The sequence below is a fragment of the Balaenoptera acutorostrata genome, chromosome 15, assembly GCF_949987535.1.
Source record: "Balaenoptera acutorostrata chromosome 15, mBalAcu1.1, whole genome shotgun sequence".
Lineage (NCBI taxonomy): Eukaryota > Metazoa > Chordata > Mammalia > Artiodactyla > Balaenopteridae > Balaenoptera > Balaenoptera acutorostrata.
In genome coordinates, this window is record NC_080078.1 from 24150873 (window position 1) to 24222961 (window position 72089).

At 45.7% G+C, this 72089-nt stretch overlaps 1 protein-coding gene across 1 annotated transcript; it reads left to right on the forward strand.

Annotated features, from left to right (window-relative positions):
• The first annotated feature begins 4639 nt into the window (after positions 1 to 4639).
• CLEC19A (C-type lectin domain containing 19A) lies at positions 4640 to 27137 on the forward strand. The gene is made up of 5 exons (XM_007188325.2): positions 4640 to 4727; positions 16279 to 16444; positions 22234 to 22327; positions 25647 to 25779; positions 27058 to 27137. Exons 1-5 carry the CDS (start codon positions 4640 to 4642, stop codon positions 27135 to 27137), a joined length of 561 nt encoding a protein of 186 aa, XP_007188387.2.
• The last annotated feature ends 44952 nt before the right edge of the window (positions 27138 to 72089 follow it).

Consider the following 72089-nt stretch of genomic DNA (forward strand, 5'->3'; position numbering starts at 1 on the left):
TCAGGTGGCCGAGGGCTGGGAGTGGGGCATCCCCAGCATCTGCTCCTCTCATTTACGATAACCACAGGGCTGACTAAGCACCGTGCCAAGTGCTAAGCATCTCATTTAGTCCTCATGCAGCAACCCACGTGAGCGGTGTTATTATTCCTCTTTTATAAATGAGGAAGCCTAGGTTTCATGGGATTAAGTGGCAAGTGAGCATTAGAGCTAGAATGCCAGCCCAGGCCCAGCTGACTCTAGAGCCTGGTATGGGCTAAACTGTATCTCCCCCCAAACTCACATACTTCATGAAGCCTTAACCCCCAGTACCTCAGCGTGTGACTGTATTGGGAGATAGGGTCCTTAAAGGTAATTAAGGTTAAATGAGGTCATCAGGGTGGGCCCCAATTCAATACGACTGGTGTCCTTATATTAAGGGGAAATTAGGACACAGAGACAGACACACAGAGGGAAGACGGCATCTACAAGCAAGGAGCGAGGCCTGGAGACCCAGGCCAAGGAGAGCTCCTTCCCTCCCAGCGCTCTGAAGGAACCAACTCTGCCAACACCTGGACTTCAGACTTCCGGCCTCCAGAGCTATGAGGCTATGAAGCTCTGTTATTTAAGCCACCCAGTTTGTGGTCCTTTGTTACGGCAGCCCTAACAAACTTATACAGAGCTGGTGTGGCTGACCGCTCTGCTGGGCTGTTTCATCTGAAAATAGGATGACAGTTTTTACCCCATAGGGTTGTATGTGATGTGAGGATTAGCCGGGATAATGCCTGCAAAGGCTTAACACACAGCACTTGATGGCTATTCCTACTGGGCACACATCAGGCAATGTTTGCTGAGTGACTGGAGAGAACAGCAGAAGCACAGATGTCAGAGCCATCCATGTCTCCAAGGATAGTTTGTCAGGAGATGAGGGAAATGTGTTGAAAGGTGAAGAAATGACTTGGTTTCTATAGAAACCTGGACCCCAGGTGCCCTATTGTGGGCCACCTACCCGGTTTAATTAGCATCTTAATTAATTCCTTCTCAGCCAGGAGGTGGGAAAGGAGATGCATGGGCCACCTACACACCCTCTTTGGGGTGGGGGGACCTGAGTTCAAAGGAATGAGGTAGAGTAGAAGCGGTGGTGTGAAGTTTTAAATCTGCATCTATTTTCCCAGGGCCCATCTTGAGCTGTCTCATCTCTGGGGACTCCAGAACCCTTCAGGACTCCAGTCTACCCCCTGGGACTTGACAGAAGCTATGACCTCTGCCCAGCCCTGCCCAGATGTGATGGTTTCCAGGGCACCAGGAACAGTTATTTTGGGTACTGATATTTTACTCCCAGAAAGCTGGGAATCACTGCAGGGAAAAAGGAAGAATTCCTTTCCTTTCTGGGTGGCCTGTCTTCTACCACCAGTGGGATACCTTTTCTTTTTTCATGGTCAAAAATACCATTTAAAATAATTCAGGAATGAGCACCACTAAGTAAAAATTTAAAACTTATGTCTAGAAAAGAGACTGGAAGACATTGCCCTGAAGGTTGCAGGGGTTAACTTTTGGGAAGTTGTTTTGCTTCTCAATTTTATACCTTCCTATTCAGTATTTTTGAAGGTTCCATAGTGATGTAATGGTAGTTAACATATATTGAGCATTTATGTGTCAGGCATTGTTCTAAGCACTTGTATGAGGAAAAGTATTGATTTGTCCCCATTTTTCGGATGAGGAAACTGAAGCTAAGACAGGTTAAATAATCAGTGTGTGGTCACACAGAAGCAGGTCTGGAATTTGAACACAGATACAGACGTGCCTGGATTGAAAGGCATGAAATAAACTAGCCTCTACTGTCCCTTTTATAATGGTGGTGAGGGGAAGGGAACTTTGTTTTACTTACTGGTAAATAAATGACAATTTTAAAAAGCTAAGAAACTAGAAGAGATAGATAGATAGATAGGCAGACAGATGATAGGAAGAAAGAAATAGATCTTCACCGAACCCCCAGGCCACCATGAGCACAGTGTGTGTATGCGTGTGTATACGCGTGGGCCGGGGGTGGGGAAGAGTAATGTCTTTAAGAACTCAGAAAATATATACTGTGTTACAGAGAGACCTCTACAACCTCCAAATGGCAGCAAAGATCCTATTTGTTAGGTGAATAAATTGTCTATTTTCTAGCCAGTAAACTTGAGGTCTAGAGCAAGGGGTGGCAAGCTATGGCCCGTGGGCCAAATCCAGCCCATTGCTTGTTTTTGTAAATAAAGTTTTATTGGAACCTGGCCAGGCCTATTCCTAAAGTCTTTCACAGAGTTGTGACAGAGACCATGTGCCCTGCAAAGCCACTACTATCTGGCTCTTTACAGAAAAAAATTTAAAGTTGCTGTTATGTAGGATGAATAAGTCTAGAGATCTAAGGTACAGCATAATGATTATAGTTCCTCACACTGTACTGAACACTGGAAATTTCCTAAGGAGTAGATTTCAGGTGCACTCACCACACACAAAAAGTAACCCTGCGAGGAGGTAATATGTTAATTAGTTTGACTGTGGTATCCTTTCACTATGTATATGTATATCACATCATCATGTTGTACGCCTTAAATACCAACAATTTTTCTTAAAAAATAGAATTTTTTAGAAAGTTTGCCTACCCCTGTCTAGAACAATGCTTCATAACATTAATGTACATATGACTCCCTGGGGATCTAGTCAAAATGCAGATTCCGATTCAGCAGGCCTGGGGCGGGGCCTGAGGTTCTGCGTTTTTAACGAGCTCCGAGGAGATGCCGATGCTGCTGGTCCGTGGACCACACTTGGGAATGAGCGTGTCACAAACACTTTACATGTTTCCATCCAGAGAGGGGGCATGAACCAACTTACCAAAACCTCCAGCCATCACATACTGTATTATCAACACAGATCATTTAGGAGGTTTATTTGCCAAGTCAAAGGCTCCTCCACTTTTCAAAAGCATTTCCAGCGGCCTGCGTCTGACGACCCTCCTTTTCCCCCTGGTTCATTCACACAGAGAGTGTTTGATTTCCATGACAGCAGGGGCCTCTGATGTACAGTCAGCACACCAGATGATGGGGAGTGGGGAGAGAGCCTTCCAACTTTCTTCCATTTTTATAGTTTGTATCAACTTTTTTAAAAAGTCAATTTGGGGGAGGGCTTTTTTATAACAGACACGATGCACATCACTTATATAATAAACGTATGTCATTTATAAATAAATGTGCATGCTCTGGGGTGCATCAGCACAAAGCTTTGAGACAACGGGTAGACATGAGTTATGCCATGGCTGAAACTGGGCCTGGGCTGTGCTCGTAGCCTGAGTCAGGCCTTGGCAGGGTTTCAGCCCCGTGTGGGCCGGCAAAACACACTGCGTGGGCACGAGTTTTATTCCTCACAGGCACAGCGGCAGGTGTTCCAGAGAGAAAGTGAGCGACTGGGGCATGCTTGAGCCCTGGTGAATGCCAGCCACACGAAGCGTCAGGGCACCTGGCTGAGCATTTCGGGAGAGAAAGGACGGAGTGTGCAGGGAAAGCCAGGAAAAGACCTGCACTGGATCAGTGACAATCACAGCAAAAATTTGCCATCAGGTATTCAACACCTACTACTTGCCAGCTTCTATGCTAAGTATTACAAATTATTACATTTAATCTTTGTGAGGTAGGTACTGTTATTATCCCCTATTTTATAAAGGAGGAAAGTGAGGCTTAGCGAGGCAGAGGATACACAAAGACTGATTTTTAGAGGTATCAATTCGTAAATGCAGTGAGATTCCAATGAAACACCAGCGGATCTATTTTAAGTTTGAACACGCTAGAACTGTACACTAATGATAACGTTTGCTTCTTTTTGGTGAACACTTCCTCTGTGTCGAGAACCTTCTACCGGCACATCCTTTAACCTCCAAGAGACCCTGCAGGAGGTGACGCGCCTGCCCTTCCTCCTCGCTGCGGGGAATCCAATGCCCTCGGAGCTGGGCCGACACGTTGGGGCCCCGCTGAGCCAAAGCGCTGGGGCCCCGCCTGCAGGGGGAGCCCTTTCTCAGCGCCGCGTAATTGTGCCCATGTGCAAAGGAGGCCTAAGTCTTCTCAGATCTTCAGAGTCTCAGCAGAGGCAGAAATCTCGACTTATACCTAAAATCTCTTGATCTTACACCCTGACAACGAATTTTTAGAAATTTTAAAGCACAGCATGGACCCAACAAATCACATCCACAGGTGAGCTGGCTTTGGCCCAGGAGACCTCTGCCCTAGATGCTGACTTGTATTTTTACCTTCTGGTACTATTTCCTCCTAGGGCTCCGAGATGCTTTATCTGCTGTGCCAGGCTGGGATGTGCGCGCTGCTATTGTCCCATCTTACAGAGTCTCAAGGGAAGCAAGCACGTGCCCGAGGCCACTCAGTGGCTCGGCTCGGAAGCAGGGCTGCGCTTCCTCTGAGTTCTCCGAAGGGGGCCGGCCAGGGGCAGCTTTCAGGCTGTCACTCTGAGCTGCCTGCGGCCGTGCAGGGAGGAAACAGGAGTCAGGGGAGGGGCGGGGGAGGAGACTGGGGTCTACCCAGTCCTCCTGAGCTCTGGGCAGGAGAGCTGTCCGGACCCGAGCTCCCACGGCAGGGCCTCTCTCCTCTGCTCAGGCCGCGAGGTGGCTTTCTCGGGGCCCAGGATGCAGAGGTGGGGACTGTGGGCCGCGGCCGTCCTGACCCTCCTCTCCGCACAGGCCTTTCCGCAAACGGACATCAATATCAGCCCAGGTGAGCACGGGGCCAGGGCCGGGAACAGGTGGAGAGGAGGACACCCCACAAATGCTTGAGCTGTCAGTGAGGCCTCGCCGCCTGGCCTGCAGGCCTGCCCGACCCAAGGAATGTTGGGGGGGCCAAGCTGAGCCTCCTGTCAGCCCCTCCAGCTCCTCTCCCTCCAGCTCATGGGCACTGTGCTAGGGCCAGACGCAAAGAGACCTGGTGATAAATCCCAGCTTTGCATCTTAAAAGCTGTATGACCTGGCACAAGTTCCTTAACCTCTCTGAGCCTCAGTTTCCTTCAGAAAACGGTGGTCACAATGACACCCTCTGGGGCTACTGTGCAAGGGAGATGAGATAATCTGGGGAAAGTGCCTGGCACCACAGGAAGATCTGAAGATGATATTTTTGTTAGGGATTTGGCATCTGGGCTCCCCACTCCCACCTTGGCTGTGACAGCTGTTCCCAGGGAGCTGGGCAGGCAGGAGGACATAGTCCCTCTAGTGACCTCCCTGGCGGCCTGGCCCAGTGACACCCAGCTCTGCGGATATTCCGTGTCCCCAGGGATTGGGGTCCATCAGCCTCAGGCATGTGGCCTCCCAGTGTCCCACTTGGAGGACGCGGGGCTTCAAATGAGCTCAATTTCTTCACCCTTGCAGTAGGGAGGCTAGGGTGCTGACTCTGGGTTAGGAAGAGTCCCGAGTCCTTCAGTCCCTTCAAGGTGGAGGATCTTGCCTGTCACCTCTACTAGGAGGGTTCTTTCCAAACATGGTTTAAAAACTATAATAATAATAATACCAATAACAACAATTGATACTTTTGTAGCCCTCACTATATGCCAGGCACTGTTTTAAGCACTTTTTACATATGGATTTATTTAATCCTCACAATAACTCTGTGGCAGAGATACTATTTCTATCCCCATTAAAATAAAACTAACACTGTAATAAAACATCTGTAAGATCCCCATAAAGCCATGTTATTGGGCAGTTACAATGTTGAGGGGAATTTAAATAGTGGGGTGATAAGATTGCAAGATAAAATACCTGATGTCCAGGTAAATTTGAATTTCAGATAAACAATAAACCCATTTTTTACTGTAAGTGTCTCAAATATTGCATGGGACATACCTTATGCTAAAAATTATTTCTTATTTATCTGAAATTCAAATTTAACTGGGAATTCTTTTTTTTTTAAATCTGGTAACCCTAGTGATGGGAGATAAAGGGTGGTCGGTTCATTTTGGCAAGCATCAGGGGCTCTGGTCTGCCATAAACTCTCTGAGTGTCTGTATTAGCTCGGGCTGCCATAACAAAATACCGCAGACTGGGTGGCTTCAACAACAGGAAGAGTTCTGGAGGCTACAAGTCCAAGATCAAGATGCCACCTGATCTGTTACCTGGTGACGGCCCTCTTCCCGGCTTGCAAGTAGCCACATGGAGGAGAGAGAGAGTGCTCTGGTCTCTCTTCCTCTTCTTATAAGGGCACTAATCCCATCATGGGGGCCCCATGACTCCATCTAACCCTAATCACCTCCCAAAGACCCCATGAAAACACCATCACATTGGGTGTTGGGGCTTCAACATGGGAATCTGGGGGGCACACATTCAGTCCATAACAGTGTCTTTGCCTGCTTGCTCTTGTGCCTCAATATCCTCATCCGTGCAGTGGGTGAGCAGGAGAGAAGTTGGACAAAATATCCTTGAAAGATATTTGCGTGTTCCAAGATCTTGCCTTTCTGCCCAGCATAAGAGGAAAGTCCTGAGGCTGAGTTTGAGAGTGGGAGCGATGGGGAGTCCTCTCTCTCTCACTAGCTTGTGACCATGGGATCTTTCTCTGAGCTTCAAGTTTCCTCCTGTGGAAAGTGAGGATGATAGTGGTGTCCATCAAACGTTTTGGGGAATCTTCAATGAGATCATGCAAGTGAAGCACTTAGCACATAGAAAGCACTTGACAAATGGCTTATTACCTTACTACTTCTGCCACTGTGGTTGTTGCTGTTATGATAGAATTGACCAGGAGACACAGTTTTCTGCTGTGACAAAATGCCTTCAAAAAGGAACTTCCAGACATCTAGCCCCATGCCTCAGTCCCACTCTACAGATGAGGAGACTGAGATCCCTTCCAACCCAGCAACTTTGGAGACCTCAGAGTTGGAGTTGGAAGGAAGGGTCCCGGAAATCCACTTGGCCCAATCCTTCCACAATACAGCTGTGGAAACTGAGGCCTACAGAGGCCAAATAATCTGGCCAAGGTCATCATCCATCCAGTCCAGCAGAAAGCCCAGTTCAAGCCTCAGTGGATAAATCTGCTGGAGGAAAGTGATTTCAATGCAGAAGAGAACGTGTGAGTTAAGTGTGTGTGCGTGAGTCAAGTGGGTGTGTGTGTGCGTGTGAGTGTGTGTGTTGATGTGTGACTAGGGAAGCCTTATCTGGGGTCTTGGTGAGCCCTTGCAGACCATGCAGGTGGGCGCACAACCATAGCCCTCCTTACTGAAAGTGGGCCTGGTTCTTCTTCCTTTCCTGCATCCCGAGCCTTTAGGTACAAAACAGAACAGGGTCACTCCATCCTTCATCCCACTGCTCTGGACCTTTCATGAACATGCAAATATACGCAAATAGTGCAACCCAGCCATACCCTTAGATCTGCTTTGGAAACAAACCTTTAGACACTTCTGAGAGACTAGGAAGGATTTAGCCAGACTAGATCCTTTTCCTAAAACCCTTCTCCGAACCTGGCTTTGATCACTTTGTTTACGTGGATTAACAAATATTAAGTGCTTAAAAGAGGGCCTGGCACCTGGTAAAAGCTACATAAATATTTGCTGTTATGACTCTTCAACCATAACCATAAAAAAGTTTCCTTTCCCTGGCTCCTGAGCCCAAGAACTTTCCACAGCAAAGGAAATTCTAGCAAAGCGTTTTGATGCTCACGGCCTGCTTCTGCAGGGCTTCAGGGATGGGAAGGGAGGATCAGTCAAGTTCCGTAGCCTCTTCCTCTCCCCTCCAAGAAACTGGCATTGTGCACTCAGCACCAGGATTATTCCAGGGCCCAGGCTGTTTCTGTTGTAATAGCTCATGTTTACTAGAACACCTACTATAAGCCAGGCACTGGCTTCCCTGTGAAGTAGGCACTATCATCATGCCCATTTTACAGATGAGGAAACTGAGGCACAAAGAGGTGAGTTTCTAACTGGAGTCATCTAACTCCAGAGTCTAAGCTCTGAGGCTGGAGCACAGAGGCTTGAGCAACTGGGTGTCCCTACTTCCTAGAGTAAACCCTTCCCCACCCTCCAGTCTGTATCATAGAGTCAGACCCTAGAGTACCCCAACCTGGACACTCTAACCCATTCCCTACCCCTCCTCTATGGTCACAGAGCCCTCTGCATATTTCTAGAATGTCCCTTAGTATATGAGGACTCATTGCCATGTGTGCTATGCATTCCTCCCTCCAGACTGAGCAACTTGAGGGCACAGACCTCAAGCCAAATAAGCACCCAGGAAACATTGAATTATTACTTAATTATGTTGGTCTTAGTTATCTCAGGCTGCTGTCACAAAATACCATAGACTGGGAGGCTTAAACCACAGGAATTTATTTCTCACAGTTCTAAAGCCTGGGAACTCCAAAATTAAGGTGTTGACCAATTCAGTTCCTGGTGAGAGCTCTTTTCCTGGCTTGCAAATGGCCACAGAAAGGAGAGCTCTGGTCTCTCCTCTTCTCCTAATGGCACTAACCCCATCGTGGGGGTCCACCCTTATGACATCATGTAGCCCTAATTTCCTGAAGGCCCCAGCTCCCAATACCATCACACTGGGGGGTAGGGCTTCAACATATGAACTGGAGGGGGACACACAAACATTCAGTCCATAATGCTGTTAAATTGGGTGTTTAATATATTTGTCTTGCCAAATGAGAAAACCAAGACCAGAAAAAGATGTTTTCTGGAGGCCTGTAGTGCTTAGGAATTTTCAAGTCCATCAGACTTTAATCTCATCCTGACACTGCCACTTGCTAGCTGTGGGAGCGAGTGACTTAACATCTTTGAGCCTCAGTTTCTGCACCTATAAAATGGGGATGATACAGATACCCCTCCCAGTTTGGTCTCGACGGTTATATTAACCACGCAATGAATGGCCACTGTTATGAGCAATATAAAAAAATCACCCAGTGCTGTCTCCTTTGTATCATGTGACCACAAGAGCAGCCTGGAAGGAGGGAAAGCAAAGCTGAGGCATGAGAGGCCTGGGACCAGCAGTTCTGCACCCCAGAGCTAGGGCTCACTGGGAAGGGCCCACTGAGGGTGGGATGTGTGGACCAGGGAGACAGCAGGCAATGAAGGTGACAGAGCCCTCCCAGTGGCCACCTTCCCAGACACTGGGAGACACTTCCGACCCCCTGGGACATCTGGGGCCCAGTAGTGACGGGGGGTGGGGAGGCCGCCAATGTGGCCCCCAGAGCCTCCCCCTCCACTCCCAGCTGGCTCTCAAGGCTGATCTGGGCAGGAGGCAGCAGGGTAGTGTGTTTGTGGGCGGCTGGACTGGGGCCAGGGGAGCGAGCAGCCAGATCGTGTGGGAAGGTGACAATTTATTCTTTTAAAAAGAGAGAGATTAAAAAAACAAGTCCTGAACTCCGATGGCATGTCCTCTTTCCTTAACAAGCTCAGAGCTTCCAAAGGCTTTGACTCCCACCCCAGCTGGGAGACCCTGGGGGCCTTTGGTGCTGCTAATTGAAGTAAAATACCACGTAGTTTGGCCTCGGTTTCCAGAGCAACAAGCTTCTTTGTGCATCCCTCCCCGCTTCCACCCCTCCCCTCTGTCACCTCCAGCCTCATCCCTCTCTCAAATTCCCAGCCAGGCTGAACCTTCTGCAATTCTCCAAATGCTCCCTTCTCTCTTATACCTCTGGGCCTTTGCACATGCTGTGCCCGCCACTTGAAACACTCTTCCTCTGACTCTTCCTCATCCTTCAGGTCTCAGTGGGGGTCTCACATCACCCGCTCCAGGAAGCCTCCTGGATCTCCAAATCTGAGTTATGTGCCACTTTTAGGTGCTCCTGTGGCAACACCTTTATTTTCCCCGTCCGGAAGGGGACTCACTCTTGTGTCCTCTCATAATCACCAGTGGACACCCTGAAGGCAGGGTTGGGGTGGCCACCAGTTCAACTAGGGAGAGAAAAGGGACAAACAAATGACCAGTTTCCAAAATAATTTGAGCGCTGCTCCCTCAAGTTTTTGCCTGCATGACACAAATCCGTATTAATTGCATATTAATGACATTTTATTTCTGTGCTTATTTTTCTTAATGTCAGCCTCCAGAGAGTGTAAGATCCATGAGGTCAGAGGTCACCTCTGTGTAGTGTGCCACAGTATCTCGAGCACATAGCCAACTACCTGAGACCAAGTAGGTGCTCAAATAAGACTTGTTGAATGAATAAGGGGATGAATAAAGAACCAGACCATCAAGAATGAGACAAAAGGAAATGGGCTTAAATGCAGCAGGAATCTCTAAATTAGGTCTGGATCCACACAGCCTGGCTTGAAAACCCAGCTCTGCCACTTAGGAGCTGGGTGACCTCAGGCAAGTTACTCAACCTTTCTGTGCTTTGGTTTCTTCATCTATAAAGGGGGATGATCGTGGCACCTACCTTGTAGGATGTATGAAGACTAAATGAATTGATATGTACAAAGCACCTGACACAACGCCTGGCTCAGACGGAAGCTCAGTAGGGTTGGCCCTGGTTATAATGTCACCATCACTACCTGAGTGTCAAGCTATAAAGCTATAGAGATCTCTTCCCCAGAGAGACACAAATTAGCAAAGGCTACTCTGGGTTCCACGTTGATGAAAGTCCTTTAAGGGACTTCCCTGGTGGTCCAGCTATTAAGACTCCACACTCCCAATGCAGGGGGCCTGGGTTCGATCTCTGGTTAGGGAACCTAGATCCCGTGTGCTGCAACTAAGAGCCTGCATGCTGCAACTAAGACCTAGCAAAGACAAATAAATAAATAAATATTTTTTTAAAAAAAGAAAGTCCTCTAAGATCCTTCTAATCCTTGTTTCTAAAATCCCAGAGGTAAAGGAGGTAGGGGGTTGCCAGGCAGGGTGGAGTTCATTATCATCCCAGTGCAAGCAAGTGGCTCCTTTTTGCCTCCCAGGTCCTCCCAATTAAAGGCCTTTGCCTGCCCAGGTGGAAAGGGGAGTAATTGAGCAGTGACCTGTCACAGCCCCATTTTCTGGTATGTTTCACCCCAGGCATCCATAACCACCACTTGCTCAGTGGAGACAATAAGGGACCAGGAGTGGGGAGAAGGGCGGGAAGGTGGGGGCTGAGATTCTCCGTTGCTAACGAGCTCCCTGGTGACGCTGATACAGCTCCTCACAGCAGCCACTGCGCTAAGTAATCCGGAAAACCAGGCTCAGTCAACTGCCTTCGGTGCTGAGTTAGAAAAGTCCCGGCACGCCATCCTAGAGTCAAGATACACCAGGTTGGAGGCATCAGGGCACATGGGCGGTGCCCACACCCTTCTCACCACTGTCCCCCAAAAGGGGCAGTGGACCCAAAGAAGCAGCATTTGATTCCCTAGCATGCATTTAGTCATTCAAAACTAGTTATTGCACACCTACTATGTGCCAGGCACTGGGGAGAGGGACGATCACAGCAGACCTTGTGCAGGGGGAGGCCAGACTGAACAAGAATTCACGGGGATGTGTGAAAGGAGGGGTGAGGGGCTCTAGGAGCTCTTAGAGAGACTCCTACCTCGTCTTCCCTAAAGAAGCCACCATGTGGCTGAGACTCAAAGAAGAAACTCGAATTGGCCGAAGACAGGCCGAGGGAAGTATCTGCAAAGATCTGGACACGCTTTGAAAAATGGCAGGAGCTGAAGCAAATCTGGAGCATGTTGTGAGCGACAGGGGACAAGCTGCAGGGGCAGGTGGGAGCCCTGTTCCCGAGGGTGATGGGCACTCCTGGAGGGCTTCGGTGAGATGAGATCAGGGTGTTGGAAGGATGCCTCTGGATTTGGAAGGTGATATAAGGCAGGAAGAACAGCCAGGCGTCAGTTGAGGAGGTCTCTGTGAGAGACGACAGGGGGAGGAAGAATGTGGAAGGAGAGACAGAGACAGAAGTGGGGGAGGGAGAGGGAGGGAGGGAGGAAGACCGGAAGGAAAGAAGAAAAGAAGGAAGGGAGGAGGGAAGAAAAGAAAGAAAGAAAGGAATTGGAGAGGTGCTGGGAGATGGAATAAACAAGACTTAAAAATTGACTGGATGTGCGTAGAGGGAAAGAGAGGAGGTAAAGATGATTTGGGGCAAATATCCAACAATGCTAGACAATTCTGGTCAGTTCCAGCCAATTCTTGTCAGTTTTGTCTAATCAAAATCATGTGTGTATGGGACTTCCCGGGCGGTCCAGTGGTTAAGACTCCACGCTTCCACTGCTGGGGGCACGGGTTTGATCCCTGGTCTGGAACTAAGAGCCCGCATGCCGTGTGTGTGTTTGTGTGTGTGTGTGTGTGTGTGTGTGTGTGTACACATCTGTGTGCATTTTTCTGGGGAAAGAAAGGAACAGTAGCTTTAATCAAGACAGCTATACTATAATATTTGCTATCAAATAAATCACAAAGGTAGAGCAAATGTAATGGGGTATCCTAGGTTGGATATTGGGAACAGAAAAAGAAAAAACTGGTGAAATCTGAATAAAGCCTGTAGTTTACTGAAGAGTATGTACCCATATTAATTTCTTAGTTATGACAAATGTACTGTGGGAATGTAAGATGTTAACATCAGGGGAAACTGGCTGAAGGTTATTCAGGGACTCTGTATAATATTTTTGCAACTTTTCTGTAAATCTAAATTTATTCGAAAATAAAAAGTTTAATTTTTTTTAAGTGAAGGAAAAGAAAAAGAGATAGAGGACAACGAGGGTGGAAACTTCCAGATCAGACCTTATGGTAAATTAGAGAACAGAAAACGTCTCCACTATAGACATCCAGAAATACAGACAAACTTTACAAACATCCTTTGAAAATTAAGCTGGGCTTCCAAGAAAGTGAGGAGGGCGACCAGTGGCGGGAAACAAAGTTAGAGATGGAAACCAAAGCAGTGGGCACATGCGCAGCAGAGCACTGGGTGTGGTGTCAGCCTCCCTAATACAGAAGCTCGGGCTTCACATCCACACCGGGGAGGGAGTGATGAGACTCGGACCCTTTCACAGAGAGGAGACCCGTGAAGAGTCCCACCTTACAGGAAAGGATACGCCGAGTGGGGAGGGGGCAATCCTCCCTCTGTCAGAGAGATGACGAAGAAGTTTGTCAGCTTCATCCCAAACTCAGGGAGGAAATGCAAGACTTCCCCTCTGCAGCATCCTTTGGTGAAGTCTGTACCATTAAATTTAAACACAGTGTTCTAGCAATGCCCCGGGGCTTTTAAGCCATGGGTTTATAATAGTTATATATTTTAACTCCAAAATTAGAAAAATAACACAAAGTCTACTTCTAATCAGTAGTGTGGCTTAATTTTTGTTAAAGAAACTACAGGTAGGCTGAGAAATGTGGACGTTTGCTGTGATGTTTTGTGTTGCTGCCCTGTGGGGTTATTTTACATTTTGGAGTTCTGCCTTCCATCTAGGGAGAGGATTCTATTGACATTTGGGGTCAGAAAACCCTTTGCTGTGGGGATGTCCTGGTCATTGTAGGATGTTTAGCAGCGTTTCTGGCTTCTACCCATTGGATGCTAATAGCACCACCACTTCTATTTTTGACAACCAAGAATGTCTCCAGGCATTGTTTAATGTCCCCTGAGAATCAGAATCACCCCTGGTTGAGAACCAGTGCTCCAGGGTGGTCGACTAAGGGGGGCCTGGGATGTGGCACTTTCAGATTTAGAACTGGGACAGTCCTGGGCAAACTGGGGTGGTTACATCCCCTACTTCCATCTCTAATATGAATAGCTAGGGTGCAAAATAATTATAGGATGGGTGAGAGTGGGGAAAGTGGTTTAGCACCAGCAAATATCATACTCTTGGGCTAACTATTCCAGCCAACACCTGGACAGACGTGGCCACGTCCTCACCAATGAGTGTCCTTGGTTACAAGTGATGGGTGGAAAGCAGATGGAAATGATTTGCTGCTTCTCATCCATGCAAAGGGGGAACTGCTCCAAAAGCAGAACCCTGGGAATGATTCAGCCGAATCTCTCTGTGTGGAAGGAATGGGCAAAAGTCCCCACAGGGAGCTCAGCAATGCCCAGCGTCACAAGGGGTCCTTCAGCCCTCTCAGCTTCGAGGCAATGTCCTCCTAGACCAATGCTCTCACCTGAGAAAGGAGGAGACCGAAGTCCGGAGAGGGGCAGGGAAGGGCCGAGGTCCTGAGCCCCCTAACTCCATAAGCAAGAGTTCTCTCCCTTTGCCATGTAAGGGAGGGTTAAGAGAGCAAATTCTGAATCAGCTGGCTCCAGTATGGATACTGGCACACACTGAAAGACAGTTGGCTGGGACTGGTGGGGAGAGGTGGGACAAGCCAGGACTGACCAGCGCAGCTGCCTAGGGTGGGGGAAGGGCTGGTTCTGATCAAACAGGGAAGCCCAATGGCTCTCATCAGGTACAGGTAGCCCAGATGGAAGCTGCCTGCTTAGCATAGCTCTATTATTTTTTTAAAGCTTTATTTATTTATTTAAAATAAATTCTATCTATTTATTTATTTGGCTGCATCGGGTCTTAGTTGCGGTATGCGGGATCTTCATTGTGGCACGCGGGATCTTTCGTTGTGGCACGCGGGCTTAGTTGCCCCGCGGCATGTGGGATCTTAGTTCCCCGACCAGGGATCGAACCCTCATCCCCTGCATTGCAAGGCAGATTCTCAACCACTGGACCACCAGGGAAGTCCCAGCATAGCTCTATGGACTAAAGCAACTGTCCCTTTCCTTCCCCAGAAAAATTCATATAGATGCATATGTGTGCGCATACATGCATACGAACTTTTGATTTTGCATTTAATTTCAAGGGATTCACTGGACCCCTGAAGCCCATTAACCTCAGTGATGAAACCCTGAGCTAATCGTTAATAATCATACTATTATGGAGCATCTATACATGCCAAGCACTCAGCGACTTTATTTGACCCAATTAGTTGGCCTAGCAACCTGATGAAATAGGGGCTAACACATGATTAACCATCCTCAGCCCTATTGGTTTCCCATGATGAAGTATCATGTGGATTTTAAAATTAAAGACTTTTTGGTGTCAGGAGGCCTGGGTTCAAATCCCTACTCTGCCTACTACCAGCAGGATGATCTTGAGCAAGTCACTTAACCTGTCTAAGTCTCAGTTTCCCTCTACGTGCTTGACACATCATAAATGCTCAGTAAAGGTGGTCCACTACTTCCTTATTCATGAGCCCAGCCAGCTATTACAGTGGCTTTGAAGGCAAGATTTCACACCCCTGGGCATCACAAAAGGGACCCCAAAGATCTTCCAGTCGGACAGCTGAGAAGGGAAGGAATGTGCCAGCATCACATGGCATGTCAGGCGCAGAGCTGGAGCTGGGTCCCGGGCTTCTGGACCCCAGTCTAACAATTTCACCGCTGCCCGGTGCCTGCTCTCACAGATGAGTCACCCAGCTGAGTTCCAGGCAGGTTCTCAGCATGCATTTCTCCCCCAGTCAGTCATCTTCAATCGTGGTTTCCAAAAAAAGTATATGCTAAGAGGCCTCCAGAGGGGCTGAGACTTTGGAGAACTTTAGTGTCTCAAACATGGGGTTTTTGTTTGTCCCTTTTCAGAATTAAGAACACATCCTGAACCCCAGTAGTTCCACGGGCTAAAGATATAAATAGTCTTGACTACAGTAGGGAAATATACACCTTGGCCAGAGAGCCCAGAAGTGCAGACTGAAATAAGATACCATTTTTTTGCTTATAAAATTTGCAAAGATTGCCATTAAAGTGGTAACACTCAGCGCAGGCAAGGGCGCTGTGAGATGGGCGCTCTCAGACATCACCGTGGGAGCATAAATTGCTTTCAGGAGGCAATTTAGCAAATTGTATCAAAGCCTTAAAAATCTATCCCCAGAAAATCATCAGAAATGCTGCAAAAGTTTATGCACAAGGCTTTTCATCTCAGAATTATTTCTAATTGTTTTTTAAAAAGAGAAAACAATCTAATTATCCCAAAATTGGGGAATGATTAAATAAACTCTAGGGGGGCCACTCGGGAATATTAAAGAGCTATTTGAAACAATGTTTACAAAAATTTATAATGACATGAGGGGAAATGCTTATACTCTTAATTTTTAGAAATCAGAATACTGAGAGGGGTGTATGGTCAATATAACACAATTGCATTTTTAAAAAAATCTTTGCATTCAACATGACAAGAAGGAAAACACTCTAATGTAGTAACGTTTTCCAAGAATTCTGTAATGAGCATATATTACTTTTATTATTTTGTAAACTTTAGGTATGCGTTAATCATAAGGCGACACTTTACTTTCATGCTTATAAAGATGTCATAAGCTGTAGCATCAACGTTTGCACGGCCAATCTTCTTCCCAATCCGTATTCTCTCTGCCCCCAGCCATGCCAGAGCTGCCCCAGGCTTCCCTGTGCCCACTGTTCTGGATGGAGTTCAAAGGCCACTGCTATAGATTTTTCCCTCTCAATAAGACCTGGGCTGAGGCTGACTTCTACTGCTCTGAGTTCTCCATCGGCAGGAAGTCCGCCAAACTGGCCTCCATCCACAGGTGAGTGGACTCCTCTGTCCTCTGTAGCCCAAACAAGCACCCCCTTTGGAAAGGGGTGTGGAGAATGGTGTGTCCCACTGGCGTTTCTCTTTGGTAATTGCAGCTTTTATTCAGCCCAATTTCTCATTGAAACTGGCCCTGGCAGTAGAGGACAAAGCATTTAGCAAGGGTAGCAAACAGCAGGCTGGAAGGTCCATTTTTATAAGTGCCGATCTTGTGCTGTGCCCTGTTCTGTATCACAGGGGGTTTGACCCTATGATATAACTCACATAATATGTATGTAAAGAACATAACATAAGACGTAATAACTGACATTTATTTGCTAAGAGTTTATAAGCATCAAGTTCCCGCAAACCATATTAGGTAAGTATCCTCATTTCACAGATACGGAACCTGAGGCTCCAAGAAGGTAACTTGCTATAAAGTGGTGGAGCTGGGATTTGAACCTGAGCAGTTGGGTTCCATAGCCCACCCACCAAGGCCTCCTTCAATGTTCCTCCATGCCTCCTAAGCCCCAGCCATGCTCACCATCTCGAAGTCCTCTCGAAGTGCTCCAGCCCATTTACGCCTGCATACTTTGCACATTCTGTTCCCTCCACTGGGAATTCCCATCCCTATCTTATCCCCCAGGGAGACACTTCCTTAACCTTCCAGACTCAGCTCTGCCATCTTTCCACCGAAGTCACCCCTGCCTCGATGGCACCTGACTGCACTCACCACCCACCTCTCCAGGAGCACTTTCTTCATCACTTTAGTGACTTCTTTTCACATCTGTCTTCCTTGCTGATTTGTGGGTTCTTTGAAGCCAGGTGTGATGTGTTCCATTGCCACTAAACTACAAATTTACAATCTTACCTCATTTTTCAAGAATCTCAGAGATTTGAAGTTAGAATGACGGTTGGTTTTTTATGCTTTAGAGTCACTGAGTTTTGTTAAGAGTGGGGAAGGGGTCCTCAATCTTAGTTTCCAAAGAAGTCTTGAATCCTTGCATCAACTCATCCAGCAGATTTATTGAGCACCCACTGCATCCTTGGTGGTGCTGAAGAATATAGTGAGGCAGTCAGAGTCTGACCAGGAAAACAGGAACCACTACAAACATTTAACACGGAGAGAATTTCATGCATACACAAGTGATGGACTCTGAGAACTTAAAGAAGCAGTAGTGTATCTAGAGACTCACTCCAGCAGGAAGCCAACTCCACCCCTAACTGGAGGGCGGGCCAGTCCTGTGGGAGCTGGAACCACAGAAAGCAGGCAGCCCCTGCCAGCACCTCCCCAGGCAGACAGGGAAAGAAATACCCTGGCTTCTCTCTCCCTCCCATCCTTCCCATCAGTGCCTCCCATCACATGGAGGGCAGCTGACATGGAAGCCTGGGAACGGCGATCTTCGGGGGTCAAATCCCCTGTGATACAGAGCACAGCACGTGACTGGCACTTATAAAGATGGATAAAATAAGTTCTCAAAAATAACCAGCCTATAGAGGAAAATGAAATATATGCAATAAAGAGTAAATTTAAAAGTGATTCCAAATGAAGATTTCCCTTTGGCCAGTCCACAGGAAGGACGGCTCAGCCTGCCTCACGGTGCGTGGAATCTATCCCTTGGTTTAATAGGCATTAGAAAGGATTCCAGGCAAATTCAGGGGTTTTCCAACAGCCCCTGACCCAGATCCTGTTCTTTTCTGCCTGAACTTACCTCCTTCCTCTCTTCTCAAGTCCTAACATCCCTCTTTTTCTCTCTTATACTAACGTTTCCCAAATGTTATACCAGCATTTCCTCTCTTATACAGGTAGTTTTCCACTTTGGTATATAATACTTTCCCAAAAACATGTAGAAAAGTTGAATTTGCACAACGCATTCATCTGTTGTAAGTTCAGTTCCCATAAAGCTAGACAATATTATAAAATCTCTAATTACATCTTGTCTTTGAGACACAATCCAATTTTCTAATTCTGGCATTTTTTCATGCTTTGTAATTTTGTTCTTTTCCTTCATAATTAAGCACACTATCAACTTATGTTCATGGAGCGTCTGATTAAAGTTTAAGGTTTTCATACTTTCAGCTTACCTAATAATTTCCATCTTTGCTTCAAGTGACAGTTGAATTAAGTTCATTTGATCTCTGCTCCTTACTACTTGCAGTAGCACCTTGGGCCTTTCTATCTCCCAGTTATTTTGACCAGATATGGGGAAAATGCAATAAAATATTGAAATAGTTTCCTGAGCAGGTGCCGCTGAACAAAGATGGCACTAGTGCTAAAATGCCTGGGCAGTCACTCCCCCAGATGACCACTCACCATGCATGTTCAGCAGTTGATGTAGGACACCCCGAATTGTGCATGAGAGGGGCACTTGGGGATGCCAGTGCCTAGCTGGGTAGGACCAATGGCAAAGACCCATTGGACTGGAGAGCACTTTGTCCCCAGAAATCTACCACTCTGCTATTAGACAGAACACATTGTCTTGGAACATCGGCATTGAATAGAGCCTGGTGATGGTGTGAGATAAGATGTCAAATGGAAAAAAGGCTTCGTGTGGGTCCGTGTTGGTCTCTCTCTTTGGGGAGACCAGCCCATCGGAAGTAGAAAACTAAACCAACCAGCCTGCCCTGGGGAGCCTGGAAACTTTGTGCTACAGGTGGGCAAGAATTGGATAGAGGGTGCTCGTGGAAGGTTTCCTGGAAGAACTGGTCCTGGATCAGGATCTTGAAGGCTTGGGAAGCTTAGGGAATGGGGGCAGCTGATGTTCTAAAGGAAGAAACCTGTGCAATGTTATGTGCATTGATTGAGGGCATTAGAGTCAGTCAGCCCTAGGCTAGTCCCCACTCCATCACTTCTTACCTGGGCGACCTCGCCCAAGTCCCATAAACTCTCTGAGCCAGAGTCCTCAGCTGGGAAAGAGAAGTAGTCACACTGACTTTAAGGTTGAGGGGCTTTAGAGGAGATAAAAATGGATCTGAAGTTCTTATACAAGTGCTTGGGTAACTCAATGCTCCATGGTGGGAGCTGTTATTATTTTTATTAATTATAATTATGGGTGTCTCAAGAGGTCAGTGCTTACTTAGCCTGCGCACGTCAGATCATCTTTCTGAGGGCAAGTAAGCCTTGACTCACCCGCCCTCTTTCCTTTCCATTGCCTCTAATATTTAGGCTGCTATAAAAAAATATCACAGACTGGGTGGCTGATAGACAATAGAAATCTATTTCTCACCGTTCTAGAGTCTGGAGTCCAAGATCAGGGCTCCATCATGGTCAGGTTCTGGTGAGGGCTCACTCCCTGGTTTGCAGATGGTCATCTGTGTCCTCAGATGGCAGAAGGGGCAAGGGATCTCTCTGGGGCCTCTCTTATAAGGGCACTAGTCCCATTCACAGGGCTCCACCTTCATGAACTAATCACCCCCAGGGGCCCCACCTCCTAACACCATCACATTAGGGGTTAGGGTTTCAACATATGAATTGTGGGGCAGGGGACTAACATTCAGTTCATAACAATATTTGTTTAGCAATCCCCAGCATGTGACTGCCTAGAGCACTGTGTTGAGAAGGATTCTGAGAGCCAGAATTCTGAGTGCTTCTGGGATGGATTAAGAATGTCTTCCACAAACACAAAATTAAGGAGAGTAGATATGTGTGCTTTGACTTGCCACCAACGCCTCAAGCAAAAGGAAATCTATTGGTGGGTGTTCTAGACAAGGTGGCAGCCTGTGGAGAGCGGTCATTTAGAACAGCGGTCTCCAACCTTTTTGGCACCAGAGACCAGTTTCCTGGAAGACAATTTTTCCACGGACCAGGGCGGGGGTTGTGGGGGTGATGGTTTGGGCGGTAATGCGGGCGATGGGGAGCGATGGGGGGCGGCAGATGAAGCTTTGCTCGCTGGCCCGCAGCTCACCTCCTGCTGTGTGGCCCGGTTCCTAACAGGCAGCGGACTGCTACTGGCCCACGGCCCGGGGGTTGGAGACCCCTGATTTAGAAGACGCCAATGGGAGCAGATATACACCGTTGTAACGTAAAGGGTACCTCAACATAGTCCTGTTTTGAAGTGAGTTATCGGTTAGGTGTTTGTTCGGTCTGGGGCTGATTATTATTACTTTGTAATGACTTCTTCAACACACCAATGTTCACCTTTTAGTGTCATGTGGAAGCCAAAAATGTGGAATCCCTTGTCCAGTGGAATCTGTCCCTCTGGGTCTGTGAACTATGCCTGTTATTTGTTCGTTTTCTGTCACATCCCTTGCCCACCCTTCTCATCCCTGCAAATGACATTTCCCAGGCTCATGGATATTGGGGCACTAGGTGAGCGGTTACCTTGGCCCCCCTCCAGGGCCTCCAATGCAGCAGCTCCAAGTATCATGTCCACACACAGCTACAACCCCAGGAAGGAAGGCAGTGGTGGAAACTGGGGCCTTTTCCACACACCACTCTCCATTTATAGGGGAGGAGAATATTTCCAAGACGTCCTCTGCCAATTCCCCCATACATCTAATTGGCTGAACTTGGTCAGATGGCCAATGTTAGCTGCAAAGGAGGCTGAGAAAGTGAAATCTGGCCTTCCTAAATTTGATTGTAGGCAACGGGCAAAAGGATTAGGAATGACTGTGAGGTAGGTAACCTGTAGCATCTGCCGCTGTGCCTGTTTGCTGCGAGGATGAAATGAGTTCATGTATATAAAACATTCAACATAGTACCTGGCATGAAATCAGTGCTCAAGAAACATTTTAATGACCTGAAGAAAAAAAATCTCTGTGTTCCTATCTATCTGTCTATCTATCCATTCATCCATCCCTATTTCTCTGTTGTTTTTGGCAGCAGACTGCCTCCAGGGTCCTCCATCAATTTCTTTTGTTGGGTGAATTACTTCATAAGCTCTTTGAAATAGGAGGTGAGAATCCCCCAAGAAGACAGCAATACCTTCTGCTATGGTTTGAATGTTTGTGTGCCCCCAAGATTCATATGTTGAAATCCTAATGCCCAATGTGATGGTATTAGGAGATGGGGCCTTGGGGAAATGCTTAAGTTCTGAGGGTGAAGCCCTGATCAATAAAGTTAGTGCCCTTATAAAAGAGGCCCCACAGAGCTCCCCTGCCCCCTTCTGCCATGTGAGGGCACGGCAAGAAGTCTGCACCCAGAAGGGGCCCTCACCTGACCATGCTGGCACCCTGATCTTTCATTTCCCAGCCTCCAGAACTGTGAGAAATAAATTCCTGTAGTTCATAAGCCATCCAGTATGTGGTATTTTGTTGTAGCAGCCTGAATGGCCTAAGATACCTGCTGAAGAGGGTGGATTGATAATTGCAGGATTTGGTTTTGCTGAGTCGGCTATGCAGGTTCAAACCTCGAGCTGAATTTTCCAGCAAAACAAAAGATTTGGAAGATGTTCTGTGAGGAAGGATTAGGAGGGAGGAGGCTATGTAAGGACTGGCGCCGTAAGGGGGGCTTTTGAGAAAGAGCAAAAACACCCAGTGGAGATTTTCGTTATTTGATGTATACAATGCAAAGTCAGCTCCTTTCTTTGTCTCTTCAATATAATCCACCTTGTTTGCTAGTGTTTTTACATTTCTAGGATGAGTAACAGTGCTGAGTCCTGATTTTGGACCAAATCCAGAGATGCCCCTGAGAGGACAGCCCATATGGGTGCCTTAGTTAAAAAAGGAAAAGGAGAAAGCAGGACTGCATCACATCCTCTGTTTACTTTGGTCTGGGAGGGCTAACAAGGACTTCTGTCCATTTTCAACTCAATCCTATGGCAAGAGGCAATGAGTAACAGGCTACGGGGTTTCTTACCTTCGCAGCTGGGAGGAGAATGTCTTTGTGTATGACCTCGTGAACAGCTGCGTTCCTGGGATCCCAGCTGACATCTGGACAGGGCTTCACGATCACAGGCAGGTGAGGAAGTGCTGACCATCAAGCCCTTTTGGAAGTTCCAGCCAAGATTCCATTTTGACTTAACCAGCCTTTCACATGGAACCCGTGTGCCAGGTCACTGCTGTGTGCCCAGCACACAGACAGATCAGACACGATGATGCCCCAGTTAGAATATGATAATCGTTGTGAAAGAGGGTATTATGGGAACATATTGGATGGCCAGGGGTGGCCTCTGTTTAGGTCTGGGTTCTCCAAAAAGCAGACACAAAAACGTGATTGGATGGGTAAGAGGTTTTTGAGGGAAAACATCTGCGAAGGAAAAAAGAGGGGAGGGTTGAAGAGGCAGGGAAGACCTTCAGGCCATGATGTGGGTCTGAGCCCTGTGAAAGAAGAGGGGGAGGGAACGACTGAGCGGGGAGAGCCTTAGATCACAGCTCACCCTGGAAAGTCTTGGCTAAGCCAGTGGGGTGTCCCCAGGCAAAGGATGCCCATTCGAGGAGTCCCACATTGGGCAGGAGCAAGCCAGCACTAGTACCCCTGACATGCTAAGTCACTAACTGGGAACAGCCTGGAGGAAGCACTGTCTCACTGTGAATGCAGTGCTGGGTCCAAGGGGCTTTCAGTCAACCATGCTCCCTCAGCTGGTCCTCCTGAAGGAGCTCTGAGCAGTACATGTCTACAGCTGCCACGGCCTCCCTGGGTAAGAGATATTTAAGCTAACGTCTAGTGGATAAATAGGAATCAGCCAGAGGAAGAGCATTCCAGGTAGAGGGCACAGCATGGGCAAAGGTCCTGAGGTGGGAGAGATCACGGCACACTCAAGGACATTAAAGACTAGTGTGTCTGGGATGCAGAGCAGCGCAGGGGTGAGTGGAATAACGGTGGAGAATAAGGCCCAAGAGGCTGGCTTGGGCCAGATCTCATACCTGGCAATATCACAGCACACTCCACCTGGAGATTTGGTCTCCACACTTTCCGTGGACAAGTTGTATCCTTAGCATCTCTCCTGCATGTATGCCTCCAGCCCTGCCTCAGATAGGGTTCCAGTTCCAGCTCCTGTTCTGCCACTTACTGGATAGTAGGTGACTTTGGGACTTTTTTTTTTTTTTTTTTTTTTTTTGCGTCTCTGAGCTTCAGTTTCCTCAGCTGTAAAATGGGATGACAATAATAGTGCCTGGTTGTAAAAAGTAAATGGGCCAAGGTATGTAAAGGACTTAGTCTGTGCTCGGCACACTGTGAGAGCTCATTAAGGGTGGTCGAAGTTGCTATCAAAGTAGCAGAAGTGGGACTTCCCTGGTGGTCCAGTGGCTAAGACTCCATGCTCCCAATGCAGGGGGCCTGGGTTTCGATCCCTGGTCAGGGAACTAGATCTCGCATGTATGGTGCAACTAAAAGCCTGCATGCCGCAGCTAAAAGATTCTGCATGCCACAACTAAAGATCCTGCATGCCGCAACGAAGATCCCATGTGCCACAACTAAGACCTGGTGCAGCCAAATAAACAAATATTAAAAAAAAAAAAGTAGCAGAAGTATCAATAGTGGCCAGACTCAGTACAGATATTTTAAAAAATCAATAGAATTCATCTGGCAAAAACTTGTATAGAAGTTGTAACATTAAAAAACCAAAATGTCCCATTATAATAGTAACTTTAAAATTGGCTTATGAATATACTTAGAGTTAAGGAACTTGTATAACAAGACCTAAGAATAATATTAACAAATGATACAGTAAAAGGACTTGTTTTTATATTTTTCTTTTCAAGCCTAGGCACCACATGCCAGGCACTAGCTAAGTCTCTTAATGCTTTTAATTCATTCAGTCCTCTCAATAATTCTCTGAGGGAAATATTAGCTCTATTTTATAGTTGTGGAAACTGAGGCTCAGACAAGTTAATTAACTTGTCCAGATTGCAGAGCTAGGAAGTGGGTGGAGCTGGAATCCCAGGCTCTAGTCTCTCTCCCAGAAGGAGCATGCAGTTTCCATTATATGACATGGCCTCCAAAATCATCAGTGCTTTGGGAAACACTTCTCTAAAAACTTGAATAAATGGAGAAATGACTTTTGTTCCAGGACATTGCGAAGAAGTAGTTCTTTCCATAGTTAATTTGCACATTTATTGCAACACCAGTCAAATTCCCAGCAGGACTTATCTTGTAATTGGACAGACTAGTTCCACAGCAAGAAAGAAAAACACACACTATTTGGACAGAAAAAAAAGAGATGAAGGGTGACTCCCACCCACTGGTAAAAAAAATTTTTTTTTAATATGGCAGTTAGGGTCTTGAGTACTGGAGTCAGATAGACCCGGGTTTGAATCCTAGCACTAATGCTTTAACTGTGTGAATTTGGGCAGACTAATCTGAGTCTCAGTTTTCTCATCTGTAAAATGGAGATGACAACGCCTGCTTTGCAGGATGGTGAGGATAAAATGAGTAAAGCACACCTGGCATGGTAATAATAAGCCCTCAACAAACGGCAGCTAGTAATGTTACCAGCCAGAGCCAGAACCAAACTCAAGTTTGGCTGCTCGTTGCTCAAAAGACAATGTTCGAGAGACAGGGTTGGTAGAACAAGAAAGATGCTTTATTCCAGAAGCCGGCAACCTGGGGAGATGATGGACTAGCATCCCCCAAACCATCTCCCAGTTGCTGGTTAGGAGACAAAGGTTTTAAAGGGGAGTTTCAGGGGTGCACAGGCAGGGGGGCTATGAGCAGAACAGCACAGCCAGCTCCAACAGTCAGCTTGAAACTGGTCATGCGGTGGTCGGATCAGCATCATCTTGATTGTTTTAAGCATAATCTTCAATTCCAGGGTCAGTTTGTTCTCACTTCCTTGAGGCCAGTTCTTGGCACTGAGCTAGCCATAGATTCAGTACTGCTCAAGATGGAGCAGCTTATGTCATGGCTGCGGTCTGGTCATCGTGCAGTTAGCTTTTTCCCTCTGGTGGCAGTCATAATATCTGCAAAACAACTCAGGAATGTGCATAGGACACTGTGATCTATATCTTTCAGGAAGGAACTAAAGATTCTGTGACTCTATTGTCCTAATCATTAACTGTTTGAGCCTGCTTTTTTGTGACTCAGGGAAGGTCTGGGAGACTATAGCTTTTCTGCAAACAAGAGGCAGAGGACATGGAGGGGCTTTTGTACCTGGGAGGGCCCTGTAGGGTCCTGCTCAGTTTCAGTAATGGTGGTTAATAATAGTATATCAGATAAAAGTGAGGGCTTCTGCACTGTTAGATACGGAGGTATTAGAATGTTACCCCAAGCTGGAGCTGGCTCAAATGCCTGATCTTTCTCTCCTTGGCTTGCTTCCTTTCCTCTGGGTGCAACCCCCCAGGAAGGGCAGTTTGAATGGACAGACGGCTCATCCTATGACTATAGCTACTGGGATGGGAGCCAGCCAGACGATGGCATCCATGCGGACCCAGAAGAGGAGGATTGCGTGCAAATATGGTACCGACCCACCAGCGGTGGGTGCCCTTGAGACCAGGGCTCTTGCAGGGGTGCTGGGGAGGTGCCAGGGATAGCCAGGAAACTGTGAATTATTCAACACCTTGGAGAGTGACCAGAGGTCACTGGGGGGTGGGGGGGGGTGTTAAGGGCGTGGCAGTTCCCTATGGTGGATGCATTTTAAACAATGTTTAATGGTGCGTTGTTGACATGCAAACGGTAATTTGGATGAAAAGACATTAGAGATAGAAGCATGAAAAAGAGAAAGAAACTTGTATAGAGACCAAAGAATGGTGCTTTTATGTCATCTCACCAATGCACCAGAGGCGGCTCATGCTTCTGGACATTAGAACGAAGGGATGCCTGGAGGAGCGCCCAGGGGTAGTAGTGAAAAGAGTACCCAGATGGGTACAAGTACTGGCCCTGTTGCTTTCTAGTCCTGTGTCCTTGCAGGCAATTACTTATTCTCTCTGAGATTCCCTTTTCTCTTCTGTAAAATGGATTTAATAATCGTTGCTACCCCCAGGGCTGTTCTGAGCATTGAAGGAGATATAGTTGATACAGCACAGTGGTAGGAGCATGGACTCTGGAGTTGAATGTCCTTGTCTGAACCCCAGCTCAACCACTTATGAATTGTGTAGCCCAAAGTAAGTGCCTTAACCTCTTGGTGCCTCAGATTCTTCATCTGCAAAATGGGACTAATGACACAACTCACGGGGTTGATGTGAAGGAAAAAGAAGATAAGAGACATAAAGTGACTGCAATGGTTTGCACGTGGTATCAGCAATCACCACCATCATCGTGAACAACAACGTCACTGCTCACACCAATCTGAAGAAGTAAAAACTATTAATATTTCCATTTTGCAAATGAAGAAATCAAGACTCAGAGAAGTTACATGATTTATTCAAGTTTGTCCAGCAAGCAGATATGGAGCTGGGTTTCAAACCTATATCTACTCCAGATCCAAGTGCTGAACTGCTGCCATTCCTACTTCGCTCCTTTTTCTTTTTCTGATTAGGGGAGGGAGGCGTGGAACAGCAACTTGCTATCCTGGGAGCCGGAGCTGGACCAAGCCTCTGGGTGAGGCCTGTCCTGCTCCTCCACAGTGGCAAGTCAACACTAGCCTTATGAGAGAGTAAGGCTGGACAGCAGCCTCATTAAGCATCAGCAAGAAAGCAATGCCAGTGTAGACACCAGGCCTACGGAAGAGGACTTTTACTCTGGTGGGATGGCGGGGTTACTTTTACTGTGGTGGATGGACCTTCACGCAGAGTCTCTGCTTTTTCCCATCACAGCTCTGAGGTCATGGAATGATAACACCTGCAGCCGAAGGTTCCCCTTTGTCTGCAAGATCGCAGCTCTGACCATTCACTGATCCAGTCTCGCCCTCTCGGAGCAAGCCCACCTCCAGCATCGACTTGTAGATGTACCTAATGTAAAGTCGACACTCAATAAATGTAAAACACACAGAGGAGACAAATCTCCCAGACAGAGATTTTATATAAGCAAATCTTAAGATACAGAGTGATCACTTGGTGACGAGTGACAGGAAAACCAACTCAGCTGGCTTGATAAATAAAGGATGGTGGATTTATTGGTCCAAGTAATAAAAGTCCAGGGGTTGTTCTAGATTCAGAGTTGAATCTCACTGGCCTGGCTCAGGGCACATGCCCATTCCTGAAGCAATCTCTTTGGCATATGCTGGTCGGCTAGACCCTGCTTAGATGCACATGGCTGGGCAGGAGGGGTGGGGTCAACATCACCTGAACCACATGGGCCCAAGGAGGAAGGTGGTTCCCCAAGGAAAAGGAAAATATCACCAAACTCATACATTGCTGGTGGGAATGTAGAATGGTAAAGCCATTCCGGAAAACGGTTTGGCACTTGCTCAAAAAGTTAAACACAGAAATACCATATGGTCCCAGCAATTCCAATTCTGGGTATATACCCAAAAGAACTGAAAACAGGTATTCAAATATGAATGGTCATAGTAGCATTACTCATAATGGCCCCCAAAGTGGAAACATCTTTGGGGGCACCACCCAGATGACCCCATCCCATTGTCAGGATCCCAACCAAGGCCTTGACGGTAGCATATCACGCTGCCTTGGTTGAGAGCTCAACTCCCTTTGAAGTTTGGACACTCTTGAGTCCCAGGCTTGATCTGCCTCCTGCCGCAAGAGATGAGAACTTCTTTGTCTGCAACCAAAGAGACTCTTTAGCTTTCACGCTTGGAGCAAGAACCTGTTACTTGTCTTCGGCTTATTTTATTATTATTATTATTATTACTATATATATATATTTTTTTTTTTTTTTTTTTTTTGGGCTGCGTTGGGTCTTCGTTGCTGCATGCAGGCTTTCTCTAGTTGCAGTGAGCAGGGGCTACTCTTCGTTGCAGTGCACAGGCTTCTCATTGTGGTGGTTTCTCTTGTTGTGGAGCACGGGCTCTAGGCGCACAAGCTTCAGTAGTTGTGGCTCGCGGGCTCTAGAGCGCAGGCTCAGTAGTTGTGGCGCACGGACTTTAGTTGCTCCACGGCATGTGGGATGTTCCTGGACCAGGGATTGAACCCGTGTCCCCTGCATTAGCAGGCGGATCCTTAACCACTGCGCCAGCAGGGAAGCCCCTCGGCTGTTTATTGTCTTTCTGTAGAACATCAAAGTCTTAGCAGTAGCCACGATCTAGTTATGCTCATAGGTACTCTTTGTTCGTCAGCTGCCTGATACCTCGCTCCTACTAGTGCATCCCCTCCCCGTTCACCCTCCCAGTTCACTCCATGGAAGTCTGAACAGTCGAACACCACCTCGTGCCAGGGGCTGTCTGTTCCACACACCACCACTGATCGCCAGCTTGGAGGTAAGCGATCCAGCTTCTAAGCCCCATCTTGTCACTTGCTTCCTCGACTGCTCCCGACTGGGTTCTCTGGAAGTAGTTGCTGAGACAGGGTTTGAAGTAGAAGATGTTTATTAGGGATAAGTACCTGTGAATGGAAGGCAGAGGAAGAAGCGGAATTGAGATGCAGCCTGACAAATCATCGGCCCACCTGGCAGGGAGATCTGGGGCAAACAGAGGCGATCAGAGTGGACCACATAGTACTGAAATGGCCAGGCCTTTAGCTGCATACTCCACTCAATCACTGATGTGGGCTCCCCTTAAAGGGAGTTGATTTTTCTTTCTCTTTTTCTTTTTTTGGCTATGTTGAGTCTTCATTGCTGCATGGGCTTTCTCTAGTTGTGGCGAGCAGGGTCTATTTCTTGCCGTGCACCGGCTTCTCACTGCAGTGGCTTCTCTTGTTGCAGAGCACGGGCTCTAGGCGTGCGGGCTCAGTAGTTGCGACACTCGGGCCCTAGAGCATGCGGGCTTCAGTAGTTGTGGCTCATGGGCTCAGTAGTTGAGCTGGCTTCAGTAGTTGCAGCATGCAGGCTCAGTAGTTGTGGCTCGCGGGCTTAGTTGCTTTGCAGCATGTGGGAATCTTCCCGGACCAGCGCTCGAACCCATGTCCCCTGCATTGGCAGGCAGGTTCTTAACCACTGCGCCACCAGGGAAGTCCCAAGGAGTTGACTTTGATTAAGGCAGCTCTCTGCAGCTGAGGCTGACCCTGTAGGAGCTGACAGCTGGAAGCCCCTCTGCCCCCTTCCTTGAAGGTGGGGATCTGGGTGGTACATCTCAGTGTTACCACATCTGGAATCAGAAAGACATGGGGTTCAGGCTTCCCTGATGGTTCAGTGGTTAAGAATCCGCCTGCCAATGCAGGGACACGGGTTAGAGCCCTGGTGCAGGAAGATCCCACATGCCACGGAGCAACTAAGCCCATGTGCCACAACTACTGAGCCTGTGCTCTAGAGCCTGCGAGCCACAACTACTGAGCCCATGTGCCACAACTACTGAAGCCCGCGTGCCTAGAGACCATGCTCCATAACAAAGAGAAGCCATCTCAATGAGAAGCCCGTGCACCGCAATGAAGAGTAGCCCCCACTTGTCGCAACTTGAGAAAGCCCGCATATAGCAATGAAGACCCAACACAGCCAAAAATAAAAATAAAAATAAAAAAGACATGGGTTCACAATTAAAAAATGGGCAGAAGACCTAAATAGACATTTCTCCAAAGAAGACATACAGATGGCCAAGACGCACATGAAAAGATGCTCAACAGTCCTAATTATCAGAGAAATGCAATCAAAATCACAATGAGGTACCGATCAGAATGGCCATCATTAAAAAGTCTACAAATAATAAATGCTGGAAAGGGTGTGGAGAAAAGGGAACCCTCCTGCACTGTTGGTGGGAATGTAAATTGGTGCAGCCATTATGGAAAACAGTATGGAGGTTCCTTAAAAAACTAAAAATAGAGCTGCCATATGATCCAGCAATCCCACTCCTGGGCATATATCTGGACAAACTATAATTCAAAAAGATACATGCACCCCAATGTTCATAGCAGCATAATTTACAATAGTCAACACATGGAAACAACCTAAATGTCCATGGATAGATGAATGGATAAGAAGATGTGCTATATATATATATATGCCATATATACCTATATATATATATATGTACATATATACATACACAATGGAATACTACTCAGCCATAAAAGACAATGAAATAATGTCATTTGCAGCAACATGGATGGACCTAGAGATTATCACACTAAGTGAAGTAAGTCAGAAAGAGAAAGATAAATATCATATGATATCACTTATATGTGGAATCTAAACTATTATACAAATGAACTTATTTACAAAACAGAAACAGACTCATAGACATAGAAGAAACAGACTTATGGCTACCAAAGGGGAAAGGTCTGGGGAAGGATAAATTAGGAGTTTGGGATTAGCAGATACAAACTACTATGTATAAAATAGATAAACAACAAGGTCCTACTGTATAGCACAGGGAACTATATTCAATATCCTGTAATAAACCACAATGGAAAGGAATATGAAAAAGAATATATATATTCATATATATATCTGAATCACTTTGCTGTACACCAGAAACTAACACAACATTGTAAATCAACTACACTTCATTAAAAAACTTTTTTCAGAAAGACATTGGGGGGACTTCCCTGGTGGTCCATTGGTAAAGAATCCGCCTTACAATGCAGGGGACGCAGGTTCGATCCCAGGTCAGGGAACTAAGATCCCACATGCCATGGGGCAACTAAGCCCACGCACCACAACTACTGAGCTCGCACGCCTCAACTAGAGAGCCTGCGTGCTGCAAACTACAGAGCCCACACGCTCTAGAGCCTGCGCACCACAACTAGAGAAGAGAAAAACCCGCAGGCCACAACTAGAGAGCAGGCCACGCGCCACAACGAAAGATCCCACATGCCTCAACGAAGATCCTGGGTGCACAACTAAGACCTGACACAGCCAAAAATAAATAAATTAAATAAATAAATCTTAAAAAAAAAAGACATTGGTTCACATCTCACCATTGCCACTTACCATGTGATCTCATGGAAGTGGTTTAACCTCTCTGAGTTTCAGTTTTCTCCTTTGTAAAATGGAGACACAATCCCTTCCAGCTCTAACTGATTTATCAGGCAGCTTTGGGAAATGAAGAGCTCTGCATAGGTGACGTTTCCAGAAAACTAAAACTCATTCCTCAAGCATCACAACTATCTCTACTTTTTCCACTTTGGATAGAAATCTTTCTAAACCATGTTATACATTTTCCTGCTTCCTTAAACAGAAGATACTCAAGGGGATTAGTCTTTTCTTGATGACTCAGGGTCATGTGGGCTGCATCAACTTCAGGTATTTTTGTCTCCTGTTATCATATCTGGGTGTCACTGTGCCAGTCTCTGACAGCCCACAGAATCCCCCATCTTTTCTAGGTTGTTGCTGCTGAGATGCTGTGGGTTGGGAAGCCAGGCAACCAAGCCTTAGAATAATTTGAGGGAGGAGAGAGAGAGAGAGAGAACTTGCCTTAGACTGCAGGACAGTCTAGGACGCCTCCGCGTTCTCTCCTTCACTGGGAGTCAGACTTGCATCCAAGTCTGATGACTTTACCAGCCTTCCCTGGCTCCCTTCCTGTTTTCTTTCACACAGGCATTTCCTCTAATAAAATCTTTGCATATACTTAATTTATCTTGGCACCTGCTTCTCAAAGGACCCAGATTAATACATACAGTATATTCAGATGGCCCTCCCAAAAGTCTGCCCTAATTTACACTCCACCTGCAGTGTACGAGAGCCCCTCTTCACCTGCGCTTTTGCCAACACATTGGTCCCACCTTCAAATTGAACCTCCAATGAGCAGGTGGACACTCCTTCCACTCCCTTGGCAGCCCTCAGGGGCATTCTTTCGGCAAATGCATCATTGAGACTGATTTAATTGCTGGTGACAGAAAATCCAACCCAACTGCCTTAAACACAAAAGGGCTTTTATTTACTTATAGACTTGAAAAGTCCAGAGGTATCTACCTTCAGGCTCAGCTTGATCCAGGAGTTTAAGTGATATCACCAAAGGCATTTGTGTCCATGCTCTGCCTCCATGCTGTTGGCTTGATGCTGAAGCTCCAGTCTCTCCCCTTAGGGAAGCAAAAATGGCCAGTGTAATTCTAAATCTTACACCCTTCAAGAGAATGAGGGGCCTTTCTTTCCCAGAAGCCCTTGCAGTCACCTCCTCTTGTCTCACTGGCTGTACCAGGTTACTTGGCCAACTTTTAACCAATCACTCTGGCCAGAAGACGAGCCTGATTGCTTTAGCCAATCAGCCTCCGTGCAATCAAAGCTGAGAGCTGGGGAGCGACGGCTTCCCAAAAGGAATTGGAGGTGCTATTTTATCAAAAGAGAGCTAATGTTGAAAGCCATGTTGAAAACAAAACAAAATATCTCTATTACAAGAAGGCAATGAGGAGGCAACTTTAAATTTCAAACTGGGGCGGGGGGGAGGGTTGAAAACATGGAAGACTAACTGCAGCCTCAGGAGAATCTTCTTAGAGAAGGGCAGGACCGCATCTTGCCCCCATCAAGAGTCCTTGGAAGGAATATTTTTCTCCTGTTCTCAGTTTATAAGTAGGGTCTTCTCTGTAGAGCTGCAAAAGAGAATCAGGAGATGTATCAGCTGTCAAAATAAACACATGAGGCATAGTTAAGTGGTTTGCCCAATTTGAGAGATAATCATAATAATAATAAAAATTAAAAAAAAAAAACCAGAGAAGTCAGCCTGCTGTTATTTGGAAACAAGTTTCAGAGCCAACAGCCCAGCATCCATCTTTTTAAGGAGGCTCCGACCAGCTGGGGAGTTCTCTTAAGGAAGCCGTATCTTCCCTACTCTGATCCTCGTAAATATGCCATGTGAACAGAAGATTCCAGGGCTTTCCTTTGCAAGCCAGGCTTAGGCACACAGCACTTCCTCCTAACAGCTCCTGAGTGTCAGGGACCTTAGCCACGGAAGCTCATTTATTTCTTTCAACAACCTCCCCGCAGGGGCTCTCCCTGTTGCGGAAAGGTGAGGAGGGTGGGCTCAGAGTCCAATTCCTGGACTTGCAGGGTCCGAATCCCACTTGCAAGGTATAACCTTGGGAAGCTCCTCTCCCTCTCCAAGCTCCCATTTGAGAAGGCTAATGGGAATGCCAATACTCCCTGTAAGAGACTTCGCGAAAAGGGTTTACGCATAGTAGACACTCAAAAAATGTCCACTCTCATTATTATGGTGATTGATTGGGGTGTCCTGGTTAGAACCGGGAGAGAACATTTAGCATTCAAACTGTGTGACTCTGCCCGAGTCACCTGAGTACTTGACAATGTCTTTGTGGCCACAGCTCCTTCCTTCTGTAATACTCCGAGATCTCTAGGGGATGTTCATTACAGTTTATTATCTTTCCGAAGAAAGAAGTGCATCAACCCAGGTGAGCAGCCCTGGAGTCCAGATCCTTTTGGCTCCTGTTGATATCACTGCTGCAACACAGGGGGTCCTGAGCTGTCCTCCTTCCCCACTGCCGGACCACCTGTGGGGAGCCAGGCACACAGCTCTGCTGACACCTGGCGTCTAGGCCGCTGTCTGCTCACCTTGGACAGCTCGCCCCGCCCCCTACCCCCGTGCGGGCACTTTCTGCAACCAGTGAGGCCTGAGCACTTTGCCCACGTGGGTCCTGTTCAGTCGGGCTCTCTTCTCCCTGGCCCTCAGCTACAAGTGGGACGGACTCAGCTCCACGTTTCAACGTGGGTGGGACACACGCTGGGGTGGTTTGGTCCTGAGGGGTTCCTCGGTGTCGGCCACCCCCTGTGCCTGGAACGCCTCCTCGCCTCTCTCTCAATTTGCAGACCCCCAAGAGCCGAATTACCCTCTCACTCTTTCACTCTTAAGACTCACTCTCATAGACTTCCATAAGCTAGGATGGGTCGCTTGGGAAACTTTTTTTTCTATACAGTGGGAGCCTGAAGACCCAAATTAGAATGGCCATATAGCCTAGTATGTAAGGAAGCATTCAGTTTCATAGTGGGAGGAGAGGTTTTTCTCTCTCTCCTATTGGATGGGACTAAGGAAGCACATAGAGACCAGTTATGAGATACATTCCAAGATGCTTAACAATAATAGTAATTAAGCTGGAAGGTCTGTCTGTGATTTACTAATTTTTTTAAGACTGAGTTCAGTTTTACCCCAATAATAGCAACAGTTACATTCCAACATGCATTCCCAAGAGGGAAGAGAAGGGACAGGGTGAGGGCAGAGGGTCCCAGGCTATTATGTCTAACTCTGCATCTCTAGAGAATGTGTTATGAATGTGAACATCTTCCATTATCGATGGCATAGGGGGATGGGGGATAAACAAGTTTGAGAACCATTGCCCTAAAATAAACGATCAGTTAAATAAAGTATGACACTTGTTCAGTGGAATGCTATGCAGCCTTTACGTACAGATACAAAACATGTCTAAGGCGTATTGTTGAGTGATAAAAGCAAGTTGCAGGAAAAGGCATAAAATATTGTATAATCTATACATCCAAATTCTCCCTCACAGAATTATACTTCACATTTCTGCAGACACATATATCAGCAAATATGAAATAAAAAGTCTGAAAAGATACACAAAACTGACAAAAGTGAGGACTTCAGAGATGGGAGTGATGGTCCCAAGGGAGAACTTTAGTTTTATCCATAATGTTTTATTCTTTATAATGACCATATATTCATGTATCACTTGTGTAGTTTAAAATATGTAGCTACTAAAAAAAAATTAAAAAAAAATATGTAGCTACTTTTAAAATATAATAAATTTCAGCCCATTCTCTCTGTAACCTCTGGGACTAGGTCGGACTTGGTTGAGGACCCAGTACCAGCTGCAGTGATTGGGACAAACACTGATATGTTTAATATATTTATTGCCAAAATGCTTTCAAGAAGGTAATACCAATTTCCACCCTCATCAGTGGAAAGATGACAAAAATAATAACATTCATTGCTGGTACTGGTTTCAATCAATATTTCTTTGACAACCGCTGAGGAGGAACATTTTTTAAAAGTGTTCTCGGCCATCTTGAATAGGGGCAAAGGGTGCCTTTTTTCCACCCCCTCCTCTCTGGGAAATGCCCACCTCCCACAGCCCAGGGACCATTTCATTAACACCTGCCCCCACAGAACCAAAGAACAACCAAGCACCCAGTGAACTTACCCTCTGCAGGAACCTATACTTTTCCCCACACCCACTGGAGTCATTGCTATTTCTCTTACAATAGAAAGACTCCAACAGTAACATTGCCTTGTCAGAGCCAAGTCTTCTAGGGAGCACTGGTCCATATTAATGATACCATATATCCGCAGGGGCGAGTCCCCAGCGGCACTGAAAGCTTGGATGCAGGAGAGAGATGGGGAGGAGCCCTGCAGGAGCCCTCAGAGGCTCCAGGTGCCCTGCTCTCCTCCACGTGGGCCCTGGCAGCTTGACGTTTGCTGGTACCCAAGCCCTGCTGTGCATCAACACGACCAGTGTCATTAACTCATTACCTTTCATCCATGCAGCCCGCCCATGCCATTGGCCTTGTGAAGGAGAATGTTGTTTCCAAAAGAGCCTCATAATAATAGGGTTGGGAAAATCGTAGGCATCAGGATTTCTCTTAGGAACAGACCTGTGTTTATTTAGGACAACATCTTGATAAAACACTTGGTGGAGGGGAGAGGAGCCAAGGCAACAAAAGAGATGCCCAAACTACTCCACATTCCAAATGAATTGGAAATGTAAGGTGAGCATCTGTCAAAGATGTATTTAATTCATTAATGAAGGAATCAGCAGGATGGCAAAAGGGGTTCCAAGAGGATAAAATAAGCAAACGCGCGTGCGCACACACACACACACACACACACACACGCACACATACATTTAGTGCAAAAAGAGAATGCTGAAATCAATTTCCAAGTTAAATATGAAAGTAGTTAATAACCTACAGTGCAATAAAATCTTTAGGCCAAGAATCAGCAAACTATAACCTGCTAATCAAATCCAACCGACCACCTGTTTTTGTAGGCCCACTAGCTAAGAATGTATTTTACATTTTCAAATAGTTGGAAAAAGAGCAATAGTTTTTTAACACTAAAAAATTTTCATGAAAATAACATGAAATTCAAATTTCAATGTCTGTAAATAATGTTTTATTGGGACTCAGCCAAGCTTGTTCATAGCAGTCAGTGGCTTTCACACAACGAGGGCAGAGTTCAGTAGTTGCGACAGAGACGGGTATAGCCCACAAAGCCTAGAATGTTATCATCTGACCCTTTACAGGAAAAGCTTGCTGATAGGATAATAACATGTCAATACTTGGAGATTATCTTCTCTGCCAGACAAAGATCATTTGCACCTCCACAGGACAAACTTATTTGCACCTTAATCAATTTTCTACAAGTTAACATCTAACTTTATAGAATCTGGGCCTAATCAATAACAAAGTCAAACAAAGTTACATCCCCTAGAGAGTCAGATAACCTTTAATCAGACTGTTTTAATTTGATTCTGAAAGGTTATACAATCATCTTTTTACTTTATTTCAAACTTTTGGGTATTTGTTCTTAATACTTAAAAACAAAGATCCTGGGCTTCCCTGGTGGCGCAGTGGTTGAGAATCTGCCTGCCGATGCAGGGGATACGGGTTCGAGCCCTGGTCTGGGAAGATCCCACATGCCGCGGAGCAGCTAGGCCCGTGAGCCACAACTACTGAGCCTGCGCGTCTGGAGCCTGTGCTCTGCAACAAGAGAGGCCGCGATAGTGAGAGGCCCGCGCGCCGCGATGAAGAGTGGCCCCCGCTCGCCACAACTAGAGAAAGCCCTCGCACAGAAACGAAGACCCAACACAGCCAAAAATAAAAATAAATAAAATAAATAAATAAATTAAAAAAAAAAAACACAAAGATCCTTAAGTAATACAGACTCAGTGATCTATAAAGATCTACAATTCATGGTCTAGAAGGTCGCTTCCTCCTCGAGAGTTCTCAGAATTGAAGATCTGAAAGCCCCTTCATACAATGAGGAGGCTTTTCACTCTGAGGGGACAGAGGACAATAGAACCTGCTGGAAATAGGAGGGACTGGCTGGGAAAGGCTGGCTTGCTGATCTACCTTGAAGGTTGATATATGTTAGCCTAGATGATCAGGGAGCGGGGGAGGAGGGTGCAGGGGAGGGGACAGAGAGGGTCAAAGCCCAAAGTTGTAGCCAAGATGGCTTTGGAGTATGTTAGGAATTGGGTGGCATTTTGATTATTATTGGTTAAGGATATTGATTATTATAGGGACTGCCCAAGGCTTAGTAGGTGCTCTCCAATAGCCTGGGGACAGTTCACACTCCCCACTATTTACTCCCAGCCACAGACCACATACACTTAGTGACCCACACTACACACCAGTGCAGCTACCACCACTGGAGTGTGCCAGAAATAAATACAGGTGGGTTTCTTTTTTTTGAAAGTTTATTGAGATATAATTCATACACTGTCTTAATTCAGGCTGCTGTAACAGAGTACCATAGACCGGGTGGCTTATAAACAAAAGAAATTTATTTCTCACAGTTATGATGGCTGTGAAATCTAAGGTTAAGGTCCTGGCAGATTCAGTGTCTGGTGAGGGTCTGCTTCCTGGTTGGATGACTGACTTCTTGCCGTGTCCTCAAGTGGTAGAAAAGGCAAGGAAGCTCTCTGGGGTCTCTTTTATAAGGGCATTAATCCCATTCATGAGGGCTTCATCCTCATGACCTAATCACCTCCTGAAGACTCTACCTCCAAATAACACCACATTGAGGTATTTGTGAATTAGGTTTCATCATATGAATTTGGGGAGGGAGACACAAACATTTGGTCTATAGAACACACCAGACCATTCATTTAAAGTGTATAATTCAATGGCTTTTAAAACATTCACAGATTTGTGCAACTATCACCATAATCCCTTTTAGAATATTTTAATTACCCCCAAAATGAAACCCAAACCACTTAGCCATCACTCCCCAACCCCCCAGCCCTAGGCCAGGTGGGTTTTTGTTTTTTTTTTAACTGTAGGTGAATCAGGAGCTTAAACATGTCAAAATATCACAGAGACATTGCCCACCCACGGATCTCACCATTTGCTCCCAACATGCTGGACCCAAAGTCCAAATCCCAACGCTGGAATTTTATCCCACTGGAATGTTTGTGCAAATCATGGTATTTCTCTTGCTTCCAGCTTCCACTCCCCCAACCACCCCTCAGTCCTGCTCTTAGATGAGTGGTAGGAGGATGACGTCACCATATGGTGCCATAACCCCTCCCCACTTCGTTTCCCTTTTTTCCTGTATCCTATCGGTACAGAAATACCTGAGGGGCATGAAGATCGACATGGACCTGCTGACATAGACGTGTTGGAATAAAAAACAAACACCTGTTCATGGAGGGATGCGTAAGAGCTGTGATCACCTACCATCTACACAGGACCCCAGACCAGCACCGAGGAGGTATAATTTCCAGGCACCCAAGAATTCGTGCTCTGTTAGGCCACATTGCTAGAAGCAGAGCCTAAGACAAGGATGTATGTGCAAGTGACTTAAGGAGGGAGTGCTCACAGGAGAACTTGGATGGGAGGAAGACAAGCAAGATAGCACTGGGAAGAAATTAACCAAGAAGGTGAAGCCTAGCCTCAGCCTGACCTCATGGATAGCTCCAGACCCAAGTTGCATCCCAGAGTTTGTTCTGCTTTGACGTAAGGAACTGGGCTCCTATACCCCCACACCAGCCAGCCATTGGCTATAGCCACGTGGTGAGGGGGACCCTAACTCCTAGGAGCCTCCAGGGGGCTAAGGCAGCTCCAGTTATCCACGGCAATCTTTGGACAAGGTTTTCCACGTGAGCCATTAGCAGCAACACCTGCAGCGGCTGGAAGATTGGTCTACGGAACAGGTGAAAAGGATCCTAGGGGATGTGGTGGAGCGCAAGCATCCTCTATGTACTGTTCCTACGCTGCCAGTTTTCTAATTATTCCCTACACACATTCCCTCCTCCTAAGGGAGCTGAATACTGAAGGGACAATAGCAGAGGGGGAGTCAAAGTACCCCTTGATTATGGGTTGCACTGACAGCCCCCAGCAGAGCTCTCATGAAGCCAGGCTGGGAGCCTTCCATCTCTCCTGAAGTCCAAGGACAGCCTTCTCAGGTGTTCCTGTTACTATTGCTGCATAACAAACCGCTCGGAAAAGTAATGTTCAAAAAGCGACAATCGAGAGAGCTTCAAGATGGCGGAGGAGTAAGACGTGGAAATCACCTTCCTCCCCACAAATACATCAAAAACACATCTACATGTGGAACAGCTCCTACAGAACACCTACTGAACGCTGGCAGAAGACCTCAGACTTCCCAAAAGGCAAGAAACTCCCCACGTACCTGGCCATGTGGTTGACAGAGTCTTGGTGCTCCAGCTGGGTGTCAGGCCTGAGCCTCTGAGGTGGGAGAGCCGAGTTCAGGACATTGGTCCACCAGAGACCTCCCGACCCCATGTAATATCAAATGGCAAAAGCTCTCCCAGAGATCTCCATCTCAATGATAAGACCCAGCTCCACTCAACAACCAGCAAGCTACAGTGCTGGACACCCTATGCCAAACAACGAGCAAGACAGGAACACAACCCCACCCATTAGCAGAGAGGCTGCCTAAAATCATAATAAGTTCACAGACACCCCAAAACACACCACTGGACGCAGTCCTGCCCACCAGAAAGACAAGTTCCAGCCTCATCCACCAGAACATAGGCACCAGTCCCCTGTACCAGGAAGCCTACACAACCCACTGAACCAACCTTACTCACTGGGGGCAGACACCAAAAACAACGGGAACTACGAACCTTCAGCCTGCAGAAAGGAGACCCCAAACACAGTAAGTTAAGCAAAATGAGAAGACAGAGAAATACACAGCAGATGAAAGAGCAAGGTAAAAACCCACCAGACCAAACAAATGAAGAGGAAATAGGCAGTCTACCTGAAAAAGAATTCAGAGTAATGATAGTAAAGATGATCCAAAATCTTGGAAATAGAATGGAGAAAATACAAGAAACATTTAACAAGGAACCAGAAGAGCTAAAGAGCAAATAAACAATGATGAACAACACAATAAATGAAATTAAAAATTCTCTAGAAAGGATCAATAGCAGAATAACTGAGGCAGAAGAACGGATAAGTGACCTGGAAGATAAAATAGTGGAAATAACTACTGCAGAGCTGAATAAAGAAAAAAGAATGAAAAGAATTGAGGACAGTCTCAGAGACCTCTGGGACAACATTAAATGCACCAATATTCAAATTATAGGGGTCCCAGAAGAAGAAGAGAAAAAGAAAGGGCCTGAGAAAATATTTGAAGAGATTATAGTTGAAAACTTCCCTAATATAGGAAAGGAAATAGTCAATCAAGTCCAGGAAGCACAGAGAGTCCCACACAGGATAACTCCAAGGAAAAACATGCCAAGACACATACTAATCAAACTATCAAATATTAAATACAAAGAAAAAATATTAAAAGCAGCAAGGGAAAAGCAACAAATAACAGACAAGGGAATCTTCATAAGGTTAACAGCTGATCTTTCAGCAGAAACTCTGCAAGCCAGAAGGGAGTAGCAGGACATATTTAAAGTGATGAAAGAGAAAAACCTACAACCAAGATTACTCTACCCAGCAAGGATCTCATTCAGATTCGACACAGAAATTAAAACCTTTACAGACAAGCAAAAGCTAAGAGAATTCAGCACCACCAAACCAGCTTTACAACAAATGCTAAAGGAACTTCTCTAGGCAGGAAACACAAGAGAAGGAAAAGACCTACAATAAAAAACCCATAACAGACTAGCTATCAATTACAGGAAAAAATCTGTAAAAATACAAACACATGGAGGCTAAACGATACACTACTAAATAACCAAGTGATCACTGAAGAAATCAAAGAGGAAATCAGAAAATACCTAGAAACAAATGACAATGAAAACATGACGACCCAAAACCTATGGTATGCAGCAAAAGCAGTTCTAAGAAGGAAGTTTATAGCAATACAATCCTACCTCAAGAAACAAGAAACATCTCAAATAAACAACCTAACCTTACACCTAAAGCAATTAGAGAAAGAAGAACAAAAAACCCCCAAAGTTAGCAGAAGGAAAGAAATCATAAAGATCAGATCAGAAATAAATGAAAAAGAAATGAAGGAAACAATAGCTAAGATCAATAAAACTAAAAGCTGGTTCTTTGAGAAGGTAAACAAAAATGATAAACCTTTAGCAAGACTCAAAAGGAAAAAGAGGGAGAAGACTCAAATCAATAGAATTAGAAATGAAAAAGGAGAAGTAACAACTGACAGTGCAGAAATACAAAGGATCATGGAGATTACTACAAGCAACTATATGACAGTAAAATGGACAACCTGGAAGAAATGGACAAATTCTTAGAAAAGCACAACCTTCCAAGACTGAACCAGGAAGAAATAGGAAATATAAACAGACCAATCACAAGCACTGAAACTGAAACTGTGATTAAAAATCTTCCAACAAACAAAAGCCCAGGACCAAATGGATTCACGGGTGAATTCTATCAAACATCTAGAGAAGAGCTAACACCTATCCTTCTCAAACTCTTCCAAAATATAACAGAGGGAGGAACACTCCCAAACTCATTCTACAAGGCCACCATCACCCTGATACCAAAACCAAACAAAGATGTCACAAAAAAGAAAACTATAGACCAATATCACTGATGAACAAAAATCCTCAACAAAATACTAGCAAACAGAATCCAACAGCACATTGAAAGGATCATACACTATAATCAAGTGGGGTTTATCCCAGGAATGCAAGGATTCTTCAATATATGCAAATCAATCAATGTGGTAAACCATATTAACAAACTGAAGGAGAAAAACCATATGATCATCTCAATAGATGCAGAAAAAGCTTTTGACAAAATTCAACACCCATTTATGATAAAAAATTCTCCAGTAAGTTCCCTCTATGGAGTTCCCTTTCCATAGAGGGAACTTACCTCAACATAATAACGGCCATATATGACAAAACCACAGCCAACATTGTTCTCAATGGTGAAAAACTGAAACCGTTTCCACTAAGATCAGGAACAAGACAAGGTTACCCACTCTCACCACTATTATTCAATATAGTTTTGGAAATTTTAGCCACAGTAATCATAGAAGAAAATAAATAAAAGGAATCCAAATTGGAAAAGAAAAAGTAAAACTGTCACTGTTTGCAGATGACATGATACTATACATAGAGAATCCCAGATGCTACCAGAAAACTACTAGAGCTAATCAATGAATTTGGTAAAGTAGCAGGCTATAAAATTAATGCACAGAAATCTCTTGCATTCCTATACACTAATGATGAAAAATCTGAAAGAGAAATTAAGGAAACACTCACATTTACCTTTGCAACAAAAAGAATAAAATACCTAGGAATAAACCTACCTAAGGAGAGAAAAGACCTGGATGCAGAAAACTATAAGACACTGATGAAAGAAATTGAAGATGATACAAGTAGATGGAGAGATATACCATGTTCTTGGATTGGAAGAATCAACATTGTGAAAATGACTATAGTACCCAAAGCAATCTACAGACTCAATGCAATCCCTATCAAACTACCAATGGCATTTTTCACAGAACTAGAACAAAAAATTTCACAATTTGTATGGAAACACAAAAGACCCCGAATAGCCAAAGCAATATTGAGAAAGAAAAACAGAGCTGGAGGAATCAGGCTCCCTGACTTCAGACTATACTACAAAGTTACAGTAATCAATTCAATATGGTACTGGCACAAAAACAGAAATATAGATCAATGGAACAGGATAGAAAGCCCAGAGATAAACCCACTCACATATGGTCACCTTATCTTTGATAAAGGAGGCAAGAATATACAATGGAGAAAAGACAGTCTCTTCAATAAGTGGTGCTGGGAAAACTGGACAGCTACATGTAAAAGAATGAAATTAGAACACTCCCTAACACCATACACAAAAATAAACTCAAAACGATTAAAGACCTAAATGTAATGCCAGACACTATAAAACTCTTAGAGGAAAACATAGGCAGAACACTCTATGACATACATCACAGCAAGATCCTTTCTGACCCACCTCCTAGAGAAATGGAAATAAAAACAAAAATAAACCAATGGGACCTAATGAAACTTAAAAGCTTTTGCACAGCAAAGGAAACCATAAACAAGATGAAAAGACAACCCTCAGAATGGGAGAAAGTATTTGCAAAAGAAGCAACTGACAAAGGATTAATCTCCAAAATATACAGGTAGCTCATGCAGCTCAATATCAAAAAAACTAACAACCCAATCCAAAAATGGGCAGAAGATCTAAATAGACATTTCTCCAAAGAAGACATACAGATTGCCAACAAACACATGAAAGGAAGTTCAACATCACTAATCATTAGAGAAATGCAAATCAAAACTACAATGAGGTATCACCTCACACCAGTCAGAATGGCCATCATCAAAAAATCTACAAACAATAAATGCTGGAGAGGGTGTGGAGAAAAGGGAACACTCTTGCACTGTTGGTGGGAATGTAAATTGATACAGCCACTATGGAGAACAGTATGGAGGTTCCTTAAAAAACTAAAAACAGAACTACCATATGACCCAGCAATCCCACTACTGGGCATATACCCAGAGAAAACCATAATTCAAAAAGAGTCATGCAAAGTGAGAGAGTGGCATGGACATATATACACTACCAAACGTAAAATAGATAGCTAGTGGGAAGCAGCCGCATAGCACAGGGAGATCAGCTCGGTGCTTTGTGACCACCTAGAGGGGTGGGGTAGGGAGGGTGGGAGGGAGACGCAAGGGGGAGGAGACATGGGGATATATGTATATGTATAGCTGATTCACTTTGTTATAAAGCAGAAACTAGCACACCATTGTAAAGCAATTATACTCCAATAAAAATGTTAAAAAAAATAATAACAATCATTTATTTTGCTAGGTGGTCACAGTTCGTCTCTGCTCCATGTGGCATCAGCAGGAGTGGCTTGACTGGGGGCTTGAGGATCTTTCAAGGCGACTCACTCACCTGGCTTGAAAGTTGGTGTCAGCTCTTGGCTGGGCACTCAGCCAGTACTGAGAGCCAGGGGTGTCGGCTCCCCTCGGTGGGAGGGTCTCCGCTGGCTGCTTGGACTTCCTCACAGCATGGTGGCTGGATCCCAAGAACAAGCCTCCTAAGAGATAGGAAGTAAAAACTTCAAGTTTCTTGAGGCTTAGACCTGGAAACTGGCATTGAGTCATTTCTGCCATATTCTTTGAATCAGGTAGTCACAGAGCCCAGAGCCAAGGGAAGATGACATAGACTCCATCTCCTGAGGAGTGGCGTGCTAAACTATTCTGGGGCCATTTTTAAATTTGCCACATGAGATAAGCATGTATAAGGAGTGATGGCTGGGCCTTAAGGGAAGCCTGGCTCAGTTTACCAGTCCCACACGGACTAGAGAGAAAATATACGAGCATCACTTTTCATGATGGTTAATTTTATGCGTCAACTTAGTACCCAGACCTTTGGTCAAACATTAGTCTGGGTATCTCTGGATGAGATTAACATTTGAACTGGTAGACTGAGTAAAGCAGGTTGCCCTCTCTAATGCGGGTGGACCTCAGCCAATCCCCTGAGGCCTGAATAGAACAAAAAGGCTGACCCTCCCTCAAGTAAGAGAGAATTCTTCCTGCCTGACTGCCTTTGAGCGGGGACATCAGCTTTTTTCCTGCCTTTGGACTCTGACTGAAACATCAGCTCTTCCTGGGTCTGCCGCTTGCAACTCACCCTGCAAATCTCGGGACTTGTCAGCCTCCATAATCATGTGAGCCAATTCCTTATAATAGATAGATAGATAGATGATAGATAGAAGATAGAGAGATAGATAGGTAGATAGATAGATAGATAGATAGATAGATAGATAGATAGATAGATAGGTGATAGATAGATGTATAGGTAGATATTGGTTCTGTTTCTCTAGAGAACCCTGAATAACACACCTCTACTATGTGGGTGGGCCTCATTCAATCAGTTGGAGACTTCCCCCAAAGAAGAGAGAACAGGCTGCCTGTGGACTTGAACTGAAGCATCAGCTCCTCTGCCCTGGGTCCCTTGTCTGCCTGCCTTACCTGCAGGTTTTGGACTTGCCAGCCTCCACAATCACATAAGCCAATTCCTTAAAACAACAACAGCAACAACAAAACCCCCTCATTCATTCATTTTACACACGTCCTGTGGTTCTGTTGCTCTGGAGAAAGAACCCTGATCACCACACCTTTCAGTGAACAGTGACTCTGGCCGCTAGTAGTCGGTGTCTTGTTATCTGGCCAGTCAGAGCAGCAGTTCATCTTTGAGAAGCAGAAACAGGAAGGAAGTCAACAAAGAATCAGGCAAAGGGGTTAAATGTCCACCCTCTTCAAAGGAGAGGGCTGCAGGGGGTCAGGGGGCATGTCAGGCACTTCAGCCATCCTTCCGAGTCCCCAACCGGCCAGCAGGGCTGCACACCATGACTGACCATGGGTTTCTCTTGTTCTCCCATATGAAAGCCCATCTGGCCATTGCAGAGCATGACACAGAAACACAGGAAGAAGTGGATGGATTGGGTTTCCATAGCCTCAACTTTGGGACTGAGGGCCGGTCAAGGTGAGAGAAAACACCAGAGCATAGCAGAAAGAAGGCTGGGCTGGGAGTCAGAAAGCCCCTGTCCTCGCCGGGTCCCACCACTTAACTAGCTTTGTGTATTTTGCCTGTTGCTCAAGCCTCTATCTATTCTCCAGTAAAATGGAGTAACGACACCTCCCCTGCCTACATCCGGACTTGAGTGTAAACATTAAATGAGCTAACAGAGGTCTGGGAATCTGCACATCAGTCAGGGCTCCGGAGAAGCAAAACCACCAGGGATGTGTATCATAAGGGATTTATACAGGGATCTGGGAGCTAGGCACACAGTCCAGCTATGGGAGGCCATTGCTTGTGTGTCTTGTGCTGGAAGCTGACTCCACAGGGTGAGCAGGTAGGAAAGGACATGGATGTGAAGGGGAGGAGGGCAAGGGCAGACAGGAGCCTGCGAGGCTGAGCTGGAGCCTCGAGGACACACGGGATCCTGGAGGTCTCTCACGGCCTCCACGTCTCGGGGGGGTCCTGCAGGACCAGCCAGCGCTCTTCATCACGCAGTGTAACACACATGTGAGCCGGGAGGAGGAGAACCGGAAAAAAAGGCAGGAACTGCAGGCCCAGCTGCTGCCCAGCCGCTGCCCAGCCAGGAGAGCCGCAGATGAGCGACAGCTGTAAGGGGTGCCTGCGGGCTCCACGCCCACCCCCAACAGGGAGAAGAGGCCCCTCTTCCACCTGCTGCGTCTCACACAGATGTCTCCGTGGCTCCTGCCAACCGGGACACGCTGGGAAGGGAATTCTGAAAAAGGCAGCCCCATTGTAACTAAGTTGACACAGTACAAATCCACCACAATTTGTCAGCTCCAAATTACCAGCTCAGAGAAAGGGGGAGAAACCAAATCACTTCTTCCCCGCAGAGCTAATTTAACCGGAAGCGTATTAGAGCCACCAAACAGCTTGGTTAGGGACGGCCAGGATGGATATCACCATCCCGAAAATTAGACAATGTGACTTTTATTTTTCCCCATGCAGTTGTTGAAGCACTTTGAAAAACCCAGGTCGTACTTCCTTCATTTCTTCTACTAAAAATAATTGAGAATTTTATTCAGCCATGGAGAGGAATGATACGTGCCGCAACATGGATGAACCAGGGAAACGTTACGCTTGCTCCATGTCATATGTCATGAGGGAAATGCAAATTAAAACCATAATGAGATATCACTACATACTTAATAGAATGGCCAAAATCCAGAGTTCTGAGAACACTAAATGCTGGTGAGGACATGAAGCTACAGGAACTCTCATTCACTGCTGGAAGGAATGCAAAATAGTGCAGACACTTTGGAAAGTGGTTTGGCAGTTTCTTACAAACTAAACATGCTCTTACCGGGTAATTCAGCAATCACTCTCCTTGGTATTTACCCAATGGAGCTGAAAACTTATGCCCACATAAAAAACCGCACATGGATGTTTATAGTAGCTTTATTCATAATTGCCAAAACTCAAAGGCAACCAAGATGACCTTCAGTAGGTGAATGGAAAAATCATCTGTGGTCCATCCAGACAATAGAATATGATTCGGCATTAAAAATCAATGAGCCATCAAAGCATGAAAAGACATGGAGGAATCTTAAATGCATACTACTAAGTGAAAAAAGCCAGTCTGAAAAGTCTACATACCCTATGACCCCATCTATATGATATTCTGGAAAAGTCAAAACTATGGAGACAGTAAAAAGATTGCCAGGGGTGAGGGCAGGAGATAAGTAGGTGGAGCACAGAGGATTTTTGGGGCAGTGAAAAATACTCTGTATGATACCATAATGATGGATACATGTCATTATACGTATGTCCAAACCCATAGAATGTACACCACCAAGAGTGAACCCTAATATAAACTATAGACTTTGGGTGACAATGTGGCAATGTAGGTTTATCTGTTGTAACAAATGTCCCACTCTTGTCAGGGATGTCGGTAACGGAGGAGACTACGCATGTGTGAGGGCACAGGGTACCTGGGAAGTCTCTGTACGCTCCCCTCAATTTTGCTGTGAACCTAAAACTGCTCCAAAAAAAAGTCTTTGAAAAAGAAAAAAAAAGAACAACAGAGAATAGATAACCAGAGAATCAAGCAGTATTCCTGAGCTAGACTGGGATGTGGGATTCATTGTATTAGTATATTAAAGTTGTAGAATAAAATTAATGTTAGTAAAAAACAAGTCTAGACTTTAAAATTTTAAAAGAACATTATGCTAAGTGAAATAATGACATAGAAGGACAAATATTATATGATTCCACTTATATGAGGAACTTAGAATAGGCAGATACATAGGGACAGACAGTGGATTAGAGAGCACCAGGGACTGGGGGTGGGGCTGGGGGTGGAGAGTTAGTGTTTAATGGATGCAGGGTTTCCGTTTGGGATGATGACAAAGATCTGGAAAGGGACAGTGGTGACAGTGGCACAGCATTGTGAATGTACTTAATACCACTGAATTGTATCCTTAAAAATGGTTAACGTGTTAAATATTATGTTACATATATTTTGCCACAATTTAAAAAGTACAAGATTGATACCTGTTTGTTCTTGGGAAAGCTCCTTTCCCTCCTGGCTCCAGGTGTCTGACTTAAAGGAACTTCTGGAGCCCACATCCAGAGGATTTGCACAGAGTAAAAAGAACTAGTTGCTAGGCATCCATGCTGGGTTTCCCAACCCTGCCTCCTGCACGCGGATGCCAGTAATTCAGCTGGGCAGATGGAGGGCCATTTTTACCCTGGCCCCAACAAAAGCTTCTCACCAAATAAAAATAGCCCTGCCCAGAGAGCCTCCTCTCAACTGGGCAGGTTTATTCCAGCCAAAAAGAAAGGGATATCCCCACTGGTTGTGATACTTACCATCAATTCCAGGCAGCCCAGGGGAGGCATGAGCCTCTGAGCCTCCACACTGCAGGCCTTTGCCCACAACCCCACTGGCTTCAGAAAGGGCCTGCACAATCCCATCCACCCACCTGCCTCTTATCCATCTTCGTAGGACAACCCAAGTTTTACCTTCTCCAGGAAGCCTCTCTAGCTGCCTGAGCCTGGAGTTTGCCCAGAACCAGAGGAAATTTCACGGCTCTCCTGCAGCCCAAGTATATCTCCCATTGAGCCATAGTGTTTCCCTGACTCTCTATCAAGAAAAAAAAGTCTAGAAAATTCTAATTCTAGTTCTAATGGTGACAATGTCAATAATTGAACACTTGCAATGTACCAGGCATGATGCCACCCAATTTACTTGAACCCTCCCCTCATTTACTCTTCGCAACAATCCTATAAGATGGCCTCAATTCTTATCTTCATTTATAAATGAGGAAACTGAGGCTCAGAGAGGTTAAGTAACTTGCCCCAAGTTACACAGTCAGTAAACAGGAGAACTGGGATTTCAATCCATCTCTACCTGATTCCAGAAACTACACACAGAACCAGTATGCCTTGGCTTCGTGTTACCAAGTTAGACCGTGACCCCCAAGAAGAAAGAAATACATTTTACATAGTGACGCAGTACATCTCCACATGCGCACACATGCCCACACAAAACAAAAACAAGATTTCACAAAACAAAACTTACCCTTACTATGTGTGTTATACCTTGATAGTTTCCATTCTCTTTTAATTATTTTTTTGAATGGTTACAACCCACTAAATTTATTTCCTCACCCACTAATGGGCTGCACCCTGAAGTTTGAAAAGTCGCTGTACTAAGCTATGCTACGTCTTCAGCACTTAAAAATTTACTGAGCACCTACAAGAAGCCAGGTGCCAAACTTGACTGGAGATCTTAAGAGAATTGAGACATCGCTCCAGGCTTCAGAGATTTTACATTCTAGCACAGAAGGGACATGAAGGAAATGACTCATATTATTTCAGCATCTGTAATGAACCAAGCTCTTTGCCAGGCACATGTACACCTGATGTCACTGATTTTCAGGACAAGTCTATAAATTAGGCCAGTGCTTCTCAAACTCGAAGGTGCATATGAATTACCTGGGGATCTTGTTACAATGCACATCCTGCTGCAGCAGGTCTGGAGCAGGGCCTGAGAGTCTGCATTTCTAACAAGCTCCCGGGCTACGCCTATGCCGCGGGTCCAGGGACCATACTTTGAGCGGCAAGGAGTCATTCATTTTTAAACTATTTATTGAGTTCTCCTGACATGCCAGGCACCGTGCTCAGCATTTGGGATGTGGCAGTGAAGCCGCTAGTTGAATGCAGAGCTCTCTGATTCCAAATCTTGTGCTCATAGCCAAGGAAGGGGGGAAATTGTACTCATGACTCAGGAATGGAAACAACAGCAGATGGGGCTGGGAGGGAGGGCAGGGGCCAGACCAAGGCTGATCTCCAGGGCCAGGCTGAGGGTCTCCTGGGTAATTTTATGGGCGGTCGGGCTGTCATGGAGGGCATGGCTAGGTGCAGACTGGCTGGTGGTCAGGGCTGGCTTATGTTGGTCCCTCTGGATTCCTTGCAGCTGAGAAGCCTCTGACTCACACAGCAGGTCGCATGCAACACACAGGCTGTGAGGCAGCGCTTTCCCCAGTAACCATGGACCATTCGCTTTATAGCTTCCAAATGAGTCTTTAGGGACAGACTTGCCAAACAGCACAGCGGGACCAGCCCAAAAAGGGCTCCACAGCCTGTGATCTGTCAATCTAGATACTTGCCCCTCAGCAAGACACTTTGCTCAACAATCAAAGCCACCGTGGCTCTGAGATGCTCAAATATTTATTCCACTCACAGTTTGCAATTTGTTTTGTATGATTTCTAGAGCTGGAGGGTTTCCAACCCCCGGTAAGAGCTTAGTTAGATCTTTACTGACTGCAAAGAGATTCAGTGCCCTTCAACAGACACAAATGAATGCCAGCCTTGTCCCATGCCCTGTGGTTGGCATTGGGAGCATGGTGATTTGAAACCTGAAAACGAGGCCCCAACGTGGTCCTCCAAGCTTCATGTCCCCTCACTGCTCAAAAGTGTCTTGAAGAAAACCACATGGCTAGTAACCATAGGAAACGATGCCCAGACTCCAAAACAAAGTAAAGGGAATGAAAACATCAGCAAAATTCCATGCTTCATCTTTCACATAAGCAGAAAGGTAAAAGATGGGAAAGATCTGGTGTTGGAGACGTTGTGTGAAATGGACGCCCGCAGATAACTGCTATTGGGTGGGTTCATCCATAAAGCTTTTGTGGAGGCAATTTGTCAGTTTCTATCAAGAGTTGTGATGTGTTCAATGGCCTTGACTCAGCCATTTACTTCCGAGAGCCCATCACTAAAGAAAGAGGCAAACGGAGGAACTGACATAACAAGTGAGAGGTCTGGGTTCTGAGCACATGTGCCTCGGGATTTGGGTTATAAGTTGTGAAGGAATTGGTAGCCTGGAGTCCTACAGCAGGGGATGGGACAGAGCTAAAGAAATGTTCGCTAACTTTTTTCAACCTGCTCTGGTGCCTGACAGGCTGGTATGGTTCTAAAAACACGGGATTAATTACATCCAGCCTCCACTCTCGAGGGGCTTACAATCCAGTTTACAGAAAAATAATAGACTCACGGCTGAGTGCCATGCATGCCTCAGGGAAGAGACAATCCCAAGAACCAGAGCTCATCGAGGGTCCCTGTGTGCCAGGCACTTGATTTGCATATCTCAGCAGCCTCCCAACTACTCAGTGGACTGTTATTACCCCCATTTTACAGATACAAAAACTGAGCCCCGGACAACTTACGTAGCTTGCCCAAAGTCTCATGACTAGTAATTGGCAGATTGAAGATTCTTGCTCGAGGCTGGCTGACTCCAAAACCAGAGCCCTCCCCATCGTAACATCACTGTCCTGGGCTGTTTCACTAAGGTGCCCAAATTCTGATAACTCTCTGGGAGCAGCCATGAGGAGCCACTGCCCAGGAGACAGGGCCATCTCTATTTTGTGTGTTTAATAGGCCCCTCTAATCGGATTCCTAACTTAATTTGTACATCACTCAAAATGCAAAGCCACCTGAAGAGAGAGCAAGCCTCTGTGTAGAGGGGACACAGAAGGAAAAGTCTATTTAGTCAGTCATCTCTCTAGAATGATGAAAAGATGACATATAGACTCTGGAGCCAGACTGCCAGGGTTTGAATCTCAGCTCTCCCATTTGCTAGCTGGGTGAACTTGGGCAAGTTACTTCACTTCTCTGGGCCTCAGTCACAACCTCTCTGGGCCTCAGTCACCTACAAATAGGATGTTTTGATAAATTAAATGAGTTAATATTTGTGAACAGTGTCTGGCATGTGGGGAATGCTATTTGTTAAAGTCTCAGTAGCTGTGGAAAATTCATCTTTATTTTCCTCTATTTATATAGGAAATATATCTATTTGGAAAAAATTATATTTATGTAGATAAAATACAGTGATGTTTTGGGATGAGACCACACTATGCCCTTCCCCCCAAAGGCCATGCTCAAATAACAAAACCTGTCTCCCTAAGGTACCTTCCAAGGTGAAGGGTCTTATCCACCGAGGAGCCTCTGTTTTGTTTAGTATCATCTTACGTGTTTGGCTGTGGATTTGGATGGAGAAACTGAATTGCTCCCCACACTAAAGGGATGAAGAATTGGAATGGAAATCCAAGAGGAGCAGACACGAAGGCTGGGAGCGGGGCGTGGAAAGTGTGTACTCAGAGGTTTCCCCGCTGAAGAACTTGGGAAAACAGAAGTGCCCACTATGGACGTCTAGGGGGACACGATGTGGCTGGCTTATGTGACTGCTCTTCCCTATCATCCCACAACTCCTTGGTGAAGTCCATCATCTCCATATTCTTGGTGTGATCAGATTTCTATGGAAACTGGTGTAGGGCATGGGTTCTGACTCAGGGCCTGGATGGAGGGAGCACAGTGGGGCTGAGGGGAGCTGACACCTGGGTCCTCGCCAGGTAAGGTGCTTACTCTGTGTCATGCCCCATGAAAAGGCTGCAGAGGGAGGGAGGTGACATGGCTTCTGTACCCAGGTAGCTCACCGTCCTGCAGGGACAGCTGTGGTGTGTCCCATCTTCCCGGCCACTGTGGTTGGTTCAAGAGAAGGCATGTGACCTTCCCTGGCCAATCAGTTGGTTCTCCAAGATTTTACCAGGAGAGAGAAGCTCTGTCTTGCCTCTGGAATACCAGCTGAGATGGTGGCAGCCTGGCATGGCCTGTGGCTCCCTGCCTCATTGAATGGGAGCTGCCCTCTCTTCTCAGGTCCATTCCCTTGGCCCACATTGATGGCCTGGTGGCATCAGCTGACCTAAGCTAAGCCAATCAGGGGCCTTCTCTGGATTTTTCTACTTAGGACAGAAGGGAGCAAGGCTCAGTGCCCCGCAGGGGTGAAGCTGAGCTGTCAGTGGAGGCAGGTAACAGGAGTGGCGTTGAGGAGCTCAGCCATGCGAGGAAGATGGTGATCTGGGAAAATGAGCTTACAAGAGAGAAGCAGTGAGGAGGAAAGGAGGGATAGAGGGAGGAAGAGAGACCTGGTGACATACAAGTCCCTGAATCCAGTGTCCGAGACCCAGAGAGACCCTTGCTTTTCCCCACACGTATGTGACAGTTTAGACCAGTCTTTATAGCATGGGTCAGAACTGATGGCTTTATACTATTATACAAAAACTTTCAATAGCACCCCCATGATCCATCTGATAAAAACATACATTCCTCAGCCTGGTAATCAAAAATCTCTAGCATCTGGCTTCAACCCACCCCACTAGCCTTGTCTCCCCTTCTTGCTTGTTCAACTGACCAACTGGATGTTCCTTGAAGGTGTCCATTGCTCTCCAGCTTTTGTGCCTTTATTCCTGCCCTTGCTTATCTGGAGTAGTCTCTCTTCCCATCACTCCTGCCAGTGGACACTGGTGGTGCTGGCCCTGGGATGCCTAACTCTTCCTTCATCTGGTACACCACCACTAATTCCTCTAGGGGAGTCCTTTTCCCCCATTTGTGGGGCCGTCTCCCAGTCACGTGATACAAGTAAAGCCAATCGGATGCTCTCTCCTGAGACTTAGGATCTGGAGAAGAGGAACATACCACCAACCACAGCAAGATGGTTCAAACTGACAGGACTCTTGATCAGTTCCACCTAAAGTTCTACATGTATTCCCCCATCCCCTGCTTTTTAAAAATAATTCTTTAGATGTCCTTATAGCTTTCTAACAAATTGCTTTTTTTCTAATGTTAGCTGGAATCCTACAAAGAACCCTAATTGACATTGTATTTGTCAAAATTCTACCCAGTCTCCAAAACCCAGGTCCTAGGACAGATCCCTCCCTTCAGAATTGGACTCAGCAGTTATTTTCTCTCTCCTCCTCTGTTTCTTTCTCTCTCTCTCTTTCTCTCATTCCCCCTTTCCATCACCCCCTCCTCCAGTCACTCACAGACTCCCACCTTGGAAGGTGAAGCAGAAATTCTAGTTGCCTACACAGTATCGATTCACCCCTTGTTCCTTCTGAAAGAACTCTAATTGGGAGTTCTCTGGGAGATGTGCCATGCCCAGCTAAAAAACTACATTTCCCAGACTCCTTTTAAGAGAGCATTCCAACCAATGAGATGGAAGTAGAAGTTGTTCGGTAGGGTTTCTGTTACAGCTCCCTAAAAAGGGGGCTGACTTAGATGAAGGTCATGCTTTTGCTCCAGTCTCTTTCTTCCTTTCTGCTAATTGGCACATGGAGAAGAGAGGAGCAACCACTTGTGACCATGGGATGACCTTGAGATTGAGAGGCACATGTTAACAATGGTGGGGCAGAAAGCCAGAGGAACCTGGATCTCTGCTGATATTGCCAAGCTGTCATACCAACCCTGGACACCTGTCCCCAGAATTTTTTCATATGAGAGACAATGCTTTATCTTTATAAGCCACCATTAATTGGATTTGCTGTTTTTTGCAGCTGAACCTAATCCTGATATAGAAGGTCAGTCAGGGCTGCATGCAGGAGAATAATCAGCCTAGAACCAACGTCTGCACCGTTGTTACCCAAAGTCACATTGTAATGACAGAGAAGAAAACACTAGCATGGAATTCAGGGACCTAGTCTCAGTTCTGTCTTCTATATAAGAAAGTGTTTATGTCCTTGCTGTTCACCGTCTAACCATCACCGGGCTCCTCACTATTCTTTGGTTCCCCATCAAGGAGTGATCACCATCACCCTCCCTCATCTTGTACAACCTCCCTCATCCTTTCCCACCAGAAAAGGTCACCCGGACTCCTCCACCATCACCCAACAAAACCAGCCTGCACATTATCAGCTAGTATTTTTGAGTGTATATTATGTGATAGGCATCATGCTGAGTGCTTGCTATTTATCATCTTATTTTAATGCACCCAGCCCCCAGCCCATCTTTCCTCATGAGAAAACTGAGGTTCATCGTCTCACAGGTAGAATTTGAATTCAGGTCCACTTGCCTTCTTCGGTTGTGCTCCTAACTACCACCTTCTGCCTGTGAGGAGGAAAGAAATGAAAACTATAGACTAATACGTGGAAGAGATGACTAGCTTCCCCCAGCATCTGCTGTCCCCTTCTTCTATAGCTGTGGCTCTCAAGCAGGGACAAGTTTGTCTCCAAGAAGACACTGGGCAATATCTGAGGTTTTGCGTTGTCACAACTTGGAGGAGGGATACTACTGGCATCTAGTGGGTAGAGGCCAGGGACATTGCTGACCATCCTATAATGCACAGGACAGCCCCCATAACACAGAATTATCGGCCTCAGAATGTCAGTAGTGCTGAGATTGAGAAACCCAATTCTATAGGAACAGAGCCCCGATTTTTAGCTGGGCACGGGGCTGTCTAGAATAATGACCACATGGGACTAAGTTCTGGCCAATGGGATGTGAACAACTTCTGTACTGTGCTCTTAAAAATTAAGAAGTGCACCCTCCCCTTTCTCTTCTCCCGCTTCCTGATGTCTGGACTTCGGATGTGGTGGCCATCTTGGAACTTGCAGATGGGGACAGTGGGGGTGGCAGACCAACAAGATGGGAAGACCCTGCACTCCTGATGACTTTACAGAATGAGCCGGCGCAATAGCTGGGACTTTTTCCTGAGAGAGAAAACCAAACTTTCATCTTGTTAGAGCCACAATTATTTGGAGTCTTGGTTATAGCTGTCAGACCCTTGTGCAACCAACACAATGTGATGTTGCCCTCTTTCTTCCATGTTCAAAGAACTTCTGGTCCTGGAAAATACCCTCTGGAGAGGCTGAGTATCTGTTTTGTTTTGGCAGCAGACCCTGAAGGACGGGAAAGGACTTTTTAACTGCGATGTCACCACAGCCCCATGGCATTTGCTCTGTCAGTCCACGCCCATGAACCCTCTCAATCTGAGGACATTTGTTCATCAAATTCCCAGACTTTGACTCAGCTGTATTAGCCTTTGCTTACAGGGCCTCGAGTGGTCTCTTTATGCGCAAAAACAATCTTCTGAGTACAGAACAGGTGCACATTTCTGAAATTTAACTGGTCATCCTGGGGAGAAGAGAATGAAGCTGTAGGTACCAAGGCTCTGCTGACGGGCTCACTGTCCTCGCTGAGCACATGACCACTCCTCTGTTCTCCCATCAGGTGGTGATGGGAAGCTGTGATTGATCACCCAGATGTTGTCGTGATCTCCACTGAGTCATGTCATCCACTGTTTCTTGCAACCCAGGGCACACGTGGCATGTATTTCAGACACAGTTGAGCCCTCTCAGAGGTGCTGGAAGAAACACTGGCCTGAATATTAAGACATCTGATTTCTTAGTCCTGAACCAGCCTTTAAGCTATGTGATTCTTTTTTGTTTGCCACTGACAACACTAAAACTAGCTTCAGCAAAAGAGCAGGGAATTTATTGGCTCATGTGAGTGACAAAGACCAAAATCAAGTTATGGTTGGATCCAGGGACTATACGGGCCATGCTTCTAGCTCCAGCAACTTGATGCTTTAACATCTGCCCTGCATGCCTGTGCTGGACATACCTTGTTCTAGACAACCCAATAATCTGCCGAGTCCTGAGTCGCCTTGCCTTGGCCTCCTGCCTTCCTCATCACCCACCCTCCTGAGGAAGTGTCCTCCTCCTTGGATGCACTTTTCAAATACAAACCAACCAATCCAGAGTCTACGCTTCTAACCACCTCCATTATTGAGCTCTCACACCCTGGACCACTATACACACCTGCCCTAATGACCCCAGAGCCAGGTGCCAAACAATCGAGGACAGCCCCTATGCTCCAGAGTCTACTGAAATTATTCAAACTAGTGAAAAATAAGCCTGTTTACCCTGCCTCTCCCCTTCCTTCCTGCAGAAACCACAATAAACGCTCTTACCCACAGCTCCCTGCTCCCTCTGTCTCATGACTGACCCTGGTGCTTCCCCGTGTGTCCCTCCCATCTGTGACATGTACTCCCTCTCTTGGGATCTGTGAGTATAATAAACTATCTTTTTAATGGCAGTCATCTCCTGATCTGTTGGGCTTTCCATACCTAAATAATAAGAAAGCTTATTAAAGCACAGACTCAGACAGTGTCATTGGGTAGCAGGTTCTCTCTCTAAGCCCTGCTTTCCTCAGTGCTGGCTTCATTTCCAGACAAGCCTTCCCTATGAGGGGGCCGAGGTCTGCTGGCAGCCCCACTGCCTATCTTCTGGGAGTTTAGTAGCCCCCATGGAAGGAAGGCTTACACTTGATTTCTATCAGCCTGACTTGAGTGACATGTCCATCCTCGAACCAGTCACCGTGATCAGAAAGACAAGGTACTTTGACTGGATGATATAGGAGACTTCCAACCCGTGGAGCCTGGGAGTGGAATCTATCCCACCCAATCATATGGACCGAGAGTGTGAGAAGACTGCCTCCCAGAAGACAATGGAGATGCTGGGCAGGAGAAAACCATAGATGGCCACTACTTAGCTTGGGTTCCCTAGAAGCAGACCCTGGAGGTGAGGATTTGGTGTAAGTAGTTTATTTGGGAGGTGATCACAGGCAGCACTGGCCGGAAAAACAGGGAAGGAAGACAGTACCAGGTACATTCAGGAGCAGGTTACTGCTGAGGGCAATTGGGACCCAGTCCAGCTGGGCACTCCTGGGAGACTGTGTAGAACTTATCTGAGGGGTGAGGGAGTTGGGGCATTTATCCACCAGTCCCCACCTGTCACTGGTTGAGGTTGCTTCAAGGACGTAAATTCTCAAGCATTTTCAGCCTGGCCTGAGTGTTAGTTGAGCAAGCTCCTGGGCCAGAGAACACCCCAGGCAGAAAATCACAGGTGTTTTGTCCAAGGGACAGAATGATGAGCACCCAGGGGATATGGCCCAGGACAGTTCCAGCATTGCCCCACTCTGTGCCTCCTAAAGTGTTCTCATTTGTGAAAGCAGATCATTAGACCAGAGGCTCTCTCATCTCCCTCTCCAAGGGAGATCCTGAAGCTTCCCATCTGGGTTGAGGCAAGCACCCAGACTTGGGGGATTGGGGTCAGAACCCTTTCCTTGAGTGCTGGTTAAGCGCACTGCCTGAGCACCTACAAGCATTAACTCATTAATCCTTCCTGCAAGGTGTTACTATACCCCCCATTTTACAGATGAGGAAACTGAGGTTCAGAGGATTCTAGGAATTTTCCCCAGATCATGCAGCTAGTAAGTGGCTGGAGCCACTGTCCTCCTAACTCCAAATGTCACTCTCTTTCCAGGACACCTGGATCTAGTTCCAGCTCAAGCATTAACTTAGTAAGTTTATTACTCTGTAATATCAGGGACATCCCCTCTCTGGATACAGTAGAATGATAGGGCCGGTCTAGGCAAGCTCTCCTTCCAGCTCCAAGTTCAATGTAGGGGCTACTATGTAGGTCCAGCTGAAGCTTTTATACAAACCACAATATGAACTTTGTAAGTCAGAATTTGTTACAGTCAGCAAGGTTTATATGTGCCATTTAAAAAAAAAATTTTGCAGAGCAAATTAAAAGTGTCAACTGAAACTGAAAACAATCCAAACATCTATCAACTGTTGAATGGGTAAATGGTTTTCGTTGTCACACAATGGAATTATGATACAGCAGTGCTGCTCAAACTAGCTGGGGTGAAGAAGCAATTTTGTTGCCCCTTGACCTGTCACAGCCCAAGTTGTAGTCCTACTGTGTATGACTAGTCCTCAGCTCGTGACAAGGCTGGGAGTTCAGCAGCACACAGGCAGATCTATACCCTGCTCAACGAGATGAGTCCACCATCCATACACTTAAATGTCACAGAATGTCAAATCATAATAGAAGTTTTAAAATGCTTACTCCTGATTTCTATACTTACCTTGTCCTTGACCAGAAAGAGTTTGTGGATCGACAATCGTCAGACCACAGTTTGAGTGGCTCTGCCCTACAGCAAGGGTCCAGAAACATCTTCTGTAAAGGGCTGGGGTAAATAATTGAGGCTTTGTGGGCCATATGGTCTCTGTTGCAATGACTTAACTCTGCTGCTGTAGTGACAGCAGCCACAGGCAATGGGGAAATGAATGGGCAAGGCTGTGTCCTAATAAAACTTTATTTATAAAAATAATCAGAGGGCCAGATTTGGCCCGTCAGCTGTACGTAGTTTGCCAACTCCTGCTGTACAACAATAAGAATGAACAAATTGAAACTACCCTCAACAACATGAGTGAATCTTGAAAACATATGGTTAAATGAGAAAAGCCAGATACAGAAGAGAATGCTCTGTACGGTTCTGTTTGCATAAGGTTCAAAACCAGGCATGATCTATGGTGGTCGGGGTCAGGACAGTGGTGCCCTTGGAGTGGGGAGTGACTGGAAGGGCCACGAGGGACTTCTGGGGTGTTGGTCAGATGCTGTTCCTTGATCCGGGTGTGAGTTACATGGTGGTGTTCAGTTCAGTTTGTGAAAATCAAGCCACATGCCTGTGATTTGTTTGTCTTACTCAGGAAAGTTACACTTCTATGGTCAACGAAATTTACATTGTAGGAAAAAATGGTGAAAAAGCGTCAGTTGGAATTCTTCAAAGGGATTTCGGGAATTGTAGTTTCACATTGAGGAGTCCAGCTCCAGGCCAAAATCCTGTGTGTTATCCTTCAGGCGGACCATAGGCAATTACAAAGCTTTGGCTGGCAAGGCTCGTGTGGGAAACTGCCCTCCCACCACCAGATTTGGTGTAGACCAGCGCATTGCAGTCTCTGGAGGGAGTTTCGTGTCATCTGATCAACCCCTGCCTGCAGGGACAGATGGCACCTTGGCAAGCCAGCTCTTTTCTTTTTCTTTGCCTCTTGCTTACACTCTTGCACTAAGTGAATAAAGGCTTGTTACTTTCTGTTTGGCTTATTGTCCTAATTGATCACCTCGACACCTGCCAGGTCCACATACCTGTTCCTGAAGAATGGAGAAGGCCTAAATACTCACACCCACCTCCCTGAGGAAATGCGCTCTGCACAGTGGCAACCTGCAGCACCTAGAGCAAAATGCAGATGTCAATCTACCCTGCCTACCTCATCCCATCCCCTCACCCCATCGCCTTTCATTTCCTCTAATGCACCAAGCCTTTCCCACGCCCAGGGTCCTCTCATAGGCTGTTCCCTCTTCTCATAGGCTGTTCCCTCTTCTCATATGCTGTTCCCTCTTCTCATATGCTAGTCCTGCTCTTCACATTGCTGGCTCCTTTGCAAACTTCAGGGCTTAGCTTAAATGTCACATCTTCAAGGAGGTTTTCCTTGACCCCCGACTCATCTAAAGCTCATCCACTCTGTGGTGCTCTCCCGGCACCCTCTTCTTGTTCTTTGCAGCGTTTGTCATAATTTGGACTTACTTAGTTATTTATTTGTTACTTTTCCTACTAGGGTGTAAGTTCCATGACAGCAGGGCCCATGCTTTATCTTGCTCACCACCATGTCCACAGTCACAGTGCCTGGCACATGGTAGACACTGACTATATACTTGTTGAACAGATGAGTGCACATTAACGTACTAAAGGGTCTGAGAAGTCCTGCAATAAAGAACCTTGTTTAACTTTCATTAACCTGCTGTTTCCCTAATCTATTTGACCCTGGACCTCTTTTTTGTGTGTTATGATGAGTATAATCTCTATGAATATTCTAAGAAATATATTCTCTGGAAAATACCTCTAAAGTTGCCCATTTACACACTGGTAAGAAATGCATTCACCACCAGTTAGCTTTCAGCAAACCTTTGTGTAGATGACTACCCGGAAACAGAAACACTCAAGTAAAGCAGTTTGTAGGGACTTCAAATGCCTTACCTGGAGAAACCACTGGCTTTGCGGCACAGTGAAAAGCCACATTAAGACCAGTGCTTCTCAACCCTGCCTGTGCATTAGAATCACTGTGGAGTTTTTCAAAATACCAATGTTTCAAGGAAAAAAAGAGAAAAAAGAAAATCCCAGGGCTGCACCCAGATCAAGTAAACTAGAATCCCTGCTGTGAGATCCAGGCATCAATGTTTTTTAAAACTCTTCAGGGGATTCCTGGGTGCAACCACGTTGAGAACCATTAAAAGGCAATCTGGAAAGAAGAGAACCCAGGAAGGTTAGATGCTTTGTGAGTCTGCAGACTAGCTTTCATTTCTTTCTTAGTCTTCTTCTTACTCCTCTCAAGATGCAAGTTACAGTGAATTTTCTTCTGCTCTGAGTCATCAGTTAATACACGTTATTTTATTACAACACTCTTAAGATTATTATTATTTCAGAGAGGAGAATGTTAGGCCTGAAAAGTTTTTTTTAATTATTTATTTTTTGGCTGCGCTGGGTCTTCGTTGCTGCACGCAGGCTTTCTCTAGTTGTGGCGAGCGGGGGCTACTCTTCGTTGCGGTGCACGGGCTTCTCACTGCGGTGGCTTCTCTTGTTGCAGAGCACAGGTTCTAGGCGTGTGGGCTTCAGCAGTTGTGGCACGTGGGCTCAATAGTTGTGGCACATGGGCTTAGTTGCTCCGCGGCATGTGAGATCTTCCCGGACCAGGGCTTGAACCCGTGTTCCCTGCATTCGCAGGCGGATTCTTAACCACTGCACCACCAGGGAAGTCCTGAAAAGGTTTTAAAATGTCATTAACTCCATCCCCTGTCTCATGATTACCATCCAGTGCAGGGAGCAAACTATGAGCCACAGGCCAAATCTGCCCTAGCACCTGTTTTTGTAAATAAAGTTTTATTGGCACATGGCCATGCCCATTTGTTTACATGTTGTGTTCCCACTACTCAACTACATCAGAGCTGAGTAATTGTGGCAGAGACTACCCGCCCCACAAAGCCTAAAATAGCGTCTTATCTGGATTTTGCCAGAGAAAGTTGGCTGACTCCTGCTCTAGTGTAACCCCCAAAAAAGTTATTGCTCCCTCTAAATCTCAAGAGAAGCCTGCTCAAACTTCCAGTGCCAACCATGTGGTGGAATTCACACAGGCAGCTAGTTTAATAAGTTACTTTACTGCTTTGTGCCTCAGGATCCCCATCTGAAAAATGGGTGTAACTGTCTTTCTATAAAAGCCTGCCCTGGAGCTTCAAGATTATACTCTTGCATGTAACGCACCTGAGGAAGGAGCTGGCACTTAGCAGAGACCTGCTGGTTGAGGAAGCAGAGCCTGAGGCTGTGCCGATTTGAACGGGATTCAGTCCCAGTTTGTTTCACTGGATTCTCACGGCCTCTCAGTTCGTGTAGAAGCCACCCTGGGGTCTGACCTTGGGGAAGTAAATTCCTGTTTCTTAACCAAGCCATTCCTAAATTGCCCTGGATTGGGTCTGAGGAGCTAGCACACCATGTCTAGTCTCCTAGGTGGGTGGCCAGATGCTCCCCCCGCTCCTGCACCCCTCCCAGGGGCCCCTCCCTCTGAGTGAGACAGCCCTTAGCCCATCCACACGCAGACTTTCCTCAGTGATCCTCTCAGCCACCACATCTAAGGCCAGCTGGACTGACCTAGAAGGTTCTGAGGTCATAAGACTCCAGGCCTCGCCTCAGACTTACAACGTGTACACATGGAAATCGTGGCAAATGGAGATGGATTAGGGTTTGGAGTTAGAGTTTGGGGCCAACAATCGCTACCTTAAACAAAGAAGCAAAAATGTATGGAAAGTATACAGAATATCTCACAGGAAGGAATGAAAAATGGGAGAGCCAAGACTTGAAAAGGACAGGCACAGTCTCAGTGTGGTAGATGGAATTCTAAGAATGACGCCCCATGATCCTCATCCTTGTATAATCTCCTCCCCTTGACTGTGGGTGGAATCTGTGAATTTGCTGAGACAGCACATTGATGATTATGTTATGTTATATAGCAAAACTGATTTTGCAGATGTAATTAAGGTTTCTAATAAGTTGACTCTGGGTTCCTAAAAAGGGAGATTATCCAGGTGGGCCTAATCTAATCACATGAGCTCTTTAAAAGCAGAGTTTTCTCTGGCTCATAGCAGAAGAGGAAGTCTGAGAGACTCCCAGTGTAAGAAATATTTGATGCACCATGGCTGGTTTTGGAGAAGGAGGGGTTGCTCAGAGGTGAGAGTGACCCCGGCTGCTGGCCAGCAGGAGGCTGGGGTCAGTCCTATAACCACAAGGAACTGAATTACCCAACCCACTGAATGTGCTTCACCAGGGCCTCCAGAAAAAAACTCAGCCCAGGCGGCATCTTGATTTCAACCTTGTGAGACTCCAAGCAGTGGATCCAGCCAAGCCTGCCCGACTTCTCTAACCTGCAGAAATGTGAGATAATAAATGGTTGTTGTTTTGTTTTTTGTTTTAGTTCATAGATAATGACTTTCATGCTATCTTTGATACAACTTAAATTTTATATTATTATTACATATTTATTACAGTATTTTTAAGCACAGTTTGAAAAAACAGAGTAACAGTTTTCTATGCTGCATGACAAATTACCACCAATGTAGGGGCTTAAGCCAAAACAAATTTGTTATCTCACAGCTTCTGGGGTTCAAAAGTCCACATGTGGCTCTGGGTCTCACCTGGCTGAAATCAAGGTGTCAGCTGGGCTGTGGTCTCATTTGAGGCTCGGGTCCTCTTCCCACCTTTACTGGTTGTTGACAGAGCTCCTTGCAGCTGTAGGTGTGAGGCCCTCAGCTCCAGCAGGCTGCCCACTGCTCTCTGCCACATGGCCCTCTCCACACGTGGCAGTTGGCTTCTTCAAGGTCAACTGGAGAACATCAGTGAGGCTTGAATTTCTTGACTTCCTCTGACTCTGACCTCTAGACCCAGATTCTAAGGGTTCCTGTGGTTAATTCAGACCCACTCCGGATAATCTCCCTTTTGATTAACTGCAAGTCAACAGATTTAGGGACCCAAATTACATTTGCGAAATCCTTTCACCTTTGCCATATAATTTAACTTAATCCGTGAGGTCCCAAGTATTCACAGGACCCACCCACACTCAAGGGGGAGGGGACTGTACCGGGAGTGTACACCAGGGGGCGCCAGTCTTGGGAGCCATCTTAGAATTCCGCCTGCCAAATTTATTGAGCATTTACCAGTCTCTCTACCAACTGCTTTATTGTACTCATTTAATCTACACATCAATCCCATGAAGGAGGAACTATTGCTTTCCCCATTGCACACATGAGCAAGGCAAGGCACCAAGAGGTTAAGAGACTGGTCACACAGCTAGTGAGTGGCAGAGCCAGGGTTCAGACCCTGCTGTCTGCCTCTCCTATTTCTCTCTCTGGGTCTCTGTGTTTGTACCTCTCTATGCTCATGTGCATGTCTCTGTGTGTGCATGTCTGTCTGTCTCCTTTTTCTTTGTGTGTGTGTCTCTCCCCCCTCTCTCTCTGTCTCTCTTTCTTACACTTACACACACATGCATACACACACACACTCACAACACCTCCCCTCAATCCTCTCCTTCCCCCACCTTTTGGTGAATGTTTGCTTTCAGAGAGTTGTTTGGAAGGGCTTGAAGGGATGAGGATGTTTAATAAAAGGAAGGGCTAGGGAGCTCGTAAGTCTGATCTTATTAATTGCTCACAATTACTGAGCACTTACTGTGTTCCAGGTGCTGTGCTAAGCTAAGCACGTTACATCCATCACCTCACTCATCCTCACAACAACCCCAGTTGCTATGATATCCATTTGACTGACAAGGAAATGGGGGCTCAGAGAAGTTAAGCTACTTGCCCAAGGTCACACAGTAAGTGACCAGGTCAGGATGCCCACCTCACATTAGTCCAACCAGCTGCTGGCTTTCCCCTGTTCCCTACCACCTCTCCATCACGGTGAGCAGCTGAGGCGATCCTGCTGCCTGAAACCTCAGCTCACGTAGAAGGGGAGCAAGAGACAAACAGAAGGCCCTGCCTCTCCCTCCCTCTCCCCGCCTCCCAACCCCACAGTTCTCTCGCCCTGCTTTGCATTCACGACAACATCAATCTTGTTCCAACCCCAGAGCTTGGGAGCCCCGCTGGGCTGGCAGTCTCTGAGTCACTGCACACTGGCAGACGATGCTAAACTAATTTCCCAGCATCTTTGGGAAGGATTTGGTTTCTGTCTCCCCAGCTAAGAGCCTCGCAGACGGTGGCAGCAGGCTGGCAGGACCCAGGGGCTCCCTGCCTGGTCTGGGAGAGCCCAGTCTGAGACGTGATAACATCCTGATTAGCAAAGTGGCTGGGCTTGGAAAGGATCCAGGCTGCAGCCTGAACTGGATTAAGGGATGGGACATTTGGTGCTAAACCACAGGGATGGTGCTAAAACATCCCTAGAAATCTAACCAGATAGAGAAAATTGTCATTATTTTTTACAGTGACTTACAGGACTCTTACTACATGGAGAGATGATTTAATCTTCATTACAACTCTACAAGGTAGGCATTATTTATTATTGCCTTTTTACACATGAGGAAAGTGAGGCACGGAGTTCCAGTCACTTGCTCAAAGCCACAAACCTGGTAGGTGATGGAGCCAGAGTTTTAATCCTGACCACCTGACTCAATAGGACACCAAATCATTAGCCTGACCAGGTGTCCACACATCTTGGTCCAACCCTGATGATAGCACCCATAGAAGGAAAAACAGTAAGTCGGGGAAAAAAAGCCATCCTGGTATTTCCCAAAGTCTTTAAGAGACTTCTTATTTCAGACTGTGACTAGGGTTAAAGAGTCTCAGAATCACAGCACAGTTTCCTAAATAGAGATGACAGCTAAAATGTTTCTCTTTGGTGAGTCAAGAGGAACTGAGCAACGGCCTGAAGAACAAGTCCATTCTTGGCAGCTCTTTTCTTCCCCATTTGCTTTCATTCTCTCTGCATCACAAATTGGATACAGCTTTCAGGGGCAAGTTCTCTAGGATTAAATGATTAAAATGGAAAGGTTTCCCAAAAAAGAAATCCCTGTATTAAAGATCACTTTTTTCCTAAGGAAAGTAAATGAATAAATCACTCCAAAAAACAAAACAAAAAACAGTTAAGTCGGTCAACATCTTTCTCTCTCTGGAATTGGTTTTGAATTGGTCCCCAAGTGAGTAGTGATGCTGGGTTTCAAACCAGGCCTAGCCATCTTCCTGGTGTGCATCTTCCTGCTTCTCCTGCAGGGCGCAAGGTGCTACTTTCCATTAGTTAATTCCATCAACAGAGGCAGTGTGGGCTGAGGGCCAGAGCAGAGGAGCCAAGTTCAAATTCCAGCTTTGCCACTGCCTATGGCTTTGAGCACTTAACTCCCTGAACTTCAGTTTCCTTGCCTGAAAAAAAGGCAGTGATGATGTCTACATTGCTGACTGTTCAGAACTGGCCTAGAGAGGCGTATATATATATGTTCCTTCATGTAGATACAGGCATATGGTCAGCCCTCAATCAATGACAGTGGCAGAAGTGACACAGCAGTAATTGTTGCAGTAATCCTATTGGTTAAGTACACAGACTTTAGAGCCCATCTGGGTTCAAAGCTGTATAGTCCTCTCTACAGTCATCTGTAAAGTGGGGATACTATTAATACCCACACTTTATTTTTTTTAAGATTTATTATTTATTTATTTAATTTATTATTTTTGGCTGGTCGGGTCTTAGTTGTGGCACGTGGGATCATCGTTGAGGCATGCAGGGTCTTTTCTTTGCGGCGCACGGACTCTTCATTGTGGCGCTCGGGCTTCTCTCTAGTTGTGGTGCCCAGGCTCCTGGGCACGTGGGCTCTGTAGTTTGCGGCATGCAGCCTCTCTCGTTGAGGCACGCAAGCTCAGTACTTGTGGCGCGTGGGCTTAATTGCCCCGCGTCCTGTGGGATCTTAGTTCCCTGACCAGGGATCGAACCCATGTCCCCTGCATTGTAAGGAGGATCCTTTCCCACTGGACCACCAGGGAAGTCCTGCCCACACTTTAATTAGTTAAAATATATAAAGGTTTAGGACACCACTGCAAACTAAATACTCATAATGTTACTTAAAATCATGATAGCAAAAAAAAAAATCATGATAGCAGAAAGACTACATGTCCATTTCAACCTTGACCTTGGTGTTGGCAGATGGATATTAAGATTCTGCCAAATGGACTCATTTTAACCAAAGTCTTATTACAGCAAAGCAATCAGTAATAGAGTGGATATTGTGTACAATTCAGTGGTATTTAGTATAAAATGGTAAATTTTATGTTATATGTATTTTACCACAATTTTTAAAAGTATTCTACCCATTCATTTGTTCATCCTAGCAATGTCACAAAGTCTGGACTATTTCGGACAGATGTTGAGTGATCTTTGGGTTATAGTATTATTTTATTCAAAGGATATTGCTGGCCATACAGTGATATTTGAACAAGTGGAACTGTTCCCTCCGCTATGAGAGAAGTTTTCCCAGCCTGCGGTCTTGTGAATGTGCCTTACTGACTGACAGTGGGATCGTAAGTAAACGCAGCCCAGGAAAGCTTGGCTCTGTTCGGACCCAGGGCCAGCCGCAAAAGGCGTAACTGTTCACAGCCCCCTCCAAGCATCATTGCAACCGTGTTTCACAGCCATGGGAATAGCCCTTTAGAAGTCACCTGAATCCGTTTTTTTAATGATTTCTCTGTGGTTCACAATGCACCATAAATTTATGAAGTTAAACACGCCTCTGTCAGAACATCAGGCTGGAAAGGATATGACAGGCACCAGTTGAAACCCAGTTTATTTAAAATCCAGTTATCCGAAACAACTGAAACAACAACTTTGGAAGAATGCAACTTATCTCATGGGCCTTCTCTCCTGGTTAAGAGCTGCCCCATGGCTTTTGGAACTAAGGACCCCAAACCTCAAGTGTCTGAAAGTTGGCCATTACAGGCAAAATGCCCTCTGTTCATCTTACTTGGCATCATTACATTTTGGCAAGGTTTCTTCTCAGAGAAACACTAGTGGTCCACGAGCCTGGAGCACTCATGTGGTAGCAGGTACGGATCGAACATGCCCAGCAGCATCACCTGACTTTCCCAAAGCCCCAGTGGAGCACATATGGGTAGCAGGTGCTTTGAATGTGATGGTGGGTTTCAGTGTGAAAGCTGGACTCTGAGGTCCACACAGGAAAATCTTAGCACTGTTTAAATTTTTTGAAAAAGCTTATAGATAGCAAAGAACTGTGTCTGTGATTGCCTGAGATTTTGTTTAGTTTTTATTTTCAGAGCTAATCACAGGTTTTATTCCTTCCACTTGGAGAAGGCCAAATCCCAGCTGAGTCCTATTGATCCTTTTCTTGTTTCTGGACCACATCCTCTTTGGATAATTGGCATCGGTGAGCTCAACAAATTCCAGCCTTTTTCCTGAGAGACTGGGGAGCCTGTCTGAGTAACACACGGCAGTAAAAATACTTTCTTGATTCTGTAGGGGATGTAACCAAGCTCCTGGTTCTCCAGGAGATATAAATCTTAGGCCTCATCAGGCCACCTCACTTCAATCTCTAGTTCTCAGTATCTCTGGGAACATCAGGGGCCTGCCAGGAGCAAAGACGCTATAATTCTCACATGGAACCCAATATATCTGCACCTAGAAGTAACTTGAGATGTCAATATTTTAACTGTATCACTGATAACTCTAACCTGTATATAACCAAGTCTTCTTGGATCAATCTTTTCTTTAATAATAGTGTCAGCTACAGTGCTTTCATCTGGAAGCATTAAAGCTTGCAGAAAACCCATTTCAACTGACTTAAAACAATGATAAACGTATACTCTCATATAACAATATGAAATCATGGGACTTCCCTGGTGGCGCAATGGTTAAGACTCCATGCCCCAATGCAGGGGGCCTGGGTTCGATCCCTGGTCAGGGGACTAGATCCCACATGCATGCCGCAACTAAGAGTCCACATGCCACAACTAAGGAGCCGGCGAGCTGCAACTAAGGAGCCCTCGAGCCTCAACTAAGGAGCCCGCCTGCCGCAACTAAGACCCGACACAACCAAATAAATAAATAAATAAATATAAACAATACAAAATCATAAACAAGGCAAGAATGCTTATTCTCACTACTTCTATTCAACATTGTACTGGCAGTTCTAGCCATTGCACCAAGGCAAGAAAAAGAAATAAAAGCATAAAAATTATAAACAAAGAAGTAAAACTGTCTCTATTTGCAGATAACATTATTATTTACATAGAAAAGCCTAAAGAATCTACAAAACAACTGCTAGAACTAATAAGTGAGTTTAACAAGGTTGCAGAATCCAAGGTCAATATACAGAATAACAAGATGCCTCATGAGGGGAGGGTTCCCAGTGGCTCAACAATATCATCAAAGACCTAAGTTCTTTCCAGCTTTCCACATTGCCAAATATAACATTGATCTTCATGGTTGCGAGAGAACTGACACAGCTCCAAACATCACATCCCCACAGAGCAATATCCAAAGGCCAGGGCAAGAAAAAAGAACATAGTTCTTCCTTGTGTACATTTATGAGATGAGAAAACTTTCACACAGCCCCACCCTCCAGGCTTTCCTTCATTAGCCAGAATGATGTCACATGCCCATTTACGAACCAGTTGCTGGCAAAGGAAGCAGAATTACCATGATTGTCTTGAAATATTCAGTACTCACCCTCCCTATTCAGTGGGGCTGGGGAGAGGCACTGTATTCCTTAAAGCTCATGGCCACAGGATATCCAACAAAACCAGAATTTGACTGATGAATAAAAAAGTAAAAATAGTTACCAGGTAAGGAACCAACAGTATCTGCCATAATATCCCACACAATTTCCAGGAATGAAGCCACTGGGGGGCTCCAAGCTGGTCATTTATGAGATTTTATCTTCTGTGGGCACTGGTGTCTATTTCCTGGGGGTGGCATACAGACCCTTTCTGAGTTTCATCTCAACCAGAAAAACCCTTCAGCTATTTATTATTCCTGAATGATAAAAAAAAATTATTCCATTCATAAGTATGTTTTTAACTTTTCAAGGCAATTTCCTATCCTTTGTATCATTCTTTCCACACAACCAACCCCAAGAAGCAGCAAGAGACTAAATGATGTCCCTAAAGTCACCAGAAACAAATACCACCATGTATTGATGACCTCTTATGCCTCAGAATCTGCCTAGGCACTTTACATGTATTGTCTCATCTAATTCTCACTACAAAACAATGAGGTACATTTTGTTACTATTCCCATTTTATAAAGCAGGACTGAGGCACAGAGAGGTTAGGTAACTTGTCTATAGTCACACAGATAGTGAGTGGCAGAGACAGGACAGGGGTCTACCTGAGCCCCCAATCCCATCTTCTTTAACCTCTAAATTAGATTTCTTTTTTCCTTTTTTTAATCATCTGGTCCCAAATGCCTATGCTCAGCTTGACTTTTTTAGAGATTAACTCGTCCAATAATCCCCTTGAAGTTTCTGCCCATGTCATCACAAATAAGAATTGTCTTGGAAGGCAGAAACAATGGAATGGGGAGGAGGGAGGCTTTCCTTCATTAATCTGCCAAGCCCTCTTCCCCAACTCCCACCCCACCCCACCATCACCCCACAACCTGCAACTCATCCACAGGCCTCCAGCAACCACACATCCTACGTGATCTTGGTCCTGTACTATTTGCCTCAACTTGCCTTTCACTCACAGAGGATAAATTCTGGACCTTCCTGACTTCCAACTCTGAGACTGCCAATTTTTCTTCTTTCCAGCTGTATGTCACTCCTTGATCCCAATTCTTTTCTTTTTTTTTTTTTGAAGTATAGTTGATTTAAAATGTTGTGTTAATTTCTGCTGTACAGCAAAGTGATTCAGTTATACATTCTTTTTTTAATATTCTTTTCCATTATGGTTTATCATAGGATATTGAATATAGTTCCCTGTGTTATACAGTAGATCCTTGTTGTTTATCTGTTTTATACATAGTAGTTTGTATCTGCTAATTCCAAACTCCTAATCTATCCCTTTCCTGACCTTTCCCCTTTGGTAGCCATAAGTTTGTTTCTATGTCTGTGAGTCTGTTTCTGTTTTGTAAATACGTTCATTTGCATCATATTTTAGATTCCACATATAAGTGATATCATGTGGTATTTGTCTTTCTCTTTCTGACTTACTTCACTTAGTATGATAATCTCTGGGTCCATCCATGTTGCTACAAATGGCATTATTTCATTGTCTTTTATGGCTGAGTAGTATTCCATTGTATATATGTACCACATCTTTATCTATTCATCTATCGATGGACATTTAGGTTTTCTCCATGTCTTGGCTATTATGAATAGTGCTGCTATGAGCATAGGGGTGCATGTATCTTTTCAAATTAGACTTTCGTCTAAAAATATGCCCGGGGAGGGATTGCTGGATCATATGGCAATTCTACTTTTAGTTTTCTGAGGACCCTCCATACTGTTTTCCATCGTGGCTGCACCAACTTACATTCCCATCAACAGTGTAGGAGGGTTCCCTTTTCTCCACACCTTCTCCAGCATTTGTTATTTGTAGACTTTTTAATGATGGCCATTCTGACCAGTGTGAGGTAGTACCTCATTGTACTTTTGATTTGCATTTCTCTAATAATGAGTGATGTTGAGCATCTTTTCATGTGCCTATTGGCCATCTGTATTTCTTCTTTGGAGAAATGTCTATGTAGGTCTTCTGCCTACTTTTCTATTGGGTTGTTTGTTTTTTGTTGTTGAGTTGTATGAGCTGTTTGTGTATTTTGGGAATTAAGCCCTTGTCGTGCACCCAATTCTTGATACACTTTTTCTGGTCAGCGCTCTGGGAACCTGGTTGTGGTACCTACCCCTCTGTAGGCAAAAAGCCTGCTCAGGTCTGCCGAACCTCTGAGACCGCACTTCTAATAAGATCTCCTCCCTGTCAGA

Coding starts and splice junctions, on each gene's coding strand:
- CLEC19A (XM_007188325.2), top strand. CDS start 4,640: ATGCAGAGGTGGGGACTGTGGGCCGCGGCCGTCCTGACCCTCCTCTCC. Junction 4,728..16,278: donor GGACATCAATATCAGCCCAG/GTGAGCACGGGG, acceptor CTCTGCCCCCAG/CCATGCCAGAGCTGCCCCAG. Junction 22,328..25,646: donor GGCTTCACGATCACAGGCAG/GTGAGGAAGTGC, acceptor GCAACCCCCCAG/GAAGGGCAGTTTGAATGGAC.